Genomic DNA, 72,089 nt, shown 5'->3' on the forward strand with positions numbered 1-72,089 from the left:
AAAATGAGTATGGTACATGGCCTTACCTTGACGAGCAAACAGTTAGATGCAGGGATCAGAGTAGTTTCTTGTCGTAGAACAGGGAGCAGTTCACAGGTTGCAAACTGATGAGTTTGCTCAAAGTGGTCACGGAAGTTCACAGAGACGAAGAGCAGACAACCAGCACCTTCACGGGTTGACTAGCAAAGCGCAAAGAAGTTCTCATTAGAAATATGAAGTGGGTTATAAAGAATTCGAAACAGGGGTGTGTTTGTGAATGAATGACGTGTATATGTCGTGGCATTATGCGGTTTGCAGGGGGGCGTCCCGCGTGAGGGGAGATGCTTGGCAGGAGACACGGGGTCTGGCGGTAGACATGGGAACAACAACCCATGCTCTATAGACCACTTTGAAGTGTACATGGTCTTTGGCATCTCTTGGCCTTTATCGCTCCCTGACAGCTCCACTTGCCAGCACAAGTACCCCGGTGCGAACTGCCTTTGATAGGGCGGGAGGTGGATTGGGGCGGTGGTCGTGCAGACAAGACACAGGAAGACTCGTGAATGGAGACACACTTATGTGGATTGCAGGGGGCCGTCCAGCGTGAGGGGAGATGCTTGGCAGGAGACACGGGGTCTGGCGGTAGACATGGGAACAACAACCCATGCTCTATAGACCACTTTGAAGTGTACATGGTCTTTGGCACCTCTTGGCCTTTATCGCTCCCTGACAGCTCCACTTGCCAGCACAAGTACCCCGGTGCGAACTGCCTTTGATAGGGCGGGGGGTGGATTGGGGCGGTGGTCGTGCAGACAAGACACAGGAAGACTCGTGAATGGAGACACACTTATGTGGATTGCAGGGGGCCGTCCAGCGTGAGGGGAGATGCTTGGCAGGAGACACGGGGTCTGGCGGTAGACATGGGAACAACAACCCATGCTCTATAGACCACTTTGAAGTGTACATGGTCTTTGGCACCTCTTGGCCTTTATCGCTCCCTGACAGCTCCACTTGCCAGCGCAAGTACCCCGGTGCGAACTGCCTTTGATAGGGTGGGGGGTGGATTGGGGCGGTGGTCGTGCAGACAAGACACAGGAAGACTCGTGAATGGAGACACACTTATGTGGATTGCAGGGGGCCGTCCAGCGTGAGGGGAGATGCTTGGCAGGAGACACGGGGTCTGGCGGTAGACATGGGAACAACAACCCATGCTCTATAGACCACTTTGAAGTGTACATGGTCTTTGGCACCTCTTGGCCTTTATCGCTCCCTGACAGCTCCACTTGCCAGCGCAAGTACCCCGGTGCGAACTGCCTTTGATAGGGCGGGGGGTGGATTGGGGCGGTGGTCGTGCAGACAAGACACAGGAAGACTCGTGAATGGAGACACACTTATGTGGATTGCAGGGGGCCGTCCAGCGTGAGGGGAGATGCTTGGCAGGAGACACGGGGTCTGGCGGTAGACATGGGAACAACAACCCATGCTCTATAGACCACTTTGAAGTGTACATGGTCTTTGGCACCTCTTGGCCTTTATCGCTCCCTGACAGCTCCACTTGCCAGCACAAGTACCCCGGTGCGAACTGCCTTTGATAGGGCGGGGGGTGGATTGGGGCGGTGGTCGTGCAGACAAGACTCGTTTGCCGTAGGGCCTCATAAAGGAGAGGCCATCTAACTGCATGTAAGAGGCAGGCTGCAGGATCTAGTACATGGAAGGCAGGGGGGTGAGTTTATAAATACCTCAGCCTCCCAGGAGAATATATGGGTGCAGTTCACCCTGGAGACCCTGAACAAAGTGGTGTGGTAAGTATTTTTGGGGGAGGAGGCAAGGCCGGGAGGCTTGATGCCAACCCGCAAAATAACATATGTATGTCTGCTGCATATGGGTTCAACGGTTATGTGGATTGAAGGTGGGCGGCCAGCGTGAGGGAGGATGCTGGCCGGAGACATGTGATGTGACAAGACAAGGCACAGGAAGACTATTTAATGGAGACACACTAGATTCATTTAAAAAATCAAAACAACCATTGTTAAAATATATGTTGGGTTTTATTTTAGATCTTAATTTCAATTGAACATAAATAATAAACATTACACATTGTAAAGTTGCGGTTGCAGCACATCCCGGGAATAGCCGCGGTATTGTCCACTGTCGGTGGGGAAATGTTGTCTAATGGCAAGTACCGCACAGGAAGGTATTACTCTCCGAACGCGGTGTCCGAGCCTCCCGTGAAGCCACCAAGTGAAGCAACGATAGGCCACCAGCCTGTACCACCTGTGAAAATGAAAGATGCAAACTGTATTAAAATGACAACTTTCTTATCACTGTCGATTCAGGTAAAAAATGTCATTCTGCTTTGAAAAAAATTCTATCTAGAAAATGCACAACATGGAACCAATTTACATGCATTCGAATGATATGTAGATGTAGTTTTATATGTGGGAGACGACCATGAAATAGTAGTGGCATCACTGACATCACAACCAGAGTATACTTACTCGTTACTCGGATTACGCGGACGAACAGTGCCGCAAAGTTCGTGCATAAGCACCATCATCATCCTCAACACGGTCCGTGAGAGGCAGGCTTCCCTGAACTCTGGCAGCTCGGTGATGCATTGCGGACTTGGCTCGCCTTCCGAAATGTAGGCCAAGCACCCGGAATTTTCACGGCAGCAGCAGTTCTCCTCCTCAGTTGGCATTAGCTCGCACCGATTGCACGTGCACCAGGTGGAGACGCCGTCCATGCGACATGGTCCAGGCTCTTCATCCTTTGACTGGTCCTCCCAACTGCCGTCCGAATCCCCATCGTTTTCGCGTGCTTGCCTTTCCAGTAGTTCTTCCTCGGTGTACTCGGGCTCGTACATATACGGCATTATTGTAGCCATTGTGTGGTAAAGAAAGTAAAATAATTTATAGCGGTGGTACTGGTATTTGTTCACACGGGCTACAATCAACGAAGGTAGCTGACCAGAGCACAGAAACGAGTCACAGAATACTCAAAGTAACACAGCGAGAGTAATGGAATCGAAAATCTGCTGCTGTGTGTTGTGAAACGGTGTGTTTATACTTATTGAGGAAAGAGGCGTCCTGCCGTTTCCATGGCGACACTTCATTAGCTGAGGCGCAGCGATTGTTGACACGAAACGTGCTTTGGCGTTGGGAAATGGGCGGTACGCGTCTGCTGATGTCAGCCTCGGGGGCGGGGGATTTGATTTAGTGCCGCAAAAGCAGGTGAGCCAGGGCGATGCGGCAAGTGATAGGATTATCATAAAATGGCGGCTGATTTCGAGTGCGTTAATGGACGAAAAGTCGGGTAAGGTCCATAGGAAAGTTTTCCACGATCTACCGAGTTATGCTTAAAAACACATGGCCGAACCGTAGGGGCAATAAAAAAAAAGTCCCGGAACTCTCCTTTAAGAATGTCTCTGAGGTCAGAATTGTGTTGTGATTCTGAATATATAGTTTTCATTAATGGCACAAGTTCACACTAGAAATGCTAAGTTAAAGACACATTCCAGTGCATTTTAATCATAATTCTTGAAGGTAGGGCAAACTCAAAATTAAATCTATCCCCTTATGACATGTGTCAAATACGTTGGGACAATCAATGCAAACCAGATGTTTCTACTGGGTGTCTGTAAGTTAAGGGAGCCTACCACATGTTCTGTCCAATCTAAAATGACTGCATCAAATAATGATGATGTGGAGGTTTACTGGGCATTTTAAGTCAAACACTTATGAAGAGAGGGAGAGTTTAATAGATTGTCCTTAAATCCAAAATTGTGCAGGGATATTTATTCATTATTAATGTATTCCTTTAGTTTTCATAGGAGCAAATTGTATCTGGGTTTGTTATCACGGTGTAGAATGTGTTTCACATAATATGCTTTTTAAACTTTTTGGCATATGAAAATAAGTATTAATGTTTATAATCCCCTGGGGGCACTCACACTTTATTTTATTTGTGTATTGGACATGTGTAAGGCGCCTATACACAAGTGTTCCCAGGCGACACAAGAAAATGGTTGGGAGGGGTTACAGAGGAGAAAAATAACATTACATAGACCTAATTTGATTTGGGTCCAAGCAGACACTGCATCTAGGAGCAGATGTTAAATTCTGATTCATCATAAAACACTTCGAGCCATCACTTCACACTTAGGTTAGTTGCTAAACAATTACATAAAAAGGTGAGTTTTTAGTAGTTTTCTAAAAGTGGACATGGACGTGGTCTGCGAAGGTTCATCGGAAGGGATTTCCAGCACCGAGGCTCAAAAGATGAGAAACGTCTGTCACCCCATGTTTCCGTTTTAACAGATGGAACTGCCAGAAGGCACTGGTCTGCAGAGCGAAGAGATTGGTTTGAGCAAAAGGTTTTAATTTTTGCATCAAATAAGCTGGTGCAAGGCCATGAATGTACTTAAAAACCAAACATAAATCCATAAACAAGATTTGCTGATGAACTAAGGGCCAATGAAGGCTCTTTCGATATTGTTAAACAGTTGCCATCCTTGGCAATTAAAAGATCATCCTGATTGTAGAGTTCTGTGCAACCAGCAGACTCCTGACTTTCAATTTTTGGAAACACCTAAGAAGGGCATTGCAGCAGGCCTTGTGACATTCGTACCATGCAAGTGCTTTGACAATCAGTGCAAGGGGAAGGTCAGTGCAGAAGGGCTGTGTTAATGGAATGGGGCGGAGGGAGAAGTGCAGAAGGCAGGGGCCCCAGGGGCTGGGCATATCAAATCTATCATATCAACACTCAGTAGTATCTTGACAGAATGGGACTGGACCTTTTCTACTGGCCATGTCATTATTGCAGGTGATTTTAATTCCTGTGGTGATGTGGCTAGGAATGTAACAACTGGATGTAAGGTAAATACCAAGCCCGAGTTGAAGATCTCAAAATTGCCACAAACTACATTGGGGGACAAATGGTTACATTTTTTTGAAGGACATAATTATGATTTTGGAAATGTTTCTGAGGATGGGGTGCAATGCCCTTATTACACTTAAACTAATGGAAAGTCCACCACTAGGATTGATTATGTTTTTACTTCTCAAAAAGTAATTAACCTAACCATCTTCACTCATGAGTGACCATTTACTTATGAAATTAAATCTGAATCTACAATATCATACCTCCCAATATAAAATACAGTTTAATTATCATACTAATGTAAGAGGGAAAACATGATTTCAAATTAATTGAATATAGATGAATATATCCATAATTTAATGAACAATAGATAATTACTGGATGATTTCCCTTTTATATGTCAAAAAGAGAGTTTAGCAGCTTTGTCCAAGAATACAGAGGAACTGATAGGCTCTTATATGTTAAACACCCACATTTCTAAGACTAATTGAAAAATGTATTATGCTGCCATTGCAGATAGAAAGAGAACTATGAATTGTACCAAAAATGCAGTAAAATAAAATCAAAATTAACAGTCTTGCAAAAGAAATGAATGTGATAAGAAAAGAAAATATATACAAACTGGTTAAAAATTCATAGGCACTCATTAATGCTCAATGGCAAGATATTTTTAATGCTCTAAAACATAATGATAACAAAAGATTTTGGCACATTTTTCAGAAACACTCTAATATTTTTTAGAAAAATGAAATGAATATCATCTAATAGACTGCTTGGACAGAACACATCTGCTCGCTCTATTGTGTGGATGATTTGAGATTGGATAACAATATGTCTTTTGAACACAAGATTTACGGTTGCAATTACGATAAAACTGTACAGGATATTTTTCATATTATTTTGCAGCTTAAACTATCCAGGGTCCATGCCCAGATGGAAATGCAAATGCTGTTATGAACAAGAAGCATTCAGGCTTCAAGGTGTGAATCTATCATCATCCCAATCCATAAAAGGGACCTAGGAATAGTATTATTAATTATTACTCACTAGCTAAGGTAGATTCCTCCTGGAAAACCTTCTGTAATAGGAGGACTTACGATCTTGGGGTGCCCATAATAACTTATTGCATAGGCAACAAACAGGATTTTGAAGAGGTATGTCTATAATATCCAGAGTCTACAGTTTCAGATAAAGAAAACATTGCAAACTTCTGGAACCAAGCTTTATTTGGCATTCAAAGAGTATTCAGGAGTGTTCAATAGTGTTGACCGTAATAGACTGGGCCAAATTACTAACTTGGAATATACAGCCTGCCTTAGTTAATCACTTTAAACAGATTCACAAATCCACCTCAGTTAGAATCAGGCTCAATTCAATGGGCTTGCTCTCTGCACCTTCTAAGACCAATTACTGACCCAAGCAGGGATACATACCCACCCCTAATTTATAATTTATATGTGCTGATTTACAAGAATGCTTGAGAAATCGCAACCATTTTCCACCCCCTGTAAATAAGCATAAATAAATAACTTGGTTGTCATAGTTGGATGAAACTGTCATAAAGATCCTAACACGCAGACCATGCATATTCAAATGTGAATCAGCTACCCATTAATTATAGTAAGTCCAAAATAATGATAAAAGAGAAACACAGGTATAAGAACTACTCATTCATAATTGATAATACTCAAATTGAGGTAGTGGATAATTATATTTATCTGGGCAGCCCTATTGGCTCTGTGCTCAATCATGACCTATTGGAAAATTATATGGTTCCTCAAACTTTAAAAAAAAAAAATTGAAGCAATTAAAAATGTCATCCATAACAAGGGGGTCGGGGGTTTCCTTGATATGATATGATAGGATATTTATAACATGTTTAATATCCTGAGATTTCTAAGCGCGGACACGGGGATCAAACCTGTGGTGCTCCGTGTCATCTTGCTTCCAAGGTGAGCATGTTGCCCTTGAGCTATCCTCCCGAGACCTTGGAGGTCCTAATTAAGATTTATAAGGCTAGCATTGTACCAGCCATTTTATATGTCATGAAATGCTACATGGAAAGCAGGTTAGTCGGGTACTCGGTCTTGCCAATTCTATCCATAAGAAGCAAACTTGGCCTGATTTCCATTCTGACTTTATTAAAGATTAAGCACAATGATTGGCTTTTGAAGATTAAGACGGACAAAGGCAATGAATACTTGCTCCTGAACCTCTTTGTCACCATTCCGAATGCAGGAAAGTAGGGCATTATCAAGGAACAGGATTTTTTACTGCCATTTACATTAGGATGTATGTTGGATTGCAGAAATAAAGGCTAACGCCTTAGTTTGGGATCAAGCTCTTAATATTAAATATCTGCTTATTAAGAAAAGGTTCCAAGGATATGTTGGACAAGGCTTTCCCAAACTGCCGCCTTTTGGTCAAATTATTAAGAGCTATCATCAAACCCTAAAGTGATTTATTATGTGTTAAAGATTTGAAGCACTACCAACTATGATGTTAATAAAGGGACAGAATAAATCCCCAGTTGAAACAAGAACATGCCGTATTTGCCTTGAATTTGTCACAAGCCTTGAATCGGCATGGCAGCTATTGACCAAGTGAGATCATTTATTTTCACTTTACAGGGAAATATACTCCCAAATTATCAGTGATTTGAGCAATATAAGAGAAGAGCAAAAAGAGCCCAATCTATGATCCCTCCCGTCTCTTGCACACCATTAAAGCCCCAGAAAAGCTAAATAAACATATTGTTAAGATAAATGCATAATTTGTACAGAAGAAAACATGTATTATTGTATATTAGATGTTCAGCAATTAAAGACAAAATCACTGTTGAATGTGAAGTTGTGAAGTAAGGTCAATGCATTTCTGGGAACCACTCCCCTTCTTCAGAAGCTGAACTGAAAACACTGAATGAACAGAATATACATTATGAGTCATTCTTATCACATACAATTTAAGGCCCTACATCACCACCACAATAGTTAGAGTAGATCATTACCAGCATGCCTTGGCTTCACAGACTAATTTCATTCCAAATCAGATCAACAGGGAATCACCTAAAATTCACTTGATGATGAAAACACCTTTGGTCATGCTTATAACCCATAATTCAGACGGGGGCGTGGCTTGGCGCCGATGGCGAGCGGTAGGTGATCTGCCGAGCTCCGGCCGAGACGCCGTTTCCTGATCCCTTTCTCCGGCTCATGTGAAGCACCAGCCCTCGGAGAGGAACGTGCTGGTGTGGGAAGCGGGCCTGCACCCGAACCACCGTTGGGTCCACTGAATCGGACCTCCTAGACACTGCCGTAGCCCTAAGACGGCTCTCCCCCCCTCCGCTCCGACTGAATCCAAGATGGCGCCTCGCGCCGCACAGCGGAGCCTCTGAGGGGAACCCCTCCCCCAACGGACTCCCAGGCCTGGAGGGGCGAAGCGGAGGCACGACAAGGAGAGTGACCCCCCCGGGGGCAGCCCAACTGGCACCAACGCAAGACCCGCAGCCCGGACGCTCCCCCATCGCACAGTGCGGGGTCACCCGGGCCTGACCTCATGCGCTTGGAAGTGCCGCACGCGGGCCCCGCCGCAGTTACGCACGGCCCACTGAGGTGAACCAAGCTCCGGGACGGCGAACACCTCCGCGACTGGGCGATCGTGGACAAGGACACTTGACAAACCCAATCCCGGGTTCCCCGGGGTCGCAACCGACTGTACAGCGGCTCATCTCACCGGGACGGCGCCAGATCTGATTCCGGCAAAGATCGCCCAGCACCCGATACACAGGAGGAGAAGACAGACGAGCCGAGGTCCGGCCCTACAAGACAAGGTGCGTGAGACCCCGCAACACCTGAAAAAGGGCCCCCCACATATCCCTATTCCTCTGATATCCTCCCCGAGGGGCCTGCACGCCCAGGTCCGAGGGCAGGCAAAACACTGTCTTGGGCCCCCTACCCCAAGCCCAGCACTGGAAGAGGGCCCCGATAGCAACACCCCATGCTACCTAGCTCCTGAGGCCCAGGGCATCCACAACCACCACCTCAAGATGGCCGCCAAGAACAAAACCAGAGCTGCCACCATGGACTCCTTTGTTTCCACCAAGGTAAAGACCCCCACTCAAGCCAGGGCCAGTCCCTCTGAAATCGCCCAGACGAGTGAAGGGGTGGCCGCCGATAATCACTCTCAAATACTGGAAGCCATAGCTTCACTAAAAACGCACATAGACTCCAAGATCGACGAATTTAAAATAGACATCCAACTAATTCGCCAAGACGCACGCAATTTAGCCGAGAGGGTAACAGAGGAAACATCTGCGGCCACCACAGCTATACAGTCTGAAGTCGCCCACCTGAATAGGAAGGTCGCCTTCCTGGAGGAGAGGGCGGAGGAGGCCGAAGGCCAGGCCAGACGGGGCAACATTAGGATCCTAGGTGTCCCGGAGGGAAGCGAAGGGGCAAACACCACATCCTTCGTCGAAACCCTTCTGCTACAAGAAATTGGGGCCGGCAAATTGACACAGGGATTCTCGGTCGAAAGGGCCCACAGGTCCCTCCAGAAGCGCCCCCCCCCCGGGCTCGCACCCTAGACCAATAATTGCTAAGATACTGAACTTTCAGGACAGAGAAACTATCTTAAGGCAATCCAGGGAGGGTGGCCCCATCGAAAGAGGGGACTCTAAAATCTCCATTTACCCGGACTATACGCAGAAGGTGCAAAGAGAGAGAAATTCATTTGTCCCGATAAAAGCTAGGCTCCGCCAACTGAACCTAAAATACAGGCTACTATACCCGTCGCGCCTTAGGGTCATTATAAGGAGAGAGTGGTATTCCTCGACAATCCAGACGCAGCCAATATGTGGCTAGAGGACAATAATCTGGCGGACGGCAAGGACAATCCACGAACTGAGGCCTAACACCCTCAGATTTCACAAGTAACTCTCAAGTAACCATAAAGAACCAGCAAATAAGAAGCCGGAAACCAGAAGGTAATCCAATCTCAGTTTATCACACGGAAACGGCCTCGCTCGGCTCCGCCGCCAGGCCCTAGCCCTACCCCCAGCGTAGAACCCAGCCGGTCCAGGCACCCACCTGACCCAGCTCGCGCCCGACTCCCGGATGGGCTTCGACGGCTCGAGAGCGCCTGAGCACCGCGACAATGTTGTAGTCGCTGGGCGCACCAGTTTGAGTTTTGTTATTAGTTTCACTAGTTTCACAGTCTTCACATTTCTCTCGCTAATAAAGATCAGGATGGGCCCAGGACTTGACCCGGGAGCTCGAGAACCAGTGGTGTCTCCCTTGCAGTCCGCTCACTGCGGATTAAAGCAGAGCCAAACCCCAGGGACGGAGTCCGGTGCCAGACCCGAAACTCAGACCCGATGGCGGCTCAACTTACCTTGATGACATGGAATGTGCGGGGCATGGGCTCATACCTCAGACGGAATCGCGTACAATCCTATTTCAAAAGGAAGAAAGTCTCGATTGCACTGCTTCAAGAAACCCACCTCGCGGTGGAGGCCATGTCCAAGATCGTAGACCGATAGGCTGGGACTGTGAGGGGGGCCCCCTATTCCAAATACGCGAGAGGGGTGCTAACATGGATAAGCCTGGACGAGCCCTTCCAAATGGAGGGGTGTGAACTAGACAAAGAAGGGAGATATGTAGTGATTTGGGGCACAGTGGAACAGACCCCAGTTTGCCTGGTGAACTCATACTTCCCATATCACGGGATACCGGCGTACCTCACCACAATGATCGCAAAGCTGACACAACACCGGGATCGCACCTTTATATGGGGAGGCGACTTCAACTGCGTCACTGACGCAAGCATGCACAGATCACTGCCTCCCCCCCACCCGAGCAACCTCGCAGCCCGGGCCCTGAGGGAAACTCTGGAGCAGCTCAACCTGGTGGACATCTGGAGGGAACACCACCCAGCCGAGAGGACCTACTCCCACTACTCAGCTCCGCACGGAGTCCACACAAGAATTGACTACCTGTTCATCAACAAGGAGCTCGCCCCACAAGCCGCAGCCACAGAATATCTGGGGAGAATGATCTCCGACCATTCCCCACTAACCATGCTATGGCAACAGAAGGGACCCAGACCTCCGATCCCTATGTGGAGGATGCCGACTGCGGCACTTGAAGACCCTGAGTTCAGGGAAGACCTCGCCGAAAAACTGGAAGATTATCTGGAAATCAACAAGGGGTCGGTATCCTCCTGGAGCACATTATGGGAAGCTATGAAGGTGGTGACCAGAGGAGAAATTATATCGAAAGCCAGAGGAATTCGTAGGCAACTAAAGACAACACTCGAAGCACAAGAAGCAGAGATCTCCCGACAAGAGTCCACCCACGACAACTCCACAGAGGCCGAGAGCAAATTGAAGAAAGCTCGAGTAGAATGTCAACAGGCATGGGAAAGACTGGAGAAATTCGATTTCACCACATACACCATCAGATCCCACAGAGAATCGGACAAACCAGGGAGATTACTGGCCTGGCTCTGCAAGCGAGAACACCCCAATCACCTCCCAATGGAGATACGGGACGCCGATGGGACATCTCACACGACACAACTGGGGATCAATGACGCATTTGCCAGATTCTACTCCAAATTATATGCCCACGAGGCACAAATTCCCACGGAAGACATTATAGAAACACTTGAAGAGATAGAACTCCCCCGAATATCAGCCGAGCAGAGAGAGGAACTGGAGATGGAGATCACTCTTGAGGACGTGCAAGGGGCAATCAGGTCACTCTCTAACAGCAAAGCCCCCAGGCAGCAACGGCCTCCCACCTGAGTTCTACAAAACGTACGAGCCCATCCTCACCCCAGTTCTTCACGAAGTCTACCAGGAGGCATACACGAACGGGGTCCTCCCCAACACCATGAAAGAGACCATAATCGTTCCCATGCTCAAGCCACACAAATAACCCACCGACTGTGAGTCCTATCGCCCCCTGGCCATGCTAAATTATGATGCCAAGCTTCTCACATCTATATTAGCTGGCAAATTGGCCAGAGTGGTGGGATCCATCGTCCATGAGGACCAGAACGGATTTGTGCCTGGGCGCAACACCACAGCTAACCTTAGGAGGCTACAACATATAATGGCCGAAACATACGAAAGAGATGAGGACCTGCCGGTGTTGTCACTCGACGCTATCAAGGCCTTCGACTCCATATATTGGGAATGGATTAGGGAGGTCTTGAGGAGATTCGGCTTTGGAGGGGGCTTCATCAGGTGGATCGAGGTCCTCTATAATTCCCCTATGGCAAGAGTGAAAACGGGAAGAATGGTATCAGCAGCCTGGGAAATACAAAGGGGAACGAGACAGGGGTGCCCGCTATCACCTATGCTGTACATACTGGGCCTGGAGCCGATCGCACTATACTTTAGGCAACAGCTCTTCGACGCTGGCATCAAGGTGGGCAATGTACACCACATAATATCTCTATACGCGGACGACGTTCTTCTATACCTAAGAAACCCCGAGGTCAACGCACCAACAGCACTAGAGGTGCTAGACAATTATGCAAAATACTCCGGGATCAGATTCAGCAGAAGTAAGTCCTCCGCATTCCCCCTGGGGAGCCTGCGCGACATACCAGGAAGCGATCTCCAGGCAGTAGGAATAGGGTGGCAACTGGTCAAGTTCCGGTACTTAGGGATCAACGTAAGCCACACCCCGCTACTCACGCATGAACACAACACGGAAGTCGCCACCACGAGTCTTAGACGCTCTATAAAATTCTGGTCCAAGCTCCCGCTGGCAATGGTAGGCAGAGCAGCGATAGTCAAGATGATCATACTCCCCCGATTCCTATACTTTTTCGTGAATATTTGTCACTATATCCGACCGCCCTTCTTCAAGAAACTGGAGGCAATCATCAAGGACTTCCTGTGGGGACCTCACAGACACAAACTGTCGCTATCCATCCTTTCCCTGCCACAGAAAGAGGGAGGAATAAAGCTACTGATCTCCAGTTATACTACCTGGCTGCCCAGCTAAGCCACATAACGAAATGGCTCTCGGACGAACCTTCGGCTGAAACGGAATTACTGAGGCAATCCTCGAACAGCGTGATCCCCAAGGAAACCCTATGGCACCCCACACGGCAATCCCCGGTCACCTTACAAGTGATTGACCTAGGTAGGAAGATATGGGCCCGGTCCTGTTATATCAGGCGAGCGAAACACCCGTACTCTCCGGAAAACCCTATCTTGGCAGACACCTGCCGAACGGAGGCGGACCTTTCCACAGCAAGGAGGTGGGAAGAAGCCGGCATATACACATGGGGTGACATGTTTGAGGACGGGGTATTGAGGGATTTTGAATCACTAAAGGCCATTGAAGGGATTCCCCCAGGCCAGTTTCTCTGGTACCACCGCCTCAAGCAGACCGCCAAGAAACAATGGAACAGCTGGCCGGAGGAGCCCTCCCCTGACCCTCTACTACAAGAAATGCATGACCTCACAGATGGCTGGAGACCAGTCTCCAGGCTCTACAATAGACTATGTGATAAACCCAACCCTAAAGGCGAAGCTCTGAGGGCGAGATGGGAAGCAGAAATCGAGACCCCGATCACGGATAAAGAATGGGAAAGAGTGTTAATATTTCCCAAAAAAGTGTCTAGGAACGCTAGATTCGGCCAGATTCAGTTGAACATCCTGTATAGGACATACATGACCCCACACAGGGTCGCCTCCTTCAACAAGTCTTCCTCCCCATCATGCCCATGGTGTGGGAACGATAAAGCGGACATGATCCACATGTTTTGGACCTGCACTAGGGCGATGACACTATGGTCCAAAGCTAAACAGACTTGCATGGACGCCGGAATGCGGGTGTATGAAAGGACTCCCGGTGAGTGTCTACTGGGGAAGTACCCCAGACCCAGCAAATTCAAACACGCTGTTAGGTTGATGGACATTTCATGCATCCTGGCTAAGAGAACCATTGCGATGGCTTGGAAGACGCCATCGGGCCCCAGGCATGAACGCTGGCTCAAAGAGATGGAGAGATGGACGGTAGCCGAAACCAGAGCCTGGCAAGAAGGAACCACATCAAGCGGCGAAACAGAGAGCGGCACCTTGGAATCCTGGAATCCTGAGAGACATGAGCTTCAGCGCCGACTACAAACCCCCCTGAAATCCCATAGCATCATACCGACACTAACTCCCTGCACCTAGCCCGAACCGACTGACCCTGTATGTGACATCCCCTGCTTCCTGAAACACTGGGACATCGGCCTCGACCCATCCATCCACCGAAAAGTTCGCTACCACATGAAGACTGTTGTTGTTTTGTTTGTTCCTTCCCTCTTTTCTGTTCTTCCCCCTTCACTATTTCCTCCTTTGTTTGCATCACTGCTTAATTTCATGTTGTATTGCACGTATATTTCACCAAAATCCAATAAAATAAGTTTACAAAAAATGAGGAAAAAAATAACCCATAGTTCACCCAATAAGTGTACCAACTTAGACACCTCATGTGTTCTCAAAGTGAGCTCTATTTTGTAATCAAATGAAGCAAGCATAGTTTAGAACATGAGGCCAAACAAAAACTGAGAGTAACCTGTGCAGTTTATAATCCATCTAGAAATAAAATAGCCAAATTCTAATTAGGCGTACCTATATCAATTAGGACTGAAAAATCCCCAGTAATGATTATGGTTGTGACCATATAGATCACCTTCTTATTCTAGACACACAGTAATGGTTCTCAGCCACTGCAAACAGACAACATCACAATGATAAAAAATAACATGGAGGGGGTGTCTACATTATTAGCCTACCTTGGCCATGCGTGGTAGTTAAATGTTTGGAGTCTTCCAAGGATATCCATGAACGATAAACATCTATTCGAAGTCGAGATGAAAGCTTTTTCAAATGGTTTGTAAGCAATCAAACATATCTGTTGTAAATATAAATGGTACCGTACCTACTGATGCTCCACCCACTAAGAGGGTACATTTTCGCTAGCTACAAAATGTACCCTCTTTTTTCATCGGGGATTCCATGTCCAACTATGCAAGGTTTCTGTGCACTACTGATGCGACTCAAGAACCATCTAGCGGTTGCGCATGCATAGCCCCAACTGTTGTAATAAACAGGGTAATTCATAGAATTTCGCTGAAAAGTGTCGCAAGCGGCTGGCGCAGTGTGTCCGCGTGCGATTGACTGCGCCAGGCACGTGCGCTAAAACCGATTTCCGCGCACAGCGTATTCATGGATTTCATGCTCCCAAACCAGCCGTGGCGCAGAGTATCGCAGCGACCCTGCAGCAGCGCCAGTAACGCCCCCAAGAACGCCCTCGCGCAAGGAAAAGCCATCAAAATCGCTAAATCATCGCAAAGGGCTGCGCTAACCCTGGACCAGTTTACAGGGCTGCCAAACAAGGAACGCAAAGCGGGTAACGTGCATATCAGGGGTACGCGGGAAGTTTAACACGCGATTGGCCAGGGTACGTGTATTACAGGGGTATTCAGGAAGTTTAACACGCGATTGGCCAGGGTACGTGTATTACAGGGGTACGCGGGAAGTTTAACACGCGATTAGCCAGGGTAAGTGTATTACAGGGGTACGCGGGAAGTTTAACACGCGATTAGCCAGGGTACGTGTATTACAGGGGTACGCGGGAAGTTTAACACGCGATTGGCCAGGGTACGTGTATTACAGGGGTACGCGGGAAGTTTAACACGCGATTGGCCAGGGTACGTGTATTACAGGGGTATGCGGGAAGTTTAACACGCGATTAGCCAGGGTACGTGTATTACAGGGGTACGCGGGAAGTTTAACACGCGATTAGGCAGGGTACGTGTATTACAGGGGTACGCGGGAAGTTTAACACGCGATTGGCCAGGGTACGTGTATTACAGGGGTATGCGGGAAGTTTAACACGCGATTGGCCAGGGTACGTGTATTACAGGGGTACGCGGGAAGTTTAACACGCGATTGGCCAGGGTACGTGTATTACAGGGGTATTCGGGAAGTTTAACACGCGATTGGCCAGGGTACGTGTATTACAGGGGTACGCGGGAAGTTTAACACGCGATTAGCCAGGGTAAGTGTATTACAGGGGTACGCGGGAAGTTTAACACGCGATTAGCCAGGGTACGTGTATTACAGGGGTATGCGGGAAGTTTAACAAGCGATTGGCCAGGGTACGTGTATTACAGGGGTGCGTGGGAATCATCACACGCGATTAGGCTGGGTGGGTCCTCACAGGTGTTCCCTGTACACCCTCCACGGCCCCTGCAGGCAGCCTACAAAACAGGGGACTACCCTGCACACCTGCTCATGTCCCCCTGCACCCCCACCCCCCAGCAGTGCAGGGGCAGCCTCCACCAGGCCCCCACTCATGTCTCCCACCACCCCCACCCTCCCGCCACCAGGGGCAGCCTCCACCAGGCCCCCACCCATGTCTCCCACCACCCCCACCCCCCCGCCACCAGGGGCACTCTCCACCAAGCCCCCACCCATGTCTCCCACCACCCCCACCAGTGCAGGGGCACCCTCCACCAGGCCCCCACCCATGTCTCCCAACACCCCCACCCACCAGCACTGTGGGGCACGTGGCCAGCAGGCAGTCAGGCAGCAGCAGATGGCAGGTGGGAGCGTGCTCAGGGCTCTGGGGGGCAGTAATTTGGCCTCCTGGCCAGGAGCGTGGTCTCTCGTGTGTGAACGCGTGGACAGCCTGATAGGGAGTGAAATCCCACACGTCAGCAAAGGCCCTTAGCGCGTAAACCCGTCAACAGCATATGCGCGCCTATAGTCACCTGCACGTGCAGGAAATTGTTGCGTGACACGTCCCAGTGTCAAAGCGTGTGATTGGTGAAAATGGATGTACACGCAGAAGAGACAAAGCGTGTGATTGGTGAAAATGGATCTACACGCAGGAGTGACAAAGCGTGTGATTGGTGAACGTACACGCCGCGTAAGTGACGCTGTAAGTGTGGGCCTGTATATAAGGTACATGTAGAACACCATTTCCTTGTACGTGCTTTTCGTGGAGAGCGAGTGGGTGAATTCTGTACTTCTTGTCGTTTCACACGCGATTTACTTCACGGCGTTTCCAGTTCGTATTCCCTGTTACCTCTGACAGCTTTTTCTCTTTTTTCTCTTTTACTGGTTTACCTGGGCCTGTTCCCTCAAACAGTGTCCCCTTCTACTGTTGTCCTGTCTTCTCAGACAGCGTACACATCTTCTTTTGGCGGGGGTTTAGCCAGCCAAACGCGCTCATTCTTCACGCTCTTTTACCTGGCAGACGGTGAGTCACGCACGTATCCAACTTCTGTGCTTGCCCCGTGTGTAGCCTACCCCTTCAGAGGTCATTCTAGGCTGCGTGTGACACGCATACGTTCATTCTTGTGTTACTGGGTGCCACAGCGTAGTGCAGGTTTTTCTTTCTGCACACGTGGTCTAGGAGGGGTTGCGTGCACGTCATCTCCCTTTTTTGGGCCTCCTGTGCGTTGCGTGACCCGTCATCTTTCCCCAGGGGTTACAATCAGCCGTGCTAGAGCACTAGGGTACAATTACCATCTGGTACCCAACCCCTTTGACCCCCAATTGCCCAGGACAATTGTCTACAGCCACTCCCATACGCACATTAATATCAGTGCCATGGCTGGGAGGCGAGGATTCCGTAAGGGTGGCAAAGGTGGAAGAGCCACAAGTGGTGGCCGTGGTGGATCCGGTAGGGGACGTGGTCGTAACTTGCAGGGTGAGCCTGTCCCCCCATGTGTGGAGGACCAGTCAAGGGCACCCATCATCCCCCCCCCTCCCCCCCTCCCGTTGAGGCTGAAGTGGCTGACACCATCCATGCTCAGCCCTTGTTGGACCAGCCCATTGTGGCACCAGACCTGGCTGACTCCATGGCTGACTTCCAGGTCAGCAGGGCTACGACACGTGCGCTGGTGCACGTTGATGCCATCATGCCACGTGGATCTGGGGCAGCAAGGTCATCTGCTGCACCAAGGAGGCAGGGCGGAGTGGCTGCAGGGGCAGCTGCGGCTCCATCCACCCCAGCCCTCACACACCCAGCCAGGACAGTGTCGGTCCTAGTCCATGCTGCTGACATTCCCCCTGACACCATCACACTAGAGCCAATGCCTGCACCAACTCCCATGCTGAGTGTGCAATCCCACACTCCTGATACAGAGTCCACCAGGGCTCCTGCCCCTAGTGTCCAGAGCGGCGCAGGACACTCAGGATCACCACCACCTTCCAAGCGGAAGAGGAAGAGTGCTCGTCCGGCACAGGCTGATGCCCCAGACACGGCTACACAGTCCGGCCCGTCCAGGAAGCCCAGCTTCACGGATGACGAACTGAATGCACTTGTCGAGTATGTGTCCGGACATGACAACGGGATGGTCATTGTTGCAGGATCCAAGACCACACCTGCACAACGCCAGGCACACTGGCAGACCGTTGCGGACATCGTAAGTGCCCTTGGAATCGTGAGGCGCACAGCCAATGATTGCTATAAGCGCTGGAATGACCTAAAGCGCAGGGCAAAGAGTAAGCTGGCCTCAAGTCATGCCGCAACTCTAGTGACTGGAGGTGGGTCTCCAGTAGTAGACATGGAACTCACTCCACATGAGTCAGTCGCTGGGACCTACGTCACGGAGGAACAGATCCAAGGCGTGGGAGATCTGGCTGATTACGAGGCATTGTCCGGTGAGTGCACATGCATGTGTGTGTCATCCATGTGCATGGTGTGTGTGTGAGGGCTTCTGTTTGGGTGCCAGGTAAGAGTGTGTGCGCCTCAGTCGTATGGGTCAGCCATGTGCTTCATGCAATACTTCCTGCGCAGCTGCATTTGGCCATAGCAGTATCCCTTCTGCCAACAGTAGACATCTAGCACAACTGCACGCCAGTTGCCCTTGAAGTGTCACCTTGACACAACATATTTGCTTATTTTTCACTGTTCATTCAGTCAGTTTGTTTGCATTCCACCACTTTCACTAGGCATGTCGCTGTCCACTAGTCACATGTCTGACATGGGTATGGTAAAGTGGAGTGACTTTGTTACCTGGATATCATTTGTACACACATGTCCCTGTGCAATTTGACCATTTCAGACTGGCAGCTCCAGGTGAAAAATCTGACCTGTTAGAATCAGAAAAGCTATTACATGCGGGAACTGGACTGAATGAATAGGTGCTGCCCTCCTCTCCATCTTCACTCAATAGCAATGGTACATGCCATCTGTGTGATGGCATGTGTGTTTCACCTGCCAATCACAGGCCAATGTGTGATGCCACTGCCAGGCAGCATGCAGAAAATGTGTTCATCTTCCATCTTGGTGTCATCAGTGTGTGCCATTTGCCTGCACTTCATACGCAGTGAGGGTGCATGCATGGGAGGGTTTTAGTCATGTGGGACATGTGTCAATCAAGTACTGGTTCTCTTGCTTCTCAGCCCTCAATGTGTGCCATGGTGCTAATGCCTGTTTCCATTACTTTGTTTTCATGTCTTTGCAGGGGAAGACGCACCTGATACTGCTGGGGTTGTGGAGATGGTGCAGACCCAGGAGGTGTCCCAGGGCCGACCAACCACCAGTGAGGGACGTGGTGTGGTGGTGGGGGAGAACCCACAAGTGCTGCAGGTCGTGCTCTCAAGGGGTGTCTCTGGCTGCACCTCCCCCGAGCTGTACTCAGGTGTTGATTCGGATGAGACCTACGTGCCGTCGCAGGTGAGTGTTCCAGGGAGGGATTCTGTTCTGTCTCACCCACCTGCACCAGGGTCAGTACCCTCCATGGGGATGTCAGTGTTGGCAGCTACGCCTTCGGTGGTTACGGATGCAGGGTCACACTCCGCGACATCTGATCCTGTTCCTGGGCCAGCAGATCAGAGGGGGAATGCAGTCCTGCAGCCTCAGGCAGTGCCGGCACAGCAAGGCGCAGTTCGCCTTGCCCCAGACAGGTGTGGTGCCCGCCGACGTGGTGGCCGTACGCCACCCGGCAATACCGCATGGGAGCAATCCATTTACGGTATGGCTACCCAACAGGCTGCATCATCCGAGATGATGGATCAGGCCATGGATAGGGTGGCCACTTCCATTGTCCCCCCAGAAAGGCTGATGGAGCGACTAGAGCAGGCAACTGACTCCATCTGCCAGTCACACAGGGAGGACATGTTGGGGTCCAACAGGGACAGGCGGGCGGCACTGGCGACTCTGCAGGAGGCCATCTCCATTGAGTCCCAGGGCCACAGGGAAGCCCTGAGGCAGGAGCTCCTACACCTCAGGACGACTCTTGTTGAGCTTGAGGCTTCAACACACCAAAGGACAGAACAGCAGCTGGAGCGTCTCACCCGTACGCTCTCAGCTGAGATGCAGGCAACGAGGGCGGAGGTCCGGGCATCCCGTGAGTTGTTGCATGGGGACCTCCGCACACTCATCCTCCAGAACCAGACCTACCACACCCGCATGCTTGCAGCCATGGAGGAGCAGACTAGGGCCTTGCGTGGGCTGCCTCCCATAGTGCAACCACCTCCGGATGCAGCTGCACAGGGTGATAATAGCGACAGCAGTGATACTCCCACAATAGGGTAGCCGTGTGGGCCATGAGCCCATGGAGGTGTTTTATTTTCCCAGGATCCACGCAGGTGGGTTCTGGTGTGCATCCTGTCCTCGGACCTCCTGGGTGGCCTCCCCAACCCCCCCGGGCCCATCAATGGCCATTTTTGATTGTTTCTTATTTTTATTTTTATTTTGATTTCTTTTATTCCCAATTTTTTTGGGACGATCTGTTGGCTTCGATCTGTTGGCTCCGATCTGTTGGCTCCGATCTGTTGGCTCCGATCTGTTGGCTCCGATCTGTTGGCTTCGATGTGTTGGCTCCGATGTGTTGGCTCCGATGTGTTGGCTCCGATGTGTTGGCTCCGATGTGTTGGCTTCGATGTGTTGGCTTCCGTGGTTCCTGTGGGCATACGCTGCATTGTGGCTGGGCACATGCAGGCTTGTAATGTATTTGGTTCAGATGCTTGGGTTTGAGTCACACACACCCCTCCTGCTTCCCGTTTCCATGGGCTTGCAAAGGGTGTGCCCAAGTGACAGTGAATTACAGTGACGTTGGACTCCCATGAGCTGTGTGGCCAGTCTGTAGTCAATACTGTGTATACATTCATAGTGCATATTGCTGTTGTGTTGTACACTGCATGTTGCATTGATGTGTAACTCTTCTTCTGTGTCTACCTCCCAATTTGCAGGTCCCTTCCTCAAGTCCACACAAGGACCTCTAGTCTGGCGATGGGGACCATGTTGGCAGCAGTGCACCTACAACTCTACATGGCGCCAACACTGCACAGTTGGTAGTGGTGGGAGTGCAGGCATTTCCAGGTGGTGAGACTACTAATATGTAACATTTTTGATGTCATGTTAATGGTACTACGTGCTCAAGTATGTTGTTGGTCCGGCATTGCTGTGAGCATTTCAGGTGTTGCAGGTTTCTAATAGTGCCACTGTACATAGTGAGAGTGATGTCATGTTGTGGGGATTACTTTGTTTACCTGCAATTAGCATGACATGGCACGGTGTGTCGTGTGGCAGTGCTGGGGTTGGGTTGGCTGACATGGCACTGTCCTCTTGTTGCATTTTGCAAGTGGGTATTCATTTTAGCTGCTTCAATGTGTAACTTCACAAAACTGCATTGGTGGTGTCTGTGTGGGTAGGGATGCACACATTGTGACACTTCCAGGTGAACAATCTCAGGCTGACATGGAATTCCCGGTTCATTCTCCACACATTCAGGATCAGTGTCAGGTTGAGTCATCATTGATTGTCAGATGGAATGTGCCAGGGCAGTGTGCACTCCACAGGGGTGTGATTTCTATGTGAAGTAATTAGCCACTAGCTGTGTACGGGCTGCCTCCCCCCCATGCCCTTTCCCCTCCCATGCGCAGCGGCTGTGCATGTGGTTGGGGATGTGGGGCCACCACCATGTCCACGGCCAGGCCCCGGCGTGTTGCAACGTTGTGCAGGACACATGCTGCCACTATGATCCTGCACACTACTGGGGGAGCGTATAACAGCTGCCCGCCAGAACGGTCAAGGGAGCGAAAGCGTGACTTTAGCACTCCGAATGTGCGCTCCACTATGCCCCTGGTTGTAATGTGGGCTGTGTTAAATCTTACCTGGGGTGGCGTGGTGGGGTTCCGAATTGACGTCATCATGTGGGGGCTGAGAGGGTAGGCACTGTCCCCTGTGGAGGTGGGGATTGGTATCATTGGTGAGGTTGTGACCTTGCTCAGTATCCAACATGCATGCATGTGCAGTGGCATACATACTCACCAAGCAGCCATGTATCGCCATGCCGCCCAGCTTCTAGGTCCCGGCTTAGGGTGGACATTCGGTAAATGAAGCTGTCGTGGGTGGAGCCGGGATAGTTGGCAAATACTGAGGTGATGATTCCCTTGGCATTACATGCTACCTGCACGTTGATGGAATGCCAGTGCTTGCGGTTCCTATAGATGTGCTCAGATGCCCTGGGGGGACGTAGAGCCACATGGGTGCAGTCGATGGCACCTAGCACTTTGGGGAATCGTGCCACTGCGTAAAAATCCAGGGCGGCAGCATGCCTTTCTGCAGGTGTTCTGGGCAGGTATATGTGCCTGCGGACTGATGGGCGTGCAGTCATGATGTTCAAGACCTGGTGTAGGCAGCGTGACTGGGTGGCCTGTGACACCCCACCCACTATGGCACTTGTCCGCTGAAATGATCCAGTGGCTAAGAAGTGCAGTACATTGAGGACCTTCTCCAGGGGGCTGAGTGCTTGGGAGCACAGGGTGGGTGATGTGAGGTCATCCTCCCACTCACTCACCAGGTCCAGTATGATGTGTGGTGGAAACCTGTACCTCCCATACACCTGGTCATCAGGCATCCCGAAAAGGCTGGTTCTGGGTGTGAATATTCTGGCCCTGACTATCCTCCTCCTCCTCCTTTGGTAGCCCACTGCCACTGCTGCTAGGAACGGTATGTTCATCCTGGCGTCTGAGCTTGTTATTGTTAAAGTCCGCAATTTATGCTTAGCGCGTGTTCTAGGTGAGCGTGTGACCCGCGCACCCCTGGAATCCAGTTCCCAGTCCAATAGCGTGTGGAAATTCACACGCACCACGGGATACAGCGTGTGACCCGTGCACCCCTGGAATCCAGTTCCCAGTCCAATAGCGTGTGGAAATTCACACGCACCACGGGATACAGCGTGTGACCCGCGCACCCCAGGAATCCAGTTCCCAGTCCAATAGCGTGTGGAAATTCACACGCACCACGGGATACAGCGTGTGACCCGCGCACCCCTGGAATCCAGTTCCCAGTCCAATAGCGTGTGGAAATTCACACGCACCACGGGATACAGCGTGTGACCCGCACACCCCTGGAATCCAGTTCCCAGTCCAATAGCGTGCGGAAATTCACACGCACCACGTGATACAGGTTCGCTGACATACTTGCGTGTGTAAGTGGCCGCGCACCCATTAAATACACGTACATAGGCCAATCGCGTGTACGCGCACTTTTGTCCAATTACACGCGATGACACTCTGACGTGCAGTATCTCCACGTGTGCCCCGTCATCACGTGCTGAGTGGGGAACACCCGTGCGGGTCACGTCACAGACGCGCTTACGCGCTGAGGGACTCTGGTCCAATAGAATCGCGTATGCGTGCTGACGCGCTTACGCGCTAAGGGCCTTTCCTCGGATTTCACGCTGACGTGCAGGATTTTCACGTGCCAAATCACTCCGTATCAAGCTGGCCACGCGAAAACACACGGAAGCCCACGCTCCTGCCCAGAAGGCCGAGTTACTGCCCCCCAGTGCCCCGAGCAGCCTCCCACGTGCCATCTGCTGCTGCCTGCCTGCCTGCCTGCCTGCTGCCACCGTGCCCTGCCATTTGGTGCCTGCACATCAGCCATCTGCAGGGGTCCAGTTGCTGTGTCCACCCCTGCTGGAACTGAAGACTCCCGACTGGTATTACATCGCTCCACAGCCCAGCCCCAGGACCCAGTTGCCCACCCACACCTGCCTCTGGGGTTGCCATGTCGGGCACTTCCACATCTGGCACCAGTGGCAACCCCAGGCCAGAGGGGCAGAGGGGCACCAGCTTCACTGTCACCGAAGTTGGTGTTCTGGTGGAGCATGTCCTGGGGCAGTATGATGCCCTCTTTGGATCGTCCCGCGCCAGCAAGGAAGGACGGCAGAGGATCTGGGCCGACTGTGTGGTTGCCATCAACGCGGAGGGGGTGGCAACCCGCGACGTCCTGAAGATCAAGAAGCGCTGGGAGGACTTGAGGTCCAGGACCCTTGTGAAGGCCCGGCGCCTCATGGAGGGGGGCCGGGGCCGCATGAGTTCCATCCAGATGAGGGTCCTGGAACGCGTACGCCCAGCGCTCCACGCCCAGATCCTTGAGAGGGAGGCCCGTCTGGAGTTGAGCGGTAAGTGTCCATGCATTACTGTGTGAGACAGGGCATGTTGCGGTGTGCTGGTTCTATGATACTTGCCTGTATGTGTGCCATAGGCCATGTATGCATGTATGTGTGCAGGGACATCATGGTAATGCATGTGCGACCAGTGATGTGTGATGCACATGGTTGTTGCATGTGTTGAAATGCCGCATGGGGAGCCCTATTCAGATTTTGAACATGAGAGCATGCCAGTCTCTGTACCTGGACATGGGTGGGGGTGAGGGATGGGTGCTGATGCCAGGTACATATATGGTAGCCATGTCTGTGTGCCTGACCTGCGTGTCTGTGACTTGTGCATGCCATGGATGCATGACACATGTGTGTGACAATGCAGAGATTCAGTAAAGCAGCCAAATTACCCTTGTATCCGCTGTGTTTGGTGTGTTTGGGGCCAGATGGAGGTGAAGTGTGTGCATGTGATGGGCATGAGGCATGATGCATGTGAGTTACATATCATTGAATGTTTCAAGAGTCCATTGGACATGCATGGAAATGTCCATGGCATGCACCATGCCTGTTACTGTGTGTGTTTTGCCTGGACTGACCCATGTGTTGTGGAGGGACATGATGGAAGTGTACTTTGACAGTGGTGCTCATCTGCTATTGCTTCCTGTCTAGGGGACCATTGTACAGTGCCCTGATGCTTGTGTTCTTTGTCTCCCTCTACGCAGCGGCTAGTGAAGAAGAGGGCGGAGACGGCGCTGTGGAGCAAGGCGGCGGGGATGCCCCCACGGCTGCAGCGGAAGGGGTGGGTGAGCCCCCACAGGGGCCTGCTTCGGTGGGAGACGGTGAGGAGCCATCCAGGTTGGTGGTTTGCACAGAGGAGGAGGAGGCCGCCACTGGGGCACACATGGGGCCTGGTGGGGGCATCCCTGCTGGTGCAAGTGGTGCAGTCCAGGGCCAGGGGCAGGAGGCAGCACAGGTCACCGTGGAGGGGCCTGTGCATGTCGCTGTCCCTGACCCTGTGAGTGCACCACCATGCACCAGCAGGGATGCCCCGTCCCAGGCCTGTCCGCAGGTAGAGGGGATGTCCATGTCACCTGACTCCCCTCCACCTGCGGACGTGGGAACCCCTGGCCGTGCGGAGAAGGTCCTGATTGGGGTCGCGATGCGCACGGCTGTGATTCGTGATGCCGTGCGTGCTTCCCGGGAGGAGCACGCACGTCATCACGAAGTGCACCGTGCCGACGTGGCCCAATTGGGATCGGCCATGTTCGGGGGTTTCCTGCATGTGTTGGCCAATGTGGCGGCTCTCTCCTCCTCTGTGCAGGCTATCCACCAGTCGTTCTCCTTGCCGTCTTCCAGCCCAGATGCCACCAGGGCCCCCTGTGGACCTGACCCGACCAATGCAGCCAGCTCGGTGGGGATCCCATCCCTGCCACAGTCGGGAGTCAGAGATCCAGCAGGGGTGGACACCAGAGCAACTGGACCCCAGCAGATGCAGGATGTGACGGCATCATCGGGCAGGGCACGTGCACGACGGCGTCGGTGGTTTCCATCAGCCTGGATGCCGTCGTGCTGGCACAGGCAGTTGCGTCGGAGGCAGCAGCAGGCTCAACGTGGGAGGCATCATGGCTCGGGGCCATCAACATCAGGGGTGCAGGCATCGGCCGGAGGGCAGGAGAACCCTGGAATGGGAGTGGCTTCCGTGTGGGAGAGGTTGTGCCAGCGGATAGGTGCGGAGCGGCAGCGGGCAGAGGAGGAACGGCTCACGATGGTCAGGGCGGAGGACTCCATGCGGAGGGCGCTGAGGCGGGCTGAGTGCCTCGAGGGTCTTCGCAGGGAGTTTGAGCTTGACACTGCGTTATCCCTGCGGGACCTCGGGGCCAGGGAACATGCCCGCCTCCAAGCCATTGACCAGGAGTTCGATGATGCCCTGGCCCATGACAAAAACCAGTGAGCCGTCCGAATAGCCCGCTGCCTTTGTATATAGTTGTATAGTTAGGGTTAGGTTTCCTTTGTTTTTTTGATTTTTTTTTGGTTGCGATTGGACAATGCACCACTTTTTTGTATATAGTTCACTTTTTAGTTAGTAGTCAGTTAGGTTTAATTTGGTAGGGCTCATGGACCCAGGATGATCTTCTTAATTGGCTTATTTTAATTTTTCAGAATTTTTTCTTGGACATTCATCTTGTTTTGTTTGATTTGCTTTGTGTTTTTTCTTATTTGCTGTTCAATACATATTATTTTTTTAATCTTCAATGTGTCGTATCATCTCATTGCTTTCAGGCATGTCATGTTGGGTGTTTTGTCATTCACTTGCAGCCATTGTGTGTGACAGACATGTGTTAAATTGCATTATTTACATTGGGGGTGTAACATGTAATTGCCTTTGATATGTGGGTGGGTGTGATAGTTGGTTGGGCCTTTTGGCAGGGGAGGATGGGCATTACGGACATGATTGGGGAATGTTGGGACCCAGGTGCAGGGGGGCATGGATTGGACATGGGTGGGGGCCTGCTGGCAGGTCCCACACAGTGCTGGGGGGTGGGGGTGGTGGGAGACATGAGTGGGGGCCTGGTGGAGGGTGACCCTGGTGGCTGGGGGGTGGGGGTGGTGGTAGACATGAGTGGGGGCCTGGTGGAGGGTGACCCTGGTGGCTGGGGGGTGGGGGTGGTGGGAGACATGAGTTGGACATGGGTGGGGGCCTGCTGGCAGGTGCCCCACAGTGCTGGGGGGTGGGGGTGGTGGGAGACATGAGTTGGACATGGGTGGGGGCCTGCTGGCAGGTGCCCCACAGTGCTGGGGGTTGGGGGGGGTGGGGGACATGAGTTGGACATGGGTGGGGGCCTGCTGGCAGGTGCCCCACAGTGCTGGGGGGTGGGGGGGTGGGGGACATGAGTTGGACATGGGTGGGGGCCTGCTGGCAGGTGCCCCACAGTGCTGGGGGGTGGGGGTGGTGGGAGACATGAGTGGGGGCCTGGTGGAGGGTGACCCTGCACTGCTGGGGTGTGGGGGTGGTGGGTGACATGAGTGGGGGCCTGGTGGAGGGTGACCCTGGTGGCTGGGGGGTGGGGGTGGTGGGAGACATGAGTGGGGGCCTGGTGGAGGGTGACCCTGGTGGCTGGGGGGTGGGGGTGGTGGGAGACATGAGTTGGACATGGGTGGGGGCCTGCTGGCAGGTGCCCCACAGTGCTGGGGTGTGGGGGTGGTGGGAGACATGAGTTGGACATGGGTGGGGGCCTGCTGGCAGGTGCCCCACAGTGCTGGGGGGTGGGGGTGGTGGGAGACATGAGTTGGACATGGGTGGGGGCCTGCTGGCAGGTGCCCCACAGTGCTGGGGTGTGGGGGGGTGGGAGACATGAGTTGGACATGGGTGGGGGCCTGCTGGCAGGTGCCCCACAGTGCTGGGGGGTGGGGGGGGTGGGGGACATGAGTTGGACATGGGTGGGGGCCTGCTGGCAGGTGCCCCACAGTGCTGGGGGGTGGGGGTGCAAGGGGACATGAGTTGGTGTTCATTAGTTCAAGGAGACATGTGCCTTTGCTGGGGGGCATGCCCATGGTGGGTGGGCTGCCTGCGGGACATGACCAGGTATGCAGGGTAGTCCCCTGTGGTGTGGGCTGCCTGCAGGGGCCATGGAGGGTGTACAGGGTACACCTGGGAGGAACCACACTGTCAAATCACATGTGGAACTTCACGCGCACCCCTGAAATACACGCGCCCAGGCTGTTCGCGTGTGGAACTTCCCGCGCACCCCTGGAATACACGCGCCCAGGCTGTTCGCGTGTGGAACTTCCCCCGCACCCCTGAAATACACGCGCCTAGGCTGTTCGCGTGTGGAACTTCCCGCGCACCCCTGAAATACACGCGCCCAGGCTGTTCGCGTGTGGAACTTCCCCCGCACCCCTGAAATACACGCGCCCAGGCTGTTCGCGTGTGGAACTTCCCGCGCACCCCTGAAATACACGCGCCCAGGCTGTTCGCGTGTGGAACTTCCCGCGCACCCCTGAAATACACGCGCCCAGGCTGTTCGCGTGTGGAACTTCCCCCGCACCCCTGAAATACACGCGCCCAGGCTGTTCGCGTGTGGAACTTCCCGCGCACCCCTGAAATACACGCGCCCAGGCTGTTCGCGTGTGGAACTTCCCGTGCACCCCTGAAATACACGCGCCCAGGCTGTTCGCGTGTGGAACTTCCCGCGCACCCCTGAAATACACGCGCCCAGGCTGTTCGCGTGTGGAACTTCCCGCGCACCCCTGAAATACACGCGCCCAGGCTGTTCGCGTGTGGAACTTCCCGCGCACCCCTGGAATACACGCGCCCAGGCTGTTCGCGTGTGGAACTTCCCGCGCACCCCTGAAATACACGCGCCCAGGCTGTTCGCGTGTGGAACTTCCCGCGCACCCCTGAAATACACGCGCCCAGGCTGTTCGCGTGTGGATCTTCCCCCGCACCCCTGAAATACACGCGCCTAGGCTATTCGCGTGTGGAACTTCCCGCGCACCCCTGAAATACACGCGCCCAGCCTGTTCGCGTGTGGAACTTCACGCGAACCCCTGATATACACGTAGCCCGCTCCCCCAGACCCGATCGCGTGTGAAACTTCACGCGAACCCCTGTGATGCACGTACCCTGCTGAAATCGCGTGTTAGACTTCCCGCGCACCCCGGTATACACGCACACGTATTTTTTGTCAGCGGGTGTCCGTGTTTGTGGGTACCCCTTTGCACGTCTTTTTTCCTGGAGGGCCACAGTATGGGACATTCATCATGGCAGTATATAGGTGCGATTTGTTGGCGCACCTTTTGGCGCACATTTCTTACAGCCGCAGAGACGCTACCGCCTGCTTTCTTGTGGCGGTCGTGTTTGTGCCTGTGCGCTGGTTTGAGCGTGCGCTTTTTTCCCCTATTCTATTCCATGAATACGTGTTGTAGGCGAGCGTGTGGGCGTTCCGCGCACTTGTGCCCTGTACTTCCCCCGTGACGCCCACGTTTTGGCAAGTTGTTCCTCATTCCGAGTGTTACGCCCGTGTTCCGCCTACTTTTGTTGCGTGCGCCGCGCTATGTGCGATTTTCGCTGTGGCCTGTGCGATTTTCGCAGTGACCTGGCGCACGCTGTTAGATGGCCTGTGCGCCAACGTGCGCCGTGCACTTTTTATCGCACATCCGCTGGTTTTCTCGCGCACGGCCTTCCATGAATCGACGTGCGCTGCTTTTCGTGCGATTTTCGCAATTGCACTGCGATTTTCGCTATTCCACTGCGATTCGCATGTTTTTGCCCACTTGCGCCGCGCTAATTATTCCATGAATCGGCCTCTTAAAGAAAAAATAAAGTGAAAATGTGAAAAAGAAGAAAAGAACCCAAAGTGGGTACATCCAGTCCAAAGAGTAAATCAATCAACATAATCATGAATAACTGATAAACCTACTGTTGATGTAGGAGAACTTGGGAGACTGATTAGGGGTTACATAGAATGGAGCTATATACAAAGGACTTAGTTTAGGCAACATTCATCACCCTAACATAACAGTAAGAATCTAGTATATAGCTTTTTCACCAGAGAAAACAAAATGTTTCCGAACATTTAAAACGCCTGCGCCCAAGGCAATTTGGTTTCAGGTGTCCTCCAGACCAGGGGAGGACATTCTTTCAAAGATACCTTAAAACATGAGAGACCCCAAATTTTCCCACATGCAAACAAATATGCAAATGTAGCAATTTAAACAGAAATCCTCATTCATGCTTTTCGGGTATACCATATCCAATGTATGTATCCACAACATAGAATTGCTATATTAAGCTGTTTCGTTTGAAATATTTTATAAGTTCCTGACAAGGGGATGAGTATTTGTGTATCATCCACGTAGTAAGTGAAGGAAATTCCCATGGCGCTGAGGTGGTCGAACAGTGGCTTTGTATAAATATTGTAAAGAGTTGGGGAGACACAGGTTCCCTGTGGGACACCACAGGACATTGGTGTGGGCTGGGCGGCGGCTTTACCAGTGAAGACTTGTGAGGTTCTATTTTCAAGGGAGGAAATCAGGTGTCCCCTTCTGTACAAACTGAGCTACCAATGTCAGGTGGCGGAGGAGGGTGGGGTGCTCCACCAGAGTGACTGCATCAGGGAGATCAAGTAGCATGAGGAGGGAGAATTTACCTGCATCATTGACTTCATCTACTCGATTCTTTAGGTCAGGGAGGGCGATATCTGTTCCGTGACCATGGAGGAAGCCTGATTGGCAGGGGCTGAGGATGGAGTGTTCTTCCAAGAAGAGATAGGTAATCCTATCTAGGATTTTTAATAGGATGGGGACAGTAGTGAAAGGCCAATAGTTGGTGTGTATGGTTCGGCACAGTGATGGTTTTATTAGTAGGGGGGTGACCGAGGATTCTTTGAGGCTGGAGGGGATGGTGTTGGAAGTGAAGGAAGCATTGATAATGGTGGTGAGAAGGAGAGCGCGGGGCTAGTATGTTGCAATTAGGGATGAGTACAGTGGTGGTCCGGTGAAGTGGGATAGAGGCCTTGCAAATAAATGCCACTCCTCTGCCTTTGCTGTCTGGCCTGTCTTCTCTATGTATAGCACAGCCTGAGGGGATATCAGTGGAGAATGCTGGACCAGCTGCAGGCTTGAACCAGGTTTCATTGTTGGCTAAGGTGTCAAGTCTTTAGAGATTATTATATCATGGGTGTCAAGTGTGTGAGCCGTGTCTAGCATTGAGCAGTGTGCATATCAAAGATTGAGGCTGGACACTGTTCAGAGTAGTGTTGTGTGCAGAGTTTGGCATGAGGATTGAAGGTGTAGTTATGGAGATGCAGGAGTGCATTTTGTGTGCTGATGTTGGGGTGGCAATGACTAGCAGGGGTTGTTGTCGTCTGTCCATTACAGTGACTAATGCATTCTGGGCTTGAGCGAGGCATAGTAGTAGATGCATCACAGATATGGTCAGGCTTGGGGGTCATTTTGGATGAAGGTGTGATAGTGGCATTTTTCTGTGGTGCATATGTCAGTGCGGGGTTACAACCGAGAAGGCCATTAGGTACAGTTATGCTAATGGTGCAGGCTTTGGGCACAGGGTTGGCACATGTGTGATTCTTGTATGCAGGTAGATTGATTTTGCAAACTTTGGGCACAGTGGGCACAGAGCTGGCACATGCATGACTCTTGGGTGCAAGTAGATTGATATTGCAGGCTTTGGGTGCAGTGGGCACAGTCTGGCACAGGCATGATTCTGGGGCACAAGTAGTCTAACAATGCAGGCTTTAGGCCCAGGGCTGGCAAAGGCATGAATCTAGAGCACAGGTAGACTAGCAATGCAGACTTTAGACAAAGGGCTGGCGCAGGCATGAATCAGGGGCACAGAAAGCGTAGCGATACATGCTTTAGGTGCAGGCCAGAAGTAGCCATGAATCTGGGGCACAGGTAGGCTAGCAATGAGGACTTTAGGCACAGGGCTTGTGCAGGCATGAATCTGGGGCACAGGTAGTCTAGCAATGCAGGCTTTAGGCACAGGGCTGCTGAAGGCATGAATCTGGGGTGCAGGTAGGCTAGAATGCAGGCTTTAGGCGCAGGGCTGGTGCAGACATGCATCAGGGGCACAGGCAGGCTAGAATGCAGGCTTTAGGCACAGGGCTGCTGAAGGCATGCATCTGGGGTGCAGGTAGGCTAGAATGCAGGCTTTAGGCGCAGGGCTGGTGCAGACATGCATCAGGGGCACAGGCAGGCTAGAATGCAGGCTTTAGGTACAAGGCTGGTGCAGGCATGCATCAGGGGCACAGGTAGGCTAGAATGCAGGCTTTAGATGCAGGGCTGGTGCAGACATGCTTCATGGGCACAGGTAGGCTAGAAATGCTGGCTTTAGGTGCCGGGCTGGTGCAGGCATGAATTTGGGGCACAGGTAGGCTAGCAATGCACTAGGTGCAAAATTGGTGAAGGCGTGACCCTTGGGCATCAACAAGGTTGTGTTAGTGAAGATCTGGGTGACCCTTAATGCCAGCAGAAATAAGTTGGGTGGTGGGGTGGGGGTGCGTTTTGGTTCTCTGCAGTTGTATAGTTGGTGTTGAAATGTTGTTTGGCATCTTTGCTGAAGGTTTTAGGTGTTGTGTTGGTGCATAGGGCGGCAGGTATGTGCTGTGTGTAGGGTGGGGCGTGTTAGCGTGGCTGTATTGCACTGTGTAGTTATTTGGAGGTAAGAAGGTGCTAGGAATATTACATGGAGGTGTGTGCGGCTGCAAAGCTGGAGTGGTGGCTTGCTCAGAGTGCATCAATGTGGGGGGCAGTGGGGTGGTAGCGGTGTGCAGAGCTACTGGATATGGCTTGGAGTAATTTCTGGCACAGCATAGCACAGGGGATGGGTCGCTATCGTGGTCAAGCCTTTGTGATGCAATACGAGGTGCAGGCTGAGCACGAGGCATAGGAGTGGAGCAGAATAGAGCGGGGAGGAAGGGATTGGGGGAGGGAGTTTGTGGGAGAGCATGATGAGACAAAGTAACATATGGCAACAGCGGGGTCTGCAAATAGGTTAGACTATTCTCACCTGTACTGGCAGGAGAGGGAGCAATTGGCTAGCTGAGGGTGAGGTGGTGATCGATTTGGATTGTAGTGTGATCCGGCGATGTATGCTTGGTGGGAGTCGTCAGGTGGCAACAGCAGATGCAGGGTGGCTCGGCCCACAGGCCATGCACAGACAGACAGAGACAGGGTCGATGGGCTTGAAGCCAGACCTTTTAAAAGAGCTGGTTTTGCCTCCCGGGTCCGGGAGGCTGTTCCATTTATTGCAGTCAATCTCCAATCAGGAGACTGGATGGAAGTGAGCCCCTCAGTTCCTGCAAGGCTGGCTGTAGGTCTCTCATCATCGTTGGTGGCCATTTAAATATGGCATTTCAGCTCCGGCATTGTGCTAGCCATTCCATTGCAGCAAGCTGGAGCACTGATGTTAGGATGCCCAACTGTGTGCAGGGAGGCAGGGCAGGCAGAGACAGGGGATACTTTAGAATACATGAAATCAAGCCAGCTATGTCAGACATTCTTGCATCAATGTCCAAGCTAAAAACCAATAGTGTGCAACATTTTAGAATTAAATCAGTCTGGTAGCCACTGGTCAAAGAAGGGCTCAGCTAGCTGGGGGTTACATTGTTTGACAAGTAGTGATAAAGAAACAAAAACATACAGACACCAGTACTCCTCTGACACAGGAAGAAGAACATCTGCAAACTGCTCACACATACCACGTGCAAAAGCTAAAATGTGATAAACAGTATACTATGCCCCTGCAATGAACTATATGTAAGTACAATGTCCATACAGATAAATACATGAATTATTGCACATTGTTCCAAAATATGAACAACAAACATGACCACCTTAAGTACAACACTTTGTTTCAGTGGCCAGAGGACAGATGATTTGCAATGGGGGGCGGGGGGAGCTAGATAAAATTGATCACTCGGACAGTGATAGAAGAAGAATTGTCCATGAAGGAACAATGTTGATGTATCATGCATAAAGTTTCATTAATGGCTTGAAAGATCATGATGAATGGCATCAGATGGGTTGCGTTTTATTAACTTTCAATGTGTCCATTAGCATTGTTTTATAAATGTTTTCACCAGTTGTATAACAGTGATTGCATTTAGTCAATTTAGAATCATAACTTTCAGATATCTCTAGATCACTTAGTGGTGACCGCCGTATTCGGATATTCCGGTGCATTTAGATCAACATTAAATTCACAACATGTGTAATGCCGCAATAGAGGACTAGATTGTTTTAAAAAGGGCTCGCTCTTTACTGCACCGGCGAGACATATGGAAGATGTCATTGAAGGTCATGCCTGAGTTTCTATGAATACAGGACCCTATGTTGCTGGATGTTTAACATAAGGTCGAAGTAACTAGGCAAAGAGTATGAAACGTTAGTGGGCACGATGAATATAGCATGCTGTGTGCATTGGTTATGTTGCTAATTGGATATCAGGCAATCTTGATCTCAGCAGATTTATAGGTTATTATTTTTTAACTAAACTATGCATCATTGGTGAGTAAACGTTGCAAACGTCGGCAGCTTGTATGGCATCTCCAATGCGCTGTTTTTCAGAATTAAAGAACAACTTTGATCTGATGCAGTTTCAGAGCTAGCCCTACATTGCCTACTCCGGGAGACTGAATAATCCTAACCATGTACCCATGCAGCATGTTTAGTTCTCTAAGCTTTTATTGAATACATTTCAATGATAGGGCTTACATTAAGAGTGCCATTCCCTCCTTATTCCCCACAGAGATTTTAGCCATGAGATGGAATTAAAAGAAACAAGCTCTCTCATGGAATAGTTATTATAAAAGTACTGCTGACCTTGTTTAAATTGTCTTGGGACATTCAGAAGGGTTACCTTTTTTATTGGATTGTGATCTGCTTTTTTGGGGTGTTTCATCAGAATTTGTTTAGGGTGATCTTGAAGACATGGCTTTTCCGAATATGTTGAAACTAGTGAACAACAAATAACTGCCCAATATTAAAGGACTGTTGGAGCCCTTTCATAATGAAACAAGTAGTGTAGCTTTTTGTCTGTCTACACTACTTGACCCTTTATTGTGATACATGAGTTTGCCTTTATATATATATATATATATATATATATATATATATTCAGTGAAAAAACTTTGTTAAAGGGACATTATGGTTAAGTTGCGCTACTAAAAACCTATGAAATTCAGTGAAAAAACTTTGTTAAAGGGACGTTATGGTTCAAACTAAAACCGAAAAACCCCTGAAATTCGGCAGTTATGGTAAGATAAGCAACCATAACTCGCGCCACCGTGCAGTGCTAACACTAACACCCAGGACATCAAAGATGACATCACAAATGTCATTGATGACATCACTGATGACATCACATGGCTGGCTCTCCCTTTTTTTCCTTTACTGACATATCTAAGCAACATAGTTTTCTTCAGTAACAATCAGGAAGTAAAAATTGAAAAGGTACTATATTTGTAGAGTTAGGGTCAAATCATATCATATGAAACATAAATATAGCGGAAGACACAGGCTTGAAAGAGAGCAATCCTTTCTGTGCATGAAGATAATCATTAGAGTTATGAGCACTTTCTCATAGTTTTATTTTCATTACTATACCTTCCCTGTATATGCTCATATTTCTATACTTTGTACTCACACTCCTTTACTTAGGGTTCACTGACATCATTTGATACAAATACATACAGTAAGTAGCAGCTTTGAAACAGAGCAATCATTTCTCTGCATAAAGATAAACAGTTAGGTTATTAACTATTTCTGCTACTACTTCTGCTTTTTTGCTTACTTCTCTGTCCCTGTATATACTCATATTTGTATATGTTGTTGTCTCTTTGTGTTTTGTCTGTAAAAATGTAATTATGTATTAAGTGGGTTTTATTAGCTACTTATTACATGCTTCACAGTACGCAAAACTCTAATAAGAAAGCAGTTATCATTTCATTATTCTACATGGCAAGATTATGAATATTGCACCTTCATCATGTATACTGCACCCACTGCCTAAGTTTCTGCAGGAGTTGCTTAGTATACTGGATAGAACTTCATAATAGAATGCTATTTATATCAATGCATTGCTTAATGGACTAATTAGCTCATGATATGCATTCAAATGATCCTTGACACTTCTTGGTCAACATTATAAGAATCCCTCCTACAGAGTTTTCATGAAAAATAAATGCACATGTGATGTCATCAGTGATGTCATCAATGACATTTGTGATGTCATCTTTGATGTCCTGGGTGTTAGTGTTAGCAGTGCACGGTGGTGCGAGTTATGGTTGCTTATCTTACCATAACTGCCGAATTTCAGGGGTTTTTCGGTTTTACTTTGAACCATAACGTCCCTTTAACAAAGTTTTTTCACTGAATTTCATAGGTTTTTAGTAGCGCAACTTAACCATAATGTCCCTTTAACAAAGTTTTTTTACTGAATTTCATAGGTTTTTAGTAGCACAACTTAACCATAATATCCCTGACATGTAACATAGAACATACTAACCCCCTCGTAGTGATTTTCATGTCCGCGGACTACCGCCATGTCCGCGGACACATTGAAAATCTGAGCCTGGTGAATGTAAATTTAAATAGTGTGCCCCATTTCCCCTTTGAAGTTGGCTCTGAAAAGAGCCGTTTTTTTTTTACAGATGCTTGACAGACACCTGTTATTTTATATTTTTTTTCTTGTTTTTTTTTCTTACTTTACTCCTAAAATCTTCACATAACCTTCTCCAAAGCAACCCTTACATTCCAAAATAGAAATGCATTTCCGGTAAAAGATAAAGAAATGCCATCTTCTTTAAAATTAACAGCATTACTGGCATCAATATTCTCATTGTTACAGAAGAACATACCAGCTCTAAGCATGAAGGCACACATGCCTCGGTTGATGACACACCTAATAATGTTTTGCTGAGGACAAAAAACTGAACTATTGTCCCATATTGCCCTAGGTAGTAATCCAGAAAAAATTACTTTCGCATTTGGAAGGATCTTCATTACGGCTTGAACCAAGCGTTCCAAATCAGCCAACAAAGTAGGGGCCCTGACGTTGCCCAAATGGAAAGCACCATAGTGCAAAACTACCACATGCGGACTGTTCATCGTGGCCATATCCGCACAAACTTGTACAATTCCCTGTACATTGCAATCAGGCACAGTGCTCCACACCACCTCCACTCCTTTCACATCAAAGTTCTTTGCAACATGCCTGCATTCAGCGTACTGCTGTAAACCATGCACAAACATATCTCCGAGCACCAACACCCTGACTTTCTCCACTTCTGCCATCTTCACCACACACAGTCTCTTTCAACACAAATCCACAACCTCGACATCTGATTGGCTGATCCGTACAGTCTTCTTTCCATGTTGGATTTCCTGGAAAAACTTGGATGTACCAAGCCCTGTCCACGAACAGCCGCGGTGTCCGCGGACGGCGTCCACTTTACTCTCTGTGCCATTCCCTCATTGCATGCAGCTAAGCAATCACACAATACGAATAACGTCCTCAGAACACCCCCATTTTGTGAATTTTAGAACATTTCAGGACAATTATCATTTCATTATTCAACATATTAAAATTACAAATATTATACTTTTATCTTGTACTCTGCACACAATGCTATCTTTCTCCATTAGAAGCTCAGTATACTACATAGAATCCCATAATACAATGCTATTTATATCAATGCATCATTCAAAGCACTAATAACGGTATGATATTTATTGCAATATCCTTCACACTTTTTTCGGAACATTATAATAAAAATCCCTAGTACACAAATTCCATGAAAAGTACATACACATGTGATGTCATCAGTGATTTCATCAATGACATTTGCGATGTCATCTTTGATGTCCTGGGTGTTAGTCTTAGCAGTGCATGGTGGTGGCGCGAGTTATTTTTCATAGCTTACCATAACTTGCTATTTTCAGGAGTCTTTCGGCTGTACTTAGAACCATAATGTCCTTTAAACAAACTTTTTTAAATATCACGCAAACAATATACAAACATGGCGTGCAAAAACCAACTTCTACAGATGGCTTTACACAGAATGTTGCAAAGTAAGAATTTATGCTCGTTCACAGTGAAGGTCAGCTGCTTCCATTTTTTTCTCAGGCCCCGGAGAGGCTCACGAAGCAGACTATAAGGTTGTATTGTGTTTTGACCTTGACAGACAGAGATTGTGATGAAAGTCTTCTCTTGAAGGAGTGATGCTAAAACGTAAGAGAAGATAAAGATGAAATTTCTGAAACAAAACCACTTTTATATATTATATCACTATGCGAAAGATCGTTGGCACACGCGGAGTCGTATTTTGGGACTGCACCACTCGTAGACAATGGAAATTGCAATTGTACAGTAAGTAACCCTTTAGATTACTTTATACCAAATATAATTACAATAGTGTAGCATTAAAGACCGCTGAAGTTGAACTTGTTCGTTGAAAGTGGCATAATGTTTTCTACCGCGCACTATCACCGCCGAATTGATCCCCTGTCGTTTAGAGGGCTCTGAAAAAGGCAGACGACACAGGGTGGGTTAATAGAAATAATTTAACCGGTCTATAGGCGGTCAAGTGCTCTACTCGCTGTGCCACTTCACTGTAGCCTGTCAAGTGGCACAGCGAGTACAGCGCTCGCTTTGACATCCGTGCACAGCTTGCTAACGCAAGTTTGAATCCCGGCAAGGCGAAACTCAGCCTTTCATCCTTCCGTGGTCGATAAATGAGCACCACACACCGTGGTTAATAATAAGCACCGCTTACATACCTCACGGTTCTTAGCGCTATATGAATGGGAAAATATTATTATTTTATTATTAACATACTCTGTTGCACTATCTTTGATAGCAAATAGTTTCACGCCCTAATAAATAAAATGATGATTTTTAATGAAGATCGGCTGGTGAGACTAATTTATGTTTTTTAAAACAGGTACGTGGCCCCATTTTGTCTATGTCACGATTTACAGACTCCAGTGGATGGGGTCTTCAACTGCCAGGTGCAAGTCCAAATATGCAACTTCATGACCTTCACCATTTTATGGGACAATCGCCAAGGACCAATATGCCCTTACGCAGTACTAGCGGCTACAAACAACATACCAACCAATAGAGTGGTCTAATGGCTCGTTGTTGGAGCAACCTTCCGATTATCAGAGCAACCATTTACTGCTTTTATCATAAACCAACAGCCTATCTACCGCAAAGGAACAACGCGTGGCTCCAAATAAACTTTTCCTGATCGACAGCAGGGACAATAGCAAAGCGCTGAATATTCACTAAACATTTCATGTGAAATAAATGTACTTTACCAAATGTACAATCCTGCTGTTTACTTTTAAACCACAGTTTCATATTCCGAATTGTGGCGCACTGAGTTGTAAGCTGATCTAACACTCTCGGTACCGCAAAGGAACATCGCGTGTCTCAACATGAACTTTTGCGGATCGACAACAAAGACAAATGCAAATTGCTGAATATTCTCTAAACATTTGATGTCAAATAAATGTACTTTACAACATTTACAATCTTGCTCTTTGCTTTTAAATCACAGTTTCATATTCCGAATTGTGGCGCGCTGTGTTGTGACATAATGTGTGTTGTCTTCTGGGTTCTGTGTAAAGTCACATAGTACTGGAGACGACTGGGCACGTTTCATTACGCACCCTGTAACGTCACGGAGAGAGGCGGGGAATATGAATGCTTTGATAATATCAGGCTTAGGGGCGGGAGATATGATTTAGTGTCGCAAAAGCAAGTCAGCCAGGTCAATAGCGCCAGTCATAGGATTATCACATAATGTCGGCGCACACCAGCCGGATTTATCGTTTCTTTAGTGGACAAAAAGTCGGTTGACGCCCCTAGGAAATTGTACTATTAGCGAACAAAAGGAGTGCTCTTAAAACACTTTCACCCTGACAACGAACAATACAAACAACGTTCTCAGAACACCCCCATTTTGTGTAATTGCAACCATTTCGGGACACTGCGAGTGTTCTTAGAACACATTCAACTAGACAGATTACAATACGGACAGCCTCCTGAGGACACCCCCAGTTTGTGTATTTACGAACAATTAAGTACACCGCGAGTGTTCATAGCTCATTTTTACCTTCCTTGCGAACAAAAATGACACATACTCCGTCCTCTAACACCCCATCATTTAGTTTATTTACAAAAAGTCAGAACTGCCGTGTTCTCCACGGACAAATCGAACGCAAAAAAAAGGTCTAGCACATAAAAAAACAAAACATTGAACCTATCTCATACTCCCCCACCCTCCCCAAACACTCTTACACACCAACACACGGCACTAAATACAATTTTTTATCCACGTTTCACTGCGCTGTACGCGGTCGACTGGGAATACAAGATGGCGGGCGCCACAGAAAATCTGACACGCTCCACGCCCCTCGCCGTCCAATCAGCGAACACGTCGCATGTCCGCGGACATGACGCAAGCCCATGGGCCAATCGGGGTGCTGTCCGCGGAGCGAACAGGGAAGTCCGTCCGCGAAGCGAATGCAGATATCACTAATTTTTTTGCCTTACATTTTGGTCATTTTTAAAAAAACTACTTGACAGATTTACACCAAATTTACAAAAGCACGCTTTTGGGACCAGGCCGCCGCTCCTGCCGCAAATTGGTGTAAATCCGTCCAGCGGTTCGGGCTGTAGCCGTGCGCAAAGTTTTTTCCCATTCAGTCTATGGGAAAAAAAAAGTTTTGGGATCCCCCCTATAACTTTTCCCCCGCTAAACGAATCCTCACCAAACTTTGCAAAAAAATTCAGAGTGACCCAACTACTTTTTTTGCACAGTTTTGTGAGGATCCGTCCCTGGAGAGCAAAGTTATAAGCCCCCCAAAAAGTGCTCTTCCTATGAAAACAGCAACTTAACCATAACTACATGGCCACTACCGTGGCCATTTAATATATATATGTATTCATGCATATACATATAATTGGTATCGTTTTGACATAGTGGTATGCAATATCAAAACACTTTATACATTATTGTACAGTCTAACTGTGTAAAATTGTTAAATGTTGTATATAGTCGGTTTAGACACCATGGGCTTGCTTTCAGAGGTAAATAGAACCTATGGGGGTCTCAGACAGGGCTGTGTGATGGCATTAGTTGCTTTTAACCTATATATTGCTGTGTTTGGTAGAGTTCTAAAGTTTGCAAATCTTCCACTAAAACTGGGACATCTGCAAATTCGCCATCTTGTGTATTAAGATGATAATGTATTATTGGATGACATGCCAGTTGGACTATACAGCAAGTGGTAAAATCTCTTGCCATATACATTTTGTAAACCTTTTTGTTTGCATTTGTAACACAAAACATAACAAATAGCAACTTAAACAACAACAAACATCACATCTCAAGTTGGAGTTCCTATTATTCTTATTTGCTCGATTCATTGCAAGGCCCCCTTTTCCTCTGTCCATGATGTTTGTACGCTACTCTGTGTATTTCACCCGGGTGTGGTGTAGCCGACCATCCCCCCTTGACTCACTTCATCACTTAATCTCCAAGTTTCCTCTGTCATCTGGTTAGTCCTCCTCCAGCTCTCCTGGCTCGCCTCTGCTGTCTCTTTCACCGCTTCCGCACAAGTCCTGCACAATGGTGTTCCATGGCAATACCTTAACCCCACTTTCACCTTTGCCCCTTTTCGTCACCCTTGTCCATACTGATGTTTCGGCAATTGCCCATTTTTGCAGGTCCGCCCACCACCCTCTATCCAGGGACCCGTGCTTGTATTCCACGCCATTGCTACGCGGCATTTCTCCAATATTGTCATCAATTCTTTCATTTTTGCCAAGTGTGCTCTCTGCTTATCCCCCCTTGGGAACAGCCCCAGCAAGTAAGATGCTGGTGACCATGCTTACATTTGGATTCCTCCCTTTTGATGCTCTTTCATTGATAGTGTCCCAAAATTCCATTATTCTCAGGCATGACCAGATCATATGCAACATATCCGCCAGCTCCACTGCGCAGCACGGGCAGCTCCGGGTCTGTCTACTCCCCATGCTAGACATTGTTTTTGGCATTTGATATGCTCTATGTATGAGATAGAGCTGCATCTGTCTGAACCTTGCGTTCCTGGAGACTTTCTTTGCATATCGGTGGGCCCTGTTCCATTCCTCATCCATGAAGGGTTTCTGAAGCTCTTCCTCCCATTTAGGGGTCGATTCATGGAATTAATGTGCGCCGAAAATTCCCGCGCAGAGGTGCCAAAACGTGCGATTCGCAGTAAAAGTGCGAAAATCGCAGTGCAAGTGCGAAAACCGCAGGGAAATCAGCGCACATCGATTCATGGAAGTCCGTGCGCGAGAAAAACATTGGATGTGCGCTGAAAAAGTGCGCGGCGCACAGGTCATACAACAGCGTGCGCCACGGCCACTGTGAAATCGCACATAGCGCGGCGCACATCACAAAAGTAGGCGGAACACGGGGCGTAACACTCGGAATGGGGAACAACGCGTGAAAACATGGGCGTCACGGGGGAAGTACAGGAAGCAAGTGCGCGGAACACCCACACGCTCGCCTACAACCCGTATTCATGGAATCGAATATGGCAAACCAGCGCACGGTGAAAGACGCGCACAGGGCCAAACAAGTACGCCACAAGAAAGCAGGCGGTAGGGTCCCTGCGCCTGAAAAAAATGCGCGCCAAAATGTGCGCTAACAAAAAGCACCCATATACAGCCATGATGAATGGTCCATACAGTGGCTCTCCCGGACAAATGAGGTGCAAAGTGGTACCGACAAACACGGACACCCGCTGTGTGAAAAATAGCGTGTGCGTGTGTTCCTGGGTACACGGGAAGTTCCACACGCGATTGGCCTGGTACGTGTACTTCGGGGTGCGCGGGAAGTTCCACACGTGATTAGCCTGGGTACGTGTACTACGGGGTGCGCGGGAAGTTCCACACGCGATTAGCCTGGGTACGTGTGTTTCGGGGTGCGCGGGAAGTTCCACACGCGATTGGCCTGGGTACGTGTACTTCGGGATACGCGGGAAGTTCCACACGCAATTGGCCTGGGTACGTGTACTTCGGGTGCGCGGGAAGTTCCACATGCGATTGGCCTGGGTACGTGTATTCCGAGGTGCGCGGGAAGATTCACACACGATTTCAGCAGGGTACGTGTATTTCGGTGGTGCCGGGGAATGCTACACGTGATTTGGCCGTGTGGGTCCTCCCAGTTGTTTCCTCTACACCCTCCACGGCCCCTGCAGGCAGCCAACACCACAGGGGACTACCCTGCACCCCTGCTCATGTCCCACAGACAACCCATCCACCATGGCCATGCCCCCAGCCAATCCACATGTCACCTTGCACTACTGATCACCAATACATGTCTACCAGCACCCCCACCCCCCAGCATCCAGGGGCACCCTCCACCAGGCCCCCACTCATGTCTCCCATCACCCCCACCCCCCAGCAGTCAGGGGCACCCTCCACCAGGCCCCCACACATGTCTCCCACCACCCCCACCCCCCAGCAGTGCAGGGGCAGCCTCCACCAGACCCCCACTCATGTCTCCCATCACCCCCACCCCCCAGCAGTGCAGGGCACCCTCCACCACGCCCCCACACATGTCTCCCACCACCCCCACCCCCCAGCAGTGCAGGGGCAGCCTCCACCAGGCCCCCACTCATGTCTCCCATCACCCCCACCCCCCAGCAGTGCAGGGCACCCTCCACCAGGCCCCCACACATGTCCCCCTGCACCCCCACCCCCCAGCATCCAGGGGCACCCTCCACCAGGCCCCCGCACATGTCCCCCTGCCCCCCACCCCACAGCATCCAGTGGCAGCCTCCACCAGGCCCCCACTCATGTCTCCCACCCCCCCTAATCCCAGCATCCAGGGGCACCCTCCACCAGGCCCCCACTCATGTCTCCCACCACCCCCACCACCCAGCAGTGCAGGGGCAGCATCCACCAGCCCCCCACTCATGTCTCCCATCACCCCCACCCCCCAGCAGTGCAGGGCACCCTCCATCAGGCCCCCACACATGTCTCCCACCACCCCCACCCCCCAGCAGTGCAGGGGCAGCCTCCACCAGGCCCCCACTCATGTCTCCCATCACCCCCCCCAGCAGTGCAGGGCACCCTCCACCAGGCTCCCACACATGTTCCTCTGCACCCCCACCCCCCAGCATCCAGGGGCACCCTCCACCAGTCCCCCACACATGTCCCCCTTCACTCCCACCCCACAGCATCCAGGGCCAGCCTCCACCAGGCCCCCACTCATGTCTCCCACCACCCCCACCCCCCAGCATCCAGGGGCACCCTCCACCAGGCCCCCACTCATGTCCAACTCATGTCTCCCACCACCCCCACCCCCAAGCATCCAGGGGCACCCTCCACCAGGCCCCTACACATGTCCCCCTGCACCCCCACCCCACAGCATCCAGGGGCAGCCTCCACCAGGCCCCCACACATGTCTCCCACCACTCCCATCACCCAGCAGTGCAGGGGCAGCCTCCACCAGGCCCCCACTCATGTCTCCCACCAACCCCAGCCGTGCGATTTGCCTGGGTACGTGTATTCCTGGGGTGCGCGGGTAGTCTCCAATGCGATACCATCAGGGTACGTGTATTATGGGTCCGCGTGAACTTCCACACGTGATACCAGCAGGCTACGTGTATTACGCAGTTCGCCGGAAGTTCCACACGCGATTGCCCTGGGTACGTGTATTTCGGGGTGTGCGTGAACTTCCACACGCGACTGGGCCTGTGAGAGTGGGGTACGTGTATTCCAGGGATGGCCGGGAATATTCACACGTTCGCCTACAACGCGCCGAAAAATAAATGGTCCAATCCTGAAACATGTACGCCAGCATGAAGCAGGCATACATCGACCCGCGCAGCATAAAAGTGCGCGCAATCAACAAACAATCTCAGAAGCCAGGATGAATATACCGTTCCTAGCAGCAGTGGCCGTGGGTTACCAAAGGAGGAGGAGGAGGATAGTGAGGGCCTGAATTTTCACTCCCAGAAACAGCCTTTTTGGGATGCCTGATGACCAGGTGTATGGGAGGTACAGGTTTCCACCACACATAATACTGGACCTGGTCAGTGAGTGGGAGGATGACCTCACATCACCCACCCTGTGCTTCCAAGCACTCAGCCCCCTGGAGAAGGTCCTCAATGTACTGCACTTCTTGGCCACAGGATCATTTCAGTGGACAAGTGCCATAGTGGGTGGGGTGTCACAGGCCACGCAGTCACGCTGCCTACACCAGGTCTTGAACATCATCACTGCACGCCCATCAGTCAGTAGGCACATATACCTGCCCAGGACACCTGCAGAAAGGCAGGCTGCCGCCCTCGATTTCTACGGTGTGGCACAATTCCCCAAAGTGCTATGTGCCATTGACTGCACCCATGTGGCACTACGTCCCCCCAGGGATCTGAGCACATCTATAGGAACCGCAAGCACGGCATTCCATCAACGTGCAGGTAGTATGTAATGCCAAGGGAATCATCACCTCAGTATATGCCAACTATCCAGGTTCCACCCACGACAGCTTCATTTACCGAATGTCTACCCTAAGCCGGGACTTAGAAGCTGGGCGGCATGGCGATACATGGCTGCTTGGTGTGTATGAATGCCACTGCACATGCATGCATGTCAGATGCAGAGTTATGTCACTACCCCACTAATGATACCCATCACCTCCTCACCAGGGGACAGTGCCTACCCTCTGAGCACCCACATGTTGACGCTAATTCGGAACTCCATCACGCCTCCCGAGGTAAGATACAACACAGCCCATATTGCAACCCAGGGCATAGTGGAGCACACATTCGGAGTGCTCAAGTCACGCTTTCGCTCACTTGACCGTTCTGGCGGGCAGCTGTTATATGCGCCCCCAGTAGTGTGCAGGATCATAGTGGCAGCATGTGTCCTGCACAATGTTGCAACATTCCGGGGCCTGGCTGTGGACATGGTGGTGCTCCCACATCCCCAACCGCATGCATGCCCGCTGCACATGGGAGGGGAAAGGGCACGGGGTGAGGCAGCCCGTACGCAGCTGGTGGCTAATTACTTCACATAAAATCACACCCCTGTGGAGTGCACACAGCCCTGGCACATACCATCTGATAAGCAATGATGACTCGACCTGACAATTATGACGAACAAAAGGACAGTCAACTGTCAGAACCAGAGCAGCCTGAGATTGTTCATGTGGAAGTGTCACAATGTGTGCATCCCTACCTACACAAACACCACCAATGCAGTGTCATCAAAAGACACACTTCCATGCTGCAGAAATGAATACCCTCTTGCAAAATACCACATGAGAACAGTGCCATGTCACCCAACCCCTCCCCGGCACGGCCACACAACACACCATGGCATGTCATGCAATGTGAGAGCAAACAAATTAATCCTAACAACATGCCCCGAGTGCCACCAACTACAGTGTCCCTAATGGAAACATAACCACACATGAAATGCTCACAGTAATGCAGGACCTACAACACACATTACCAAATACTTACCTAGAATACCAATCACCTACACAACCTCCAACCTACCTTAAACATGACATTACAGACTTAAAAAATTGGTAGCCTCACTACCTGATGATGCCAGCACTTCGAACACTTCCAAGTATACAGTGTTAGCGCCACGCAAGAGTGTAGGTGCACTACTTACAACATGGACTCAACTTCCAAGGTGGACCGCCTTGTGAAGACATGAGAAATGGACCTTCAAATTAGGAGGATGAGATGGATGCAGAGGCACATATCAATACACCATGCAGTGTACAATACAACAATATGCACTATGAATGTATACACAGTATTGACTACAGACTGCCCACACATCGAATGGGAGTCCAACGTCACCATGTACGTCAATGTCACTTGGGCACACCCTTTGCAAGCCCATGGAAACAGGAAGCAGGAGGGGTGTGTGTCACACAAACCCGAGCACCTGAACCAAATTCATGACAAGCCTGCATCTGCCCAGCCACAATACAGCGTATGCCCACGGGAGCCCCACAAGGCAACACACTCTCCAAAAAAAAAAAAAAAAAATCAAAAATGGCCATTAATGGGCCCGGGGGGTGGGGGAGGCCACCCAGGAGGTCCGATGACAGGGTGCACACCAAAACCCACCTGTGTGGATCTTGCGGAAAAAAAAAACACCTCCATGGGCTCATGGCCTACACGGCTACCCTATTGTGAGAGAATCACTGCTGTCGCTCTCCTCACCCTCTGCAGCTGCATCAGGAGGTGGTGGCACTATGGGAGGCAGCCCACGCAAAGCCCTAGTCTGTTCCTCCATGGCAGCAAGCATGCGGGTGTGGTAGGTCTCGTTCTGGAGGATAATTGTGCGCAGGTCCCCATGCAGCAACTCACGGGAGGCCCGGAACTCCGCCATAGTTGCCTGCATCTCAGCTGAGAGCGTACGTGTGAGACGCTCCAGCTGCTGTTCTGTCCTTCTGTTTGTTGAAGCCTCAAGCTCAACAAGAGTCGTCCTGAGGTGAAGGAGTTCCACCCTGAGGGGTTCCCTGTGGCCCTGGGACTCTATGGAAATGGCTTCCCGCAGAGGCGCCAGTGCCGCCCGCCTGTCCCTGTCGGACGCCAACATGTCCTCCCTGTGTGACTGGCAGATGGAGTCTGTTGCCTGCTGTAGTCGCTCCATCAGCTTTTCGGGGGGGGACACTGGAAGTGGCCACCCTATCCATATCCTGAGCCATCATCTCTGATGAAGCTGCCTGTTGGGTTGCCATACCGTATATGGATTGCTCCAATGCGGTATTGCCAGGTGGCGTACGGCCACCACGTCGGCGGGCACCACACCTGTCTGGGGCAAGGCGAACTGCGCCTTGCTGTGCCGGCACTGCCTGAGGCTGCAGGACTGCATTCCCCCTCTGATCTGCTGGCCCAGGAACAGGATCAGATGTTGCAGAGTGTGACCCTGCATCCGTAACCACCAAAGGCGTACCTGCCAAAACTGACATCCCCATTGAGGGTTCTAACCCTGCTGCAGGTGGGTCGGACAGAACAGAATCCCTCCCAGGAACACACACCTGCGACGGCACATAGGTCTCATCATCCGAATCGACACCTGAATACAGCTCGGGGGAGGTGCAGCCAGAGACACCCCTTGAGAGCACGACCTGCAGCAGTTGTGGGTTCTCACCCACCACCACACCACATCCCTCACTGGTGGTCGGTCGGGCCTCAGACCCCTCCTGGGTCTGCACCATCTCCACAACCCCAGCAGTATCAAGTGTGTCATCCCCTGCAAAGACATGAAAGAAAACAAATGGAAACAGGCATTAGCACTATGGCACACAATTACGGCTGAGAGGCTACAGAAACAGTACTTGATTGACACATGTCCCAAATGACTAAAACCCTCCCATGCATGCACCGTCACTGCGTGTGAAGGGTAGGAAGATGGCACACATTGATGACACCAAGATGGAAGATGAACACATTTGCTGCATGCTGCCTAGCAGTGGCATCACACATTGGCCAGTGATTGGCAGGTCAAATACACATGCCATTACACAGATGGCATGTACCCTAGCCATAAAGTGAAGAGGGAGTGGAGGGCACCAATTGTTCATTCAGTCCAGTTTGCTCATGAAATTGATTTTTTCATTGAAATGGTTCAAATGTTTAACCTGGAGCTGCCAGTCCAAAAGGGACATGTCTAAACAAATCATGTCCAGGAAACTAAGCCAGTCCACTGTAGCATAGCCATGTCAGACATGTGACGATAGGACTGAGAAATGCTGAGTAAAGGTCGTGGTATGCAAACAATCTGCCTGAATAAACAGAGGAAAATAAGCAACAATGTCGTGGCAAGATGACCCTTCAAGGGCAACTGGCGTGGTGTTGGGCTGGATGTCTAATGTTGGCAGAAGGGATACTGCTATACCCAAATGCTAGTGCGCAGAATGTATTGGATGAGGCACATGGGTGACCCAAACCACTCAGGCACACACACCCTCACCTGGCACCCAAACAGAAGCCCTCCCACACACACCATCCACATGGATGACACACACATGCCTGTGCACTCACCAGACAATGCCTCGTAATCTGCCAGTTCTCCCATGCCTTGGATCTGTTCCTCCGTGACGTAGGTCTCAGCAACCTGCTCATGTGGAGTGAGTTCTATGTCCTCTGCTTGAGACCCACCTCCAGTCACTAGAGTTGCGGCATGACTTGAGGCCAGCTTATTCTTTGCCCTGCGCTTCAGGTCATTCCATCGCTTGTAGCATTCAGTAGCTGTGCGCCTCACGATTCCAAGGGTACTTATGATGTCAGCGATGGTCTGCCAGTGTGCCTGACGTTGTGCAGGTGTGGTCTTGGATCCTGCAACAATCACCATTTTGCGGTCATGTGCGGACACATACTCTACAAGTGCATTCAGTTTGGCCTCATTGAAGCTGGGCTTCCTTGACGGGCCGGACTGTGTAGCTGTGTCTGGGGCATCCGCCTCTACTGGACGAGCACTCTTCCTCTTCCGCTTGGAAGGTGGTCCCGAGTGTCCTACGCCGCTCTGGACACTAGGGGCAGGAGCCCCGGTGGACTCTGTACTCGTAGTGTGGGATTGGACATTCAGCATGGGAGTTGGTGCGATGGTGTCAGGGGGAATGTCAGCATGATGGACTTGGACCGACACTGTCCTGGCTGGGTGTGTGAGAGGTGGGGTGGATGGAGCGGCAGCTGCCCCTGCAGCCTCCCCAGCCTGCCTACACGGGGCAGGAGATGACCTAGCTGCCCCTGATCCACGTGGCCTGATGACACCAACGTGCACCGGCGCACATGGCCTATACCTGCTGACCTGGAAGTCAGCCATGGAGTCACGCTGTGCCAGGTCTGGTTCCACAGTGGGCTGGTCCAACAAGGGCTGAGCATGGATGGTGTCAGCCACGTTACCCTCAACCAGGGGGGGCGGGCATGGGTGTCCCTGACTGCTCCTCCACACATGGGGGGCTAGGGGCACCCTGCAAGTCACGGCCACGTCCCCTACCGGATCCACCAAGGCCACCACTTGGGGCTCGGCCACCTTTGCCACCCTTACGGCTTGTTTGCCTCCCAGCCATGGCACTGATGTTATTGTGCGTATGGGAGTCGATGTGAACTATTGTCCTGGGCAATTGGGGCTCAAAGGCGTTGGATACCAGATGGTAATCGTACCCTAGTGCTCTAGCAAGGCTGTATGTCACCACTGGGGAAAGATGACGGGTCATGCAACGCACAGGCACCCCAAAAAAAGGGAAGTAAGGTGCACGCAACCCCTCCTAGACCACGTGTGTGGAAAAATAAACCTGCACTACGCTGTGGCACCCAGAAACACAAGAATGAGCGTATGCGTGTCATACGCAGCCTAGAATGACCTCTGAAGGGGTATGCGACATACGGGGCAAGCACAGATGTTAAATACGTGCGCGACTCACTGTCTGCCAGGAACAAAAGCGTGAAAAATATGCGTGTGTGCGTGTTGGCAACACCCCCGCCAAAAGAAGAATTGTACGCTGTCTGAGGAGGCAGGACAACAGTATAAGGGAACGCTGTTTGAGGAAACAGGCCCAGGAAAAAGAGGAAAAGAGAAAAAGCTGTCAGAGGTAACAGGGAGTACGAACTTGAAACGCCGTAAAGTAAATCGCGTGTCAACCGACAAGAAGTACAGATTTCGCCCACTCGCTCTCCACGAAAAGCACGTACAAGGAAATGGCGTTCTACACGTACCTTTTATATACACGTCACAGACGCACATAAGCGATGAGGCCATTTCCACCAATTACACGCTTTGAGACTCGGACGTGTATCTTTTTTTTTACACGCGCCATTCTCTACGGACATGCGCGTGACGTCATAGCTGCGCATGGGGGTCTTTGGGCCAATGAAATCGCGTATGCGTGCAGACGCGCTTACGCGCTAAGGGCCTTTCCTCGAATTACATACAGACGTGCAGGATTTTCACGTGGGTGGGGGTGTACAGGGCCGTGAGGCTGACACATGCGAGGGCTGTCATGTGTGAGACATGGATGGTGCTTGTGTGTGTAGGCTTGCATGCCAAATGCAGTTGTGTGGGCACACATGTTTGGATGAATGTATATGTAAGTAGGCATGTTCGTGATGTCACGCATTTATGTTGTTTTCAGCTGCATGTATCAGCACTGTGTACATGTGCATGTGTGTGTATTTGACAAGGGTGCAACAGTGATGCAACATGGATGCATGTGACAGCGGGGTGTGGAAGCCTGATTGGCAGATGTGACATGGATGCCCATCTGAACAATGCGACAGTTGGCTGAGGTGTACACATGCATGCAAGTGTGGTGGTGTGCGTGTATGTGTAGTGCACTCCCTGTGTTGCATGTGATGTCTGGCTCACCTTTGCCTGCTCATGCTGTTGTATGTGTATGGATGGTGCTGGCAGTTGCGATGTGGCTGTGGTATGGCTCATGTGTGCAAGTTGAAATTACATGTGTGTTGTCAATTGTGATGCCATGTCTGAGGTATGCCAATGCCACTCATGTGCAACTGTCATGTGTGTATGTGTCCATTGTACAGTGCCCTGATTCCTGTGTTCTATTTCTGTCTGCAGCGTCAACTGATGAAGAGGGCGGAGAAGGTGCTGTGGAGCACAGCGGCGGGGATCGCACCGCCAGCCGGAGACGCAAGGCCCGGCTCCCCTCCCAGGTTTTGATCTCGTCGGGTAGTGAGGAGTCCGGTGCCGCGTCCCAGGCCGCAGCTGCCCGGGGGAGGTCCAAGAGGTGGAGGTCGGAGTTGGACCCCTCGGCAGCAGAAGGGGCAGCTGGGACCCCACAGGGCCCAACGGGGGAAGATAACACAGATGTCCAGGTTGGTGGGGGGTTTGGTGGAGGAGGAGGCCGTGCAAGCAACAGAGACGGGGTCTGGAGGTGGGGATTCCACTGGTGCTAGTGGTGAAGTGCAGGACCAGGGACAGGAGGCAGCGCAGGTCGCCGCGGAGGTGCCTGTGTGCAATCCTGTCCCTGATCCTGTCACTGCATCATCTTGCACCAGCAGGGATGCCTACGTCCAGACCCGTTTTCAGGCAGGGGATGAGCTCACGACAACTGGCCTTCCTCTGCCTGCGGACGTGGCTATCCAGGTCCGGGTTGAGCCTGTCCTGACTAGTGTGGCATTGCGTCAACGGGCCATGCGAGGTGACCTGCAGTCTTTTCATGAGGAGACTGCACATCATCTCGAATGGCTTGTTGACCGCATCGGCCTACTGGGACAGGTCACCCTGGCCGGATTCCTCTGTTTGATGGGGCTTGCTACAACCCCCTCCTCAAATGAACCCCCTATGCGCCAGTCGTCCTCCGTGCCATCTTCCCAGCCATCAGTCACCTGGGTGCCCTGTGGAGCTGCCTCTGACGGTGCGGCCAGGCTGGTGGAGGAGGCATCCCTGCCACAGGCGGGAGTCGGACGTCCAGCAGGGGTGGCCACATGAACGACTGCACCCCAGCCAGCGGAGGATGTGCAGGCAGGAGGAGGCAGTGCACGGGCAGAGGCACAGCAGCAGCAGCAACGTGGGGGGAGCCATGATGGCTCGGGGCCTTCGACATCGGAGGAGCAGGCATCGGCTGGAGGGCAGGAGGACCCAGGACGGGAAGTGTCTTCCGCGTGGCAGCGGTTGGGCCACGCCATAGATGCGGAGCGGCAGCGGGCGGAAGAGGCACAGCTCTCGATGGTTAGGGCAGAGAACCCCATGCGGAGGGCCCTGAGGCGGGCCGAGTGCCTCGAGGCAATCCGCAGGGAGTTTGGGGTGAACATGTGGACGGCCCTGCAGACCCTCGGGGCCATGGAGGAGGACCGCCTCCGGGACATTGAGCAGGAGTTCGATGATGCCCTGGCCTGGAACATCCCGAAGTGAGCCGTCGGACTAGTCCGCTGCCCTTGTAAATAGTACTGTAGTTAGTGTTAGGTTTCCTTTGGTTTTACATTTTTTTTGGACCTTTTGGACAATGGGCCACATTTTTGTATATAGTTTTTTTTTTTAGGTAGTGTTATTTCATTTCTTCGGTTGGGATCATGGACCCTGGATTGTTTATCTGTATATAGTTGACTTTTGGATTTTCAATTTTTTTTATGATTTCCCCATGGAGCAATGGTTTTCGATTTTAATTTTCCATTGGATTTACTTTTGTGGACTGTGACTTTGGACACCTTTCCTTTGCATTATGATTTGTGGTTTTGCATTATTTCACGGACCTGCTGTTTTTTTTTAAATTTTTTTAATTTCCATTATTGTTTGTTTATTTTTGATTCAATTTATGTTCCTTTTAATACATATTTTTTCTTCAAACTTCAATGTGTAGTATCATCTCATTGGTTTCATGCATATCATGATATGGGTTTTGACATTCACTGACACCCATTGGGTGTATGTGAGGGACATGTGTTCATTTCCAAACTTGCAATTGGGGTTCTATCATGTTTTTGCCATTTCTAAGTGGGTGGATGCAATACTCAGGTGGGTGTTTGGCATTTGGAGGCTGACCATACGGGCCAGGGATCTACATTGTGGTGACATGTTGGCTGGAGGACATGAGTGGGGGCCTGGTGGAGGGTGCCCCTGCACTGCTGGGGGTGGGGGTGGTGGGAGACATGAGTGGGGGCCTGGTGGAGGGTGCCCCTGGATGCTGTGGGGTGGGGGTGCAGGGAGACATGAGTTGGACATGAGTGGGGGCCTGGTGGAGGGTTCCCTGCACCGCTGGGGGGTGGGGGTGGTGGTAGACATGAGTGGGGGCCTGGTGGAGGGTGCCCTGCACTGCTGGGGGGTGAAGGGGGGTGGTAGACATGAGTGTGGGCCTGGTGGAGGCTGCCCCTGCACTGCTGGGGGGTGGGGGTGGTGGGAGACATGAGTGGGGGCCTGGTGGAGGCTGCCCCTGCACTGCTGGGGGGTGGGGGTGCAGGGAGACATGAGTGGGGGCCTGGTGGAGGCTGCCCCTGGATGCTGGGGGGTGGGGGTGCAGGGAGACATAAGTTGGACATGAGTGGGGGCCTGGTGGAGGGTGCCCTGCACTGCTGGGGGGTGGGGGTGATGGGAGACATGAGTGGGGGCCTGGTGGAGGGTGCCCCTGGATGCTGGGGGGTGTGGGTGCTGGGAGACATGAGTGGGGGCCTGGTGGAGGGTGCCCCTGCACTGCTGGGGGGTGGGGGTGGTGGGAGACAAGAGTGGGGGCCTGGTGGAGGGTACCCCTGCACTGCTGGGGGGCGGGGGTGGTGTGAGACATGAGTGAGGGCCTGGTGGAGGGTGCCCCTGCACTGCTGGGGGGTGGGGGTGATGGGAGACATGTGTGGGGGCCTGGTGGAGGCTGCCCCTGCACTGCTGGGGATTGGGGGTGCAGGGTGACATGAGTGGGGACCTGGTGGAGACTGCCCCTGGATGCTGGGGGGTGGGGGTGCAGGGAGACATGAGTGGGGGCCTGGTGGAGGCAGCCCCTGCACTGCTGGGGGTTGGGGGTGCAGGGAGACATGAGTGGGGGCCTGGTGGAGGGTGCCCCTGGGGGCTGGGGGTGCAGGGGGACATGCGTTGGTGGGCAGTAGTGCAAGGTGACATGTGGGTTGGCTGGGGGGCATGGGCATGGTGGATGGGCTGCCTGCGGGACATGGGCAGGGTAGGCCCCTGTGGTGTGGGCCGCCTGCAGGGGCCGTGGAGGGTGTAGAGGGAACACCTGGGAGGACCCACACGTGCAATTCACGTGTGGTGCTCCCCGCGCACCCCTGGAATACACGTACCCTGATGGAATCGCGTGTGATACTTCCTGCACCCTCCTGAAATACACGTACCCTGCTGTTTTTGCACGTGATACTTCCCGCGCACCCCTGGAATACACGTACCCTGCTGCCACGTACCCTGATGGAATCGCGTGTGATACTTCCCGCGCACCCCTGAAATGCACGTACCCTGCTGCTTTTGCGTGTGATACTTCCCACGCACCCCTGGAATACACCTACCCTGCTGCCACGTACCCTGATGGAATCGCGTGTGATACTTCCCGCGCACCCCTGGAATACTCGTACCCTGCTGCCACGTACCCTGATGGAATTGCATGTGATACTTCCCGCGCACCCCTGAAATGCACGTACCCTGCTGTTTTTGCGTGTGATAATTCCCGCGCACCCCTGGAATACACGTGCCCTGATGGAATCGCGTGTGTTACTTCCCACGCACCTCTGATGTACACGTACCCAGGACAATCGCGTTTGAAACTTCCCGAGAACTACTGAAATATACATTCCCCGCTTGGCGTTTGCTGTTTGGCAGCCCTGTGAACTGGTCCAGGTTTAGCGCAGCCCTTTGCGATGATTTGTGAATTTTATAGGCATTTCCTTGCGCGAGGGCGTTCTTGGGGGCGTAACTGGCGCTGCTGCAGGTTCGCTTCGCCACTCTGAGCCACGGCTGGTTTCGGAGGCTAAAATCCATGAATACGCTGTCCGATGAAAAGGATTTTTTCGCACGGGCACACTCTGCGCCAGCCACGTGCACCACTTTTGTGCGAATTTCTATGAATTATCCTCTTATTTCGTTCTTGTAATTCTCTTGTGTTGTTGGCACATAGCAGTTGTTCTTAAAGTCTGGACACTGTGTGTCCCCCCTCTGAGACGTTGTACCATGCATTTAGTTCAACCCCTGCATCACCCGCCTCCGGTAAGATCTCCCATCTCTTCCTTAACGTTCGGACCATGTTATTGTACAATATGAAGTGGCCCTTGTGTATGCCCTGCTCTTCTACCAGGGTCTGGAAGTCCACCCAGTGTCCATTTTGCCACAAATCTCCTATTTGGGCTACTCTCTTATATTCCCACTGTGTTCTAAACGTTGCCAGATTTGTAATCCGGGCACTGAATAATCTCACAAGAGGGATTTGCCTGGAGCAGGGGGTCCCTTATGCCTTGGATTTACCACACACTTTTCCATAGGGTCCTGCCCAGCTTGACCAATTTCAGGCAGTGTTTTGGCTGATGCTGTGTCTATCCACAGGAGTTCTCTCAAGTAATATCGTTGCACCAACGGTTGAAAAAGTATTGAGTCTATTGATGTATCCTCACCCGGCCACTGTACCAAAAATTGGAGTTGAGCCACCAAATAATAATGTTCGAAGTCCGGGAGCCTGATGCCCCCCCATTCATAGTCCCTTTGTAGTGTGTTCAGTGCTATACTGTTTCTCCCTCCACCCCACAGGAAATCCTTTGCCACAGCTTGTAGTAGTTTAAAGAACAACCCATGGATGGTGTAAGGAATGTTAGTGAAATAAAACAGGAGACAGGGTAGGACCATCATCTTCAACAGGGCATCCCTCCCTACCATCCCCAATGATAGTGTCCTCCAAAACTGCATGGCCTTCCCTATTTTATCTGGGGCCACCTGTATGTTGGCCTAGTATGTCTCTTTAGTGTTGTGATATAAATCCACTCCTAGATATATGAAAGTGAGTTGTGTCCATGTGAGGCCCAGATCCGGTAACTGGTCTGGGGTTGCACCTCTCAGGCCTGGCAAGGGGAACAGTGAGGATTTGTCCTTATTGATAGTGGTTCCCGACAGCCTGCCAAATGCTCCCAGGGCTTCGAGCAGATCCGGCAAATGTGTCCGTGGGTTCTGGTCATAGCGCAGCATGTCATCTGCGTAGATTGATATTTGATGTACTTCCCCATCTATCACTATTCCAGTGTCCTTGTACTCGGCCCTTAGAAAGGCTGCAGATGGTTCTAGAGCAAGGATATATAACATCGGGACAGTGATCTCTTGCCATATATATGTGACATATGTGAGGATTAGACGTCAAAATTAATTTTGTGAAATAAAAATGTGTAATCTTCAATCCCAGGATAAATACATATTCAAAATTCTGCTGTTCCATGAATAATATACAGGTGGAAGTAGTACAGAGCTGGAAATATTTGGGGATCACTGTTAGATAAAACGTTTCCTCTACAGGAGCTTTAAAAGAACGTGGGGATAAGACTCTTGCACTTGCAACACAAATGAGAAAAACAGATCTTAAATATTTAAAGTTCTTGACTCTATCCCTTATGAAGTTCAATAAGGGGAAAATTGTCCCATGTATAACATATGGCGCGGAAGCAAATCCTACTGAAAAATAGTGGGAGAAACAAGGGGGTAGGTCTTTAAACATGTCCAAAGGAGTAACTATATTTGCATTCTGTTTTGAGCTTGGTCTCCAATTTATTCATAGCTACAATGATTGGAAGTCATTACTTTTGTATGTTAAAAAACTTAGACCTAATATGTGCTCCTAGTTTAACGATCTGCAGGAGTTACAGAGGAATCACTATTGCTCGGTTCTGAATCAATGTAGGAAAATGGTCCAGAACACCTTAAAATATATGCTAGCTTCTTATGAAGCTCTTAGTGATTGGTCACTCATAATAAAAAAATACATTACAGAAGTTGGATTGGATTAGAACGAGAGACCAGCCACTGAAATACAACTATTTAGATCTATCAGGGTTACAGAGAAGGAGCTAGGCAATACGCCATTAAACATCTTGACTCAGACTGTGTTGTGCCCTATGGTCCCTAGTAGACCACATTTAGACTGTGTTGTGCCTTACGGTCACTGCTTTAGTCACTGCAGCTGCCCACCCATTATATGACAATTGTACTCAGAACCAGTCCTCCTCACACACTGCTCACGGCTGCACACCTCTCTCAAACCATACTGTGATGCAATGCAGATACACACAGACCACTAGAATTCTGTCGTACCCTATGGTCGCTAACAGGCCTCCAGAACTGAGTTGTGCCCTATGGTCGCTAACAGACCCTCTGATGTATGCATTTTAGTCAATGTCACGAATTGTCACACCTAGGAGCCCCCTGATGTATGCATCTTAGTCAATGTCAGGAATTGTCACATCTAGGTGCCCCTGTTGTATGCTCCAACCTCACAACTAGTTGTATCCAATCTAGATACTATAGTGCATAGGCTGTACCTGACCGATTCTACCCAACTCTAACCAGTCAACAACTATCTTAGTCTGGCCTGCTCTCCACCAGCGCCACTAGACTCCACCGGTATCCACAGACCATGATCTTCTGGCTCGCCCTAACCATGTTCCCTTTCCTCTTAATACAGGACAATGTACCTTGTAGCAACAAAAGCTACATAGCCCACCAGGACAGCCTGGCTAAACTAGGGTGCCCCAGACACCACCCCATCCCTTGCCCCACTCTGTTCCTACCCTCCACACCCCCTTTCCCCTCCACTTACCACCACCCTCTCACATCCACATCCATTGTCATCCATGGCTACCTACCAACAGCCACCACAGTCCCATTGCTAAGTCTAACCAAACCAAAATGACCACCAAACCTCCCACCCGCTTTAAGCCGCCCGGGCCAACCCCCCCTCCCTTATTCCCAACATCACAGCCCGCAATGACAGATTAGGCTCCAGGCTCCCCACCACAAATTCTAAACCTAACTCCGGACCTTACACCAAAACTAATACAAAGCACATTGCACCAAACAAGCCCACTCCTCCCCCACTAAAAGGCGCCCTACTCAACGTCAGATCCCTGGCTGCCCACCCCACAGAAATTGCAGACATCATCCTTACCAATGACCTTGACTTCTTAGCCCTAAGAGAAAATTGGCTTCATGAGGCGTCCGGACCCTATTTATCGCTAGCCATCCCAGACAAATACACTATCCTCAGAGCGGACAGACCAAACGCCAGAGGTGGAGGTGTAGCGATCATTTCCAAATCTGACCTAGGCCTTAGACCAACCGACACAGTCGCATTCACATCCTGCGAGTTACTCACAACCAAACTACAAACCTCCCCCACAACCACGATCACCATCCACCTCATTTATAGACCCCCAGGTCCCCCTGGGACCTTGGAAGAAGACATCACATCCCTCATCACCGAAATGTCCAAACCAACAGCACAAATCATGATCCTCGGAGACTTCAACCTCGGCTACCAAGACCCAAACGATGCACATGCTGCATCCCTAGCCAATGTCCTAACCGATCATGGTCTCACTCAACTCATTGTACTCCCCACCCACCAAAAAGGCAGAACCCTTGATTGGGTAGCAACCCACAACTGCAACACAACCTGCAAAGACCCCCAACCTCTGGCATGGACCGATCACCACATGATCCCCCTTGAGGTTAACACCAATCAGGTACTGCCCAATAAGCACCCCATGGCACCAGCATGCCCCACCAGGAATAAACGCAACATCACTGCTGAAGCCCTACTACCACTGGTCTTACCTACCCTCAATGCTCTCCCAGCTAACGCTGACTTAAACCTGCTGATCGACACCTTCAATGATTCCATGGCCAGAGCAATGGACACCGTTGCCCCCTTGAAAATACGCAAAGTTAAACCCAAAGCTCATCTGAACTCGTGGTACACCCCTGAGCTCAAACTACTCAGGAAAGAGAAAGCTAAGGCTCACCACACCTGGAAGATTAACCCCACTGCGGAAAACAAATCCAACCTCACCAACTTATCCTCACTTTACAAAAGCGAGATAATCCGGACCAAAAAACATACATACAACACCAGGATCACTCAGGCAGGATCCTCCACTAAAGAATTATTCAAAATTCTGAAGGAACTAGAAAACCCTATTTCACCTCCGGAAACCTGCCTGAAAGACAAATCCTGGTGCACCAACATCCAGAACGCCCTGAACAATAACATTTTAGGACTCCAAACTAAAATCGAAGACAAACGGCAACAACTCTTCAACAATAATGTCACCAACCTTAGCCTACCCACACCTAACAACACTAGCGCAGGCTTTTCGTTCAAAAAAGTCACCATCCCGGAAGTTCAAAAAATCATCACCTCCCTGAAACCCTCTAACTGTAAAGGAGACAGCTGCCCGGCTCAGATCATAAAAGATGCAGCCAGAGAGCTCTCCCCTTCATCACCAAACTCATCAACCTATCCTTCACCAATAGCTCTATCCCCAGCAACTCAAAACAATCATGGGTTCTCCCTCTCCTGAAAAAACAATCCCTCGACCACACCCACAAACTACAGGCCCATCACCACAGTCCCCTTCCTACTGAAAATCCTGGACAGAGTCGCCTACATCCAAATTCAGGAATACCTAGAATCCAACCAACTGCTAGGAATACGTCAATCTGGCTTCAGACTTCAATACGGAACTGAAACCGCCCTTGTTGATCTCAAAAGCCAGATTGATGAAATTAAAGACAAAGGCAATGCCACAATCCTACTCCTCCTAGACCTCTCAGCAGCCTTTGACCTGGTCAGCCATGAAGTCCTCTGTAATCTCCTTGCCACCGCAGCCCACTTCTCCTCCCCTGCCATCACATGGATACAATCCTTCCTGGCAAACAGAACCATACGAGTCTTTTCCACTACAGCTGCAGCAGACCCCATCCCCATCACATGCGGGGTCCCACAAGGTTCCTGTGTATCCCCCACTTTGTACAACATATTTACAAAGCCGCTATTTGACCAACTGGACCATCTGGGTGTCACCTACACAAACTACGCAGATGACACCCAGATACTCCTCACTATCTCTGGTAATTACCAAGAAGACTCCGCCCGGATCAACAAAATATTCTCCATCATTCAGGCATGGATGGCCTCCCATGGTCTCTGCCTGAATGATGAGAAGACAGAGCTCCTAATCATCGGCTCCCCCAACACTCTAACTAAACTTGACCCTAGCTATAATAACATCACCATCGATGGTCATTCCATTCCCATAGCCAAAAGCGTAAAAACCCTTGGTTTCTATCTAGATGCCAACACCAACCTTAGCAAACACACCAATATGACCGCGTCAGCTGCTGCCTATACCGGCAAGCTCATTAGGGCCAGCAGACCCTTCCTATCACCCAACAGCTGCCTCACCCTTGCCAGGGCCCTAATACAATCCAAACTGGATTACTGTAACAGCCTGTACCTAGGTGCTAATCAATCCGTACTCAACAAATTGCAGGTAATACAAAATAACGCCTTGCGCGCAGCCCTCAGCATTCCCAGACAAGAGCATATCTCTGCTACTAGGAAAGCCTGCAAATGGCTATCCATACGCCAAAAAATTGATCTAAAAACCATCTGCCTCACGTACAAAGCCCTCAATCACCTAGCACCTCCTTATCTAGCTAATTAACTCACCCTGAAACCTGCCACCAGATTCACCAGATCCTCCAACACTCTTTGCCTATTAGTGCCCAGGTTCCACCTAAAAAGAGCTGGAGGGGTAAGCTTCACAGTGCTTGCCCCCCAACTCTGGAACTCCCTACCGCTTAACATCAAAACTGTCGAATCCTTCCAGATCCTTAGGAAGCAGGTCATCAGCTGGCTGCTAAACAAAGAATAACACCACTAACTCTAGACCCGTGCGGTAACTGGCTTAGACACTGTATTTATTCTGAAAATTGTATATTGTACGTACTGCATATGTTCTGTTTATTGACCACTGTATATATATATGTATATATTATAAACTTGTACGAAGTATGCAACACAAAGATACTTCTCAAACGCTGTAACCAAATTCTTAAGCGCCCTTCTACCTCTGGGTTTGGACCACCATAAAAATAAAATAAACAAACAAACAAACAAACAAACATCAGAACATCAACTCACTGAATGTGTTGACTCAATTTACTACTATTCGGACTACATGTATATCCTACCCAGGAAATAATAGGTTGTCAGACAAATATCCAGAGAATTTTAAGAACATGTAGATTTTGCGAGAATGCAAAAGAAGTGAAAACCTTAGAACAACTACAGATAGTGATAGTATGTCCATGTTTTCATGGCAAGCGCAGAAAGCACATTGTTTCCATTTTGTAGATCCTATTGGATCAATATTTTGTATTTTATTTTGTATTTTATTGAATTTATATAGCACTTTAATCCTACATGCTTTACATGAGGAACAAGAAAATATACAACAAGCATACAATTTCAATTGAATCACAACCAGAAAACAGTAAAAGGAACAATTTACATTATTGCTGAGGTGAGAGTAGAGAGGGACCGAGCTGTGAGAGGGAATGGGAGGTATGAGTGGAGGTAAAAGCAGAAGTAAGAGAGGAGGTGATACGGTGTGAGGGAGATGAATGGAAAGAATACGACTAGAAAAGAGCAGGAGGTAGGGTAGGAGGGAGTAGAGAGGATGGAGAGGGTGATGAAGTACAAAAGTAAGAGAGGGAGTAAGAGGTGAGGGATGATGTAGTGGCAGAAATAGGAGAGGAAGCAAAAGTGTTAGGAAGGGGAATGGAAGAGATAAGATCTTAGAGAAGAGCGGAAGGAGGGTAGGAGGGAGAAGAGCGGATCGGTTGGGGAGGCGGTTCCAGTGGAACGGAGCGAGGAGTTGGAAAGAGCGGAAGCAGGAGGGGGCGCAGGGTGGTGGAGGAAGAGGAGTGAGTAGGAAAAGATCAGCAGAGTGGAGAGAACGAGGAGGGGTATAGAAAGTGAGAAATTAGGAGAGTTGGGGGTGCAAGACCATAGAGGGATTTAAAGACAAGACAGAAGAACTTGAGTTTGAGCTGGAAGCAAAATGAGAGCCAACCTAGAGAGGTGAGAGAAGAGGAGATGGAATCAAGAGGTGAGAGAAGGGAGAGGGAGCAGGTGGCTGAGTGGTAGACAGATTTGAGTGGGAAGAGGTGAGAGGAGGGGAGTCCAAAGAAAAGGGAGGAACAGTAGAAAAGTCTGGAGAAGATGAGGGAGGTAATTAATGTTGTAATGGAGAGGTATTATGAGCGGGAACCAGATCTCTATATATAAAGACAATTATTTATCAGATATTTTAACAATGAAACACAATTAAGATAAATCATGTGATCACTGTAATCATTCGATTGACACACAATATTTTGCACTATTGGGTATATTTTAGAATGATTCAATATGTTGTATTTTATTTCATTTTCTAATGTGAAAGGTTTGCATGAAACCATTGTCACATTAAATAAAACAATATGTTGTCTTGTATTACAATGATGTGTGCGTATTGTGATGTTATTAATTATTAAATACATATTCCTGTACTTATTATTGTTACTGGCTGTCGTTGCCCAATGTATTGATATGTATTGTCATTAGATTTCTATTACATAGTTTATGTACCTTAAATGATCCCATTTGACACACTTGCTGTTTGAGTTTTGTTTAATAATTTGGAATCACCAATTAAAGCACTAACTCCTCTGCTTCCCTCAACATTCACATGATCTTTAAAATAGTATTGGAGTCTGAGGTTTATGATACCATACATGCCAACATTATCCATTCCATCTGGCAGATGCAACTCCAGTCCAGATTTTAAGTTTCCATTCTGTGGCTTGTAGTCCTGAATGTACCCATTATAAATGCAGGACTACAAGTCTCCGAGTCCAAAGTAAAAACCAGGACTGAACTGGCACCTCTCGAATGGGATGGATAAGGATAACATATATGTTTATTGGGAGGTTTTCATGCATAGTATTCTAGCATGGGAGCAATTGGAAGCATATGCTAATAAGGGTTCAGCATAAAGGGGGAGATATGTTCAATATGTTAATAAAAGTCCCTCCATTTATCACAGGTGTCTGCAATCTTTGGCTTCCAGATGCCTTGGACTGCAACTTCCATCAGCCCCGGAAAGAATTGTCAATTGTGTGGGATTACAGGCGTTCTAGCCAAAAACATCTGGAGAGCCACATGTTTCAAACTCTTTATGTATCAGCATGTTTTAGGGGAATAGTGAGACTAAAGGGTAGAATGATGTAAGATAGTGATAATGTCTGAGTGCGGCTGACATTCCAGCGCAAAAATAAGTCTGGTGTGTTGCAAAGTCAAACTGTAAGAATGAAGAGGGCGGGACAGATGTGAACAGAGTACATTCATGATCAAAAGCAGTACACCTGTGGGAGTGTCATCGCTAATCATTACCCAAGCCAAGGACGAGATAACACAAATTGCACCGCTGTCATGCTGTTTTGGGCAGATTTGCACCTGCACTAACCGCCACACTGAACGGCCGGTGCGATTACGATGTTTGCAGTTACTGACAGTGCATAGAGACATTTGCACTCTTCCTATGGGTTGAGAAATTTAACCAAAACTACTCTACAGTATTTGAATGGTAAATGGATTTTCCCACATTCCGTAATGGCAATAACCATGACCGGCCATTTTGAGAAAGATAGCCAGACAATGGTTAATTGAGTCTAAGCTTTCTGCGTCAATTACGCCTGCCTTTTGTCTCAGGCAGATCAGACCCAACCATCTGACAGGAGTCTCTTCCACCTATCTGCACACTTACCACCCATCACAGGCCTTGCTAGGAGATGTAGATGCTTCTCAAATAAGTTTCAGCTGGCAATGGCTTCCTTGGAAGCCCCTTTGCAAGATAAGTCGCCTTTGAGAGCATCTTTTCTGTGTTCCCCCGGTTGAGATGTTTACTTAAAGTTTGCAGAGATGCTAATGAAAATAGACCAGTTTAGTAGTAGCTGGTCTTTCTGCGTTGTACACCATAATGGATAAAAGGTGGCTATGTACTTTAGGGCAAAAGCTAAGCAGACATTCTGCCGCAAGTGGTTTATTTTACAGGGTTGGAAGGAAGTGCATTGTGCATATTAAAGCAGTATGACCACATCCCAAATGGACCTGTCAGTATTGATGTGGGGAAATTAATAGAAAGCGTGTTTGTCGGAATCTGATTGCTTGCTGCTTGTTTTTAGATGTGAGTAAGTCTAGTTATGATCCGAAATACTTTCAGAAAGTTGCTTAATAGGCATGCAAATTTAGCTGTTCGAAAGAGAAATGAGAAACACACGGGGTAATTCATAGATATCAGCGCAGAGGCAGCGCACGCGAGCAGCGCAGAGTGGGAGCTGTTCCCATATTGCCCTAGGTAGTAATCCAGAAAAAAAAACTTTTGCATTTGGAAGGATCTTCATTACGGCTTGAACCAAGCGTTCCAAATCAGCCAACAAAGTAGGGGCACTGACGTTGCCCAAATGGAAAGCACCATAGTGCAAAACTACCACATGAGGACTGTTCATCGTGGCCATATCCGCACAAACTTGTACAATTCCCTGCACATTGCAATCAGGCACAGTGCTCCACAACACCTCCACTCCTTTCACATCAAAGTTCTTTGCAACATGCCTGCATTCAGCGTACTGCTGTAAACCATGCACAAACATATCTCTGAGCACCAACACCCTGACTTTCTCCACTTCTGCCATCTTCACCACACACAGTCTCTTTCAACACAAATCCACAACCTCGACATCTGATTGGCTGATCCGTAAAGTCTTCTTTCCATGTTGGATTTCCTGGAAAAATCTGGATGTACCACGCCCTGTCCACGAACAGCCACGGTGTCCGCGGACGGCGTCCACTTTACTCTCTGTGCCATTCCCTCATTGCATACAGCTAAGCAATCACACAATACGAATAACGTCCTCAGAACACCCCCATTTTGTGAATTTTAGAACATTTCAGGACAATTATCATTTCATTATTCAACATATTAACATTACAAATATTATACTTTTATCTTGTACTCTGCACACAATGCTATCTTTCTCCATTAGTATCTCAGTATACTACATAGAATCCCATAATACAATGCTATTTATATCAATGCATCGTTCAAAGCACTAATAACGGTATGATATTTATTGCAATATCCTTCACACTTTTTTCGGAACATTATAATAAATCCCTAGTACACAAATTCCATGAAAAGTACATACACATGTGATGTCATCAGTGATTTCATCAATGACATTTGCGATGTCATCTTTGATGTCCTGGGTGTTATTCTTAGCAGTGCATGGTGGTGGCGCGAGTTATTTTTCATAGCTTACCATAACTTGCTATTTTCAGGGGTCTTTCGGCTGTACTTAGAAACATAACGTCCTTTAAACAAACTTTTTTTAATATCACACAAACAATATACAAACATGGCGTGCAAAAACCAACTTCTACAGATGGCTTTACACAGAATGTTGCAAAGTAAGAATTTATGCTCGTTCACAGTGAAGGTCAGCTGCTTCCATTTTTTTCTCAGGCCCCGGAGAGGCTCACGAAGCAGACTATAAGGTTGTATTGTGTTTTGACCTTGACAGACAGAGATTGTGATGAAAGACTTCTCTTGAAGGAGTGTTGCTAAAACGTAAGAGAAGATAAAGATGAAATTTCTGAAACGAAACCACTTTTATATATTATATCACTATGCGAAAGATCGTTGGCACACGCGGAGTCGTATTTTGGGACTGCACCACTCGTAGACAATGGAAATTGCAATTGTACTGTAAGTAACCCTTTAGATTACTTTATACCAAATATAATTACAATAGTGTAGCATTAAAGACCGCTGAAGTTGAACTTGTTCGTTGAAAGTGGCATAATGTTTTCTACCGCGCACTATCACCGCCGAATAGATCCCCTGTCGTTTAGAGGGCTCTGAAAAAGGCAGACGACACAGGGTGGGTTAATAGAAATAATTTAACCGGTCTATAGGCGGTCAAGCGCTCTACTCGCTGTGCCACTTCACTGTAGCCTGTCAAGTGGCACAGCGAGTACAGCGCTCGCTTTGACATCCGTGCACAGCTTGCTAACGCAAGTTTGAATCCCGGCAAGGCGAAACACAGCCTTTCATCCTTCCGTGGTCGATAAATGAGCACCACACACCGTGGTTAATAATAAGCACTGCTTACATACCTCACGGTTCTTAGCGCTATATGAATGGGAAAATATTATTATTTTATTATTAACATAGTATGTTGCACTATCTTCGATAGCAAATAGTTTCACGCCCTAATAAATAAAATGATGATTTTTAATGAAGATCGGCTGGTGAGACTAATTTATGTTTTTTAAAACAGGTACGTGGCCCCATTTTGTCTATGTCACGATTTACAGACTCCAGCGGATGGGGTCTTCAACTGCCAGGTGCAAGTCCAAATATGCAACTTCATGACCTTCACCATTTTATGGGACAATCGCCAAGGACCAATATGCCCTTACGCAGTACTAGCGGCTACAAACAACATACCAACCAATAGAGTGGTCTAATGGCTCGTTGTTGGAGCAACCTTCCGATTATCAGAGCGACCATTTAATGCTTTTATCATAAACCAACAGCCTATCTACCGCAAAGGAACAACGCGTGGCTCCAAATAAACTTTTCCTGATCGACAGCAGAGACAATAGCAAATCGCTGAATATTCACTAAACATTTCATGTGAAATAAACGTACTTTACCAAATGTACAATCCTGCTGTTTACTTTTAAACCACATTTTCATATTCCGAATTGTGGCGCACTGAGTTGTAAGCTGATCTAACACTCTCTGTACCGCAAAGGAACATCGCGTGTCTCAACATGAACTTTTGCGGATCGACAACAAAGACAAATGCAAATTGCTGAATATTCTCTAAACATTTGATGTCAAATAAATGTACTTTACAACATTTACAATCTTGCTCTTTGCTTTTAAATCACAGTTTCATATTCCGAATTGTGGCGCGCTGTGTTGTGACATAATGTGTGTTGTCTTCCGGGTTCTGTGTAAAGTCGCGTAGTACTGGAGACGACTGGGCGCATTTCATTACGCACCCTGTAACGTCACGGAGAGAGGCGGGGAATATGAATGCTTTGATAATATCAGGCTTAGGGGCGGGAGATATGATTTAGTGTCGCAAAAGCAAGTCAGCCAGGTCAATAGCGCCAGTCATAGGATTATCACATAATGTCGGCGCACACCAGCCGGATTTATCGTTTCTTTAGTGGACAAAAAGTCAGTTGACACCCCTAGGAAATTGTACTATTAGCGAACAAAAGGAGTGCTCTTAAAACACTTTCACCCTGACAACGAACAATACAAACAACGTTCTCAGAACACCCCCATTTTGTGTAATTGCAACCATTTCGGGACACTGCGAGTGTTCTTAGAACACATTCAACTAGACAAATTACAATACGGACAGCGTCCTGAGGACACCCCCAGTTTGTGTATTTACGAACAATTAAGTACACCGCGAGTGTTCATAGCTCATTTTTACCTTCCTTGCGAACAAAAATGACATACACTCCGTCCTCTAAACACCCCATCATTTAGTTTATTTGCAAAATGTCAGAACAGCCGTGTTCTCCGCGGACAAATCGAACGCAACAAAAAGGTCTAGCACATAAAAAAACAAAACATTGAACCTATCTCATACTCCCCCATCCTCCCCAAACACTCTTACACACCAACACACGGCACTAAATACAATTTTTTATCCACGTTTCACTGCGCTGTACGCGTTCGACTGCGAATACAAGATGGCGGGCGGCACAGAAAATCTGACACGCTCCACGCCCCTCGCCGTCCAATCAGCGAACACGTCGCATGTCCGCGGACATGACGCAAGCCCATGGGCCAATCGGGGTGCTGTCCGCGGAGCGAACAGGGAAGTCCGTCCGCGAAGCGAACGCAGATATCACTAATTTTTTTTCCTTACATTTTGGTCATTTTTAAAAAAACTACTGGACAGATTTACACCAAATTTACAAAAGCACGCTTTTGGGACCAGGCCGCCGCTCCTGCCACAGATTTGGTGTAAATCCGTCCAGCGGTTAGGGCTGTAGCCGTGCGCAAAGTTTTTTCCCATTCAGTCTATGGGAAAAAAAAAAAAGTTTTGGGACCCCCCCCTATAACTTTTCCCCCCCTAGACGAATCCTCACCAAACTTTGCAAAAAAATTCAGAGTGACCCATCTACTTTTTTTGCAAAGTTTGGTGAGGATCCGTCCAGGGAGAGCGAAGTTATAAGCCCCCCAAAAAGTGCTCTTCCTATGGAAACAGCAACTTAACCATAACTACATGGCCACTACCGTGGCCATGTAATATATATATGTATTCATGCATATACATATAATTGGTATCGTTTTGACATAGTGGTATGCAATATCAAAACACTGTATACATTATTGTACAGTCTAACTGTGTAAAATTGTTAAATGTTGTATACAGTCGGTTAGACACCATGGGCTTGCTTTCAGAGGTAAATAGAACCTACGGTGGTCTCAGACAGGGCTGTGTGATGACCTTAGTTCCTTTTAACCTATATATTGCTGTGTTTGAGGTAGAGTTCTAAACTTTGTCAATCTTCCACTAAAACCGGGACATCTGCAAATTCGCCATCTTGTGTATTAAGATGATAATGTATTATTGGATGACATGCCAGTTGGACTATACAGCAAGTGGTAAAATCTCTTGCCATATACATTTTGTAAACCTTTTTGTTTTCATTTGTAACACAAAACATAACAAATAGCAACTTAAACAACAACAAACATCACATCTCAAGTTGGAGTTCCTATTATTCTTATTTGCTCGATTCATTGCAAGGCCCCCTTTTCCTCTGTCTATGATGTTTGTACGCTACTCTGTGTATTTCACCCGGGTGTGGTGTAGCCGACCTTCCCCCCATGACTCACTTCATCACTTAATCTCCAAGTTTCCTCTGTCATCTGGTTAGTCCTCCTCCAGCTCTCCTGGCTCGCCTCTGCTGTCTCTTTCACTGCTTCCGAACAAGTCCTGAACAAGGGTGTTCCATGGCAATACCTTAACCCCACTTTCCCCTTTGCCCCTTTGCGTCACCCTTGTCCATACTGATGTTTCGGCAATTGCCCATTTTTGCAGGTCCGCCCACCACCCCTCTATCCAGGGACCTGTGCTTGTATTCCACGCCATTGCTACGCGGCATTTCTCCAATATTGTCATCAATTCTTTCATTTTTGCCAAGTGTGCTCTCTGCTTATCCCCCCTTGGGAACAGCCCCAGCAAGTAAGATGCTGGTGACCATGCTTACATTTGGATTCCTCCCTTTTGATGCTCTTTCATTGATAGTGTCCCAAAATTCCATTATTCTCAGGCATGACCAGATCATATGCAACATATCCGCCAGCTCCACTGTGCAGCGCGGGCAGCTCCGGGTCTGTCTACTCCCCATGCTAGACATTGTTTTTGGCATTTGATATGCTCTATGTATGAGATAGAGCTGCATCTGTCTGAACCTTGCGTTCCTGGAGACTTTCTTTGCATATCGGTGGGCCCTGTTCCATTCCTCATCCATGAAGGGTTTCTGAAGCTCTTCCTCCCATTTAGGGGTCAATTCATGGAATTAATGTGCGCCGAAAATTCCCGCGCAAAGGTGCCAAAACGTGCGATTCACAGTAAAAGTGCGAAAATCACAGTGCAAGTGCGAAAATCGCAGGGAAACCAGCGCACATCGATTCATGGAAGTCCGTGCGCGAGAAAAACATTGGATGTGCGCTGAAAAAGTGCGCCACGCACTCCGGCGCACAGGTCATACAACAGCGTGCGCCACGGCCACTGTGAAATCGCACATAGCGCGGCGCACATCACAAAAGTAGGCGGAACACGCGGCGTAACACTCGGAATGGGGAACAAGGCGTGAAAACATGGGGTTCACGGGGGAAGTACAGGAGGCAAGTGCGCGGAACACCCACACGCTCGCCTACAACCCATATTCATGGAATCGAATAGGGCAAACCAGCGCACAGTGAAAGACGCGCACAGGGCCAAACAAGTACTCCACAAGAAAGCAGGCGGTAGGGTCCCTGCGCCTGAAAAAAATGTGCGCCAAAATGTGCGCTAACAAAAAGCACCCATATACAGCCATGATGAATGGTCCATACAGTGGCCCTCCCGGACAAATGAGGTGCAAAGGGGTACCGACAAACACGGACACCCGCTGTGTGAAAAATAGCGTGTGCATGTGTTCCTGGGTGCACGGGAAGTTCCACACGCGATTGGCCTGGTACGTGTACTACGGGGTGCGCGGGAAGTTCCACACGCGATTAGCCTGGGTACGTGTGTTTCGGGGTGCGCGGGAAGTTCCACACGCGATTGGCCTGGGTACGTGTACTTCGGGATACGCGGGAAGTTCCACACGCAATTGGCCTGGGTATGTGTACTTCGGGTGCGCGGGAAGTTCCACACGCGATTGGCCTGGGTACGTGTATTCCGAGGTGCGCGGGAAGATTCACACGCGATTTCAGCAGGGTACGTGTATTTCGGTGGTGCCGGGGAATGCTACACGTGATTTGGCCGTGTGGGTCCTCCCAGTTGTTCCCTCTACACCCTCCACGGCCCCTGCAGGCAGCCCACACCACACGGGACTACCCTGCACCCGTGCTCATGTCCCACAGACAACCCATCCACCATGGCCATGCCCCCCAGCCAACCCACATGTCACCTTGCACTACTGATCACCAATACATGTCTACCAGCACCCCCACCCCCCAGCATCCAGGGGCACCCTCCACCAGGCCCCCACTCATGTCTCCCATCACCCCCACCCCCCAGCAGTGCAGGGGCACCCTCCACCAGGCCCCCACACATGTCTCCCACCACACCCACCCCCCAGCAGTGCAGGGGCAGCCTCCACCAGGCCCCCACACATGTCTCCCATCACCCCCACCCCCAGCAGTGCAGGGCACCCTCCACCACGCCCCCACACATGTCTCCCACCACCCCACCCCCCAGCAGTGCAGGGGCAGCCTCCACCAGGCCCCCACTCATGTCTCCCATCACCCCACCCCACAGCAGTGCAGGGCACCCTCCACCATGCCCCCACACATGTCCCCCTGCACCCCCACCCCCCAGCATCCAGGGGCACCCTCCACGAGGCCCCCGCACATGTCCCCCTGCCCCCCACCCCACAGCATCCAGTGGCAGCCTCCACCAGGCCCCCACTCATGTCTCCCATCCCCCCTAACCCCAACATCCAGGGGCACCCTCCACCAGGCCCCCACTCATGTCTCCCATCACTCCCACCCCCAGCAGTGCAGGGGCACCCTCCACCAGGCCCCCACACATGTCTCCCACCACCCCCACCACCCAGCAGTGCAGGGGCAGCCTCCACCAGGCCCCCTCTCATGTCTCCCATCACCCCCACCCCCCAGCAGTGCCGGGCCCCCTTCATCAGGCCCCCACACATGTCTCCCACCACCCCCACCCCCCAGCAGTGCAGGGGGAGCCTCCACCAGGCCCCCACTCATGTCTCCCATCACCCCCCCAGCAGTGCAGGGCACCCTCCACCAGGCTCCCACACATGTCCCCGTGCGCCCCCAGCAACCAGGGGCACCCTCCACCAGGCCCCCACACATGTCCCCCTGCACCCCCACCCCACAGCATTCAGGGGCAGCCTCCACCAGGCCCCCACTCATGTCTCCCACCACCCCCACCCCCCAGC

Source organism: Ambystoma mexicanum, chromosome 14, assembly GCF_040938575.1.
Source record: "Ambystoma mexicanum isolate Mex_15411 chromosome 14, UKY_AmexF1_1, whole genome shotgun sequence".
Classification (NCBI taxonomy): domain Eukaryota; kingdom Metazoa; phylum Chordata; class Amphibia; order Caudata; family Ambystomatidae; genus Ambystoma; species Ambystoma mexicanum.